Genomic DNA, 72,089 nt, shown 5'->3' with positions numbered 1-72,089 from the left:
CGAGTTCTTCCTCATCTTCAAGCTACTCGCCGAGTCCACTCGAAGGACTTGCCGAGTCCATTAAGATCCACTTACATGCAGAGGACTTCCGAGTCATGCATGAACTCCAAACTGTAGATCTACCCTTCCCAAGCCTATTCCCCACGTAAAGTTGCAAACTTTACGTGTAGAGAGGGAGATCTATGCAAAATACACTAATAACTAGGGTTTAAGACCAAGAGGCTCCAATTTCCACCCAATGGCTGATACTTTACGGGATTCTAAACCAAAACAAACATAGATCTGAGGTAGCAACCTCAGATCTGGACCTCAAGCTCAAGATTGATCTTAAACATGGCTTAAAAGCCCCAAAACTCATAACCAAGGAAAATATGGAGGAGAGGAACGACTTAATACCTTCAAATGCTCTGAAATGCTCCCCAAAATTCGGATCCAAGACCACTCCTTGATGCTTCAAAGATTCCCACTCCTTCTTCTTCCTTAAAACCACTCAAAAAATGGCTAAAAGCTTGAATGAACACAATGGGGGCTTAAGGTGCGGCGTTCTGGGTGTGAGAGGCTGTAAAGGAGCCCTAGGAAGAAGATTGAGACGTTTAAATAGGCTCCAAGCCCCGGATTTAGGGTTTTCCTCGCACAGACCAGACTCGCCGAGTCCACTTGGCCGACTCGTCGAGTTGGTCACTTACTCCTCGACCCGGACCCCGCTCCGACTCGCCGAGTCCTTCCTTGGACTCGCCGAGTCCCTCTTAACTTTAGGGTTTCCTTTACTTTCTTGGCTTTCAAAATCTTGGGTGTTACAACTCTCCCCCACTTAAACTGAACTTCGTCCTCGAAGTTTACCATGGCCCACCGCCTGCGATCTGCCTCCAATACCTAACACCAGCCGCCTACCTGCGCTGGTCTTCCACCTGGTCATTCTGACTAACATCAACCTCGCGGGTAAACCTCGGGTCAAACCTGACCCTGAACAACTTAGAAACATAACTTACTCAACCGATAATCCTTCTGGTACTCACCGAGTACTGCACTGAACCCGCAGAGGTTCTCCACTTCTTTCCTTGCGTAATTTCCTTGCCTTCCCAAGGCAAAACCTCATAACCGACTTTCCCTCTGACACTATGAAGGTCCTGTCCTTCACTAACTCCATCACCCCCCCCCCCCCCCCCGCTATTCCCAGAACGGGTCATCACCATCAGTACTCACTGACACTCGTTTCTGCCAACACTTGGTGTCGAGCACCCCTCGACTCAACTAACTGAATTCCACCATACGCTGCATACTCGCACTGCCACCGACTGGCAATTCTGCTATTCCTCGTCTGACTCCCTGATGAACTGAGACCACCCTGGTCCCTACCAACCTATCAATGACTGGATTACCGGCTCCCACCGGTAGCTAGCCCCAACACCATCACTGGTCGCTCTCAGCGACTTCCAAAGAAACCTCGACCACCTATAACTACTCAATCAATCCTGCCATTCAGGCACTACAAACCTGGGATCCCCGATCCCCTAACTTGACACTAAGGTCCTTACCAGGTCCCACCTGCACTGTTAAAACTCACGGGCCTCGCCCACGTGTCCCACCCGCCTCTATCCTTCTAGTCTCACTAGTCTAGTCACTCTCGCTCGGGCCCCGCCCACGGGTCTCACCCAACCATACTACTGAGCAACCCTGCTCCCTGGCCTCACCTGCACTGCTAATCTCATACGGGCCTCGCCTACGGGTCTCACCCAACTATATCCTGGAGCGGCCTCTCCCAAGGTCTCACCTCTCTAGAGCTATACAGGCAACTCCCTACCATTCTCATCCACTACTCAATCTTGATCCCTACCTGATCACTAGGAGATAAGGGCCTCGCCCCAACTCCACTAACGGAACTACTAAGGAATGCTACAGCTTACCCATAAGCTTACATCACCATCCATTGCTGACCTCTAGTGAATGCTACAGCTGCCCTGTAGTCTTACAACGCTTCCTACCACTGACTGCTAATACGAAGGCACCCACGTGCCATCAGCTTCTCAAGATCCTTATTCCGACTCCCGCGAGTCCTTCAGGCGATCCACAACCTGAATTCTCAACCATAACTAACCATTACCATCACACGCGCTAGCTGATGTGGAGTTACTCAAACTCCCAACCCTGAAATCCTCAATCCATCAAACGTTGAACTACTTCTCTTCCCTCTCGGAGGTCTCGTACTCATTCTGGGTCTGCGTGCTCCTCTTTGGGCACACCCGGAGGATTCTCCCCCACTTCGATCCTGCTTACCCCCTTGCTGCTCAATACTCAAAGAGATCCCGATCTTTGTTACCATTCCATAACCCATCTACTAAGGAACCTAAGCCCGCCATAGCTAGGGATTTAGCCAATCCATCACAATCACTGCACCACTCCGAACTAGCGAAGCGTACCAAATCCCTCCCAAGCATGCTACAGTTACTGCATCCTTCGAAACCTTCTTCAATAAAGCACATCCCCTAACTACCATACAAATATCCAAGGTATGCAGATGGCATATAACTCGATCACAATCAACCAATCAAAATACAATACTTTTACCGCTAATGATGCAGAACCATAACAATGAAATCATGCACAATTAAAAGAACTGAAAATGGGAAATTGCATACCTGCAACGTCCGGCGTTGCTCGCGTCTCCAAGGTCGTCATCTGAAAAGCCCTGCTCCCTGCTACAGGTGCCTCTACCCGGCCCTGACGGCCATCTGCGATCCTCAAAGTTGCAGGGGCGGGTGCCATCACCCGTCCTGCCGAAGACAAATTGGGGCACTGGGCCTTCTTGTGTCCCCGCTGATTGCAATGGAAACATATCAAGTCTGATCCCTGCACGGCGGTAACAGTACAATACCTGCTAAAATGACCAGCCCGACCGCACTTGAAACAACCAGACTCACCACCGCTACCACTCCTGCACGCGCCCCCGTGCGCCCTGCCACACTTTCCGCACCGACTGCGGTCCTGATGATCCCTCGATCTCGAATCCGATCCCTTGGGCCTTTTGCCCGAACCCGTAGCTACCTGAACCTCATCCGACTTCCTCTTCCGGATCTGCTCCAAATCAATTTCCCTCTCTCGAGCCCGAGAAATCATATCTTCCAACGTCTTACAGTTGGACCTGCTCACGAACTCCCTGATGTCGTCCCTCAACATCTCATGGTACCGAGCCTTCTTCATCTCCTCATCCGCTACATACTGCGGTACAAGAAGAGCCCTCTCCCTGAACTTGGCGGTGATCTCCGCCACAGTCTCAGTAGTCTGCGTCAAATCCTGAAACTCTCGTGCCAGCTGCTGCACCTCAATAATCGGCGAAAACTCTGCCCTGAACCTGGCCGAGAAATCGCTCCAAGTCATCGCGTCCAATGCGGCATCATCCCCCAAAGCATGACCAATCTCCTCCCACCAATCCCTCGCTCTGTCCTTCAAAAGACAGGAGGCGAGTCTAACCTTGTCCCCCGCGGGACACTTGCTCGTACGAAAAGCGTCGGCTACATCCGCCAACCATCTGCTGCTAGCAATGGGGTCCCGAGCCCCATGATAATCTGGTGCCCCGCAGGCTCTGAACTCTCGAAACGTCAAGGTACGCGCTCCCATCAATGCCATCATCTCAGTACGGAAGGCTCCCAGCCTCTCCTCCAAGATCTCCAGTATACCCTCCTTGACCGTGCCAAAGATCACAGGAGTCTGAGCTAAAATACTACGCGCAACCTCAGCTGATATCAACTCTCTCATCCGCTCCTCGAGCTACTCGGTCCCTGAACCCGAGCCTGATCCCTCTCCGGCGCCTGATCCGCCCGCTGGTCTCTCTCGCAATGTCACCATGCTGAAAATATACCACAACCACTATCAGAATACTCATCACTGATGCGAGACCAAACACACCCCTTACTAGGTTCCCGGTCTTGTCTTAGCCCTTCCCGAATCAAGTACGGATCCTCTGCTTTCAGTAGTACGGGCCCATACTACCTTCCACATCTATCCGTACTTTCCTCAGGAATTGCCTTGACTCCACCAGGTCCCTTATCTACTAATACTGCTCCCAACACTATCTCATCCTAGGCTTACCCTAGGGAAACCTCTGACTCAACTCAAACCAGTCCTCAGCTGCTGAAGGTCTCCTTGTGATGCCAATTAGCCATCACCTGGATACCATCACATGCGACGAGGCTCAGATAATCCTTCAAGTAAAAGATTCGTCCCTACAACGGTTGGACTCAAACAAGAGCTGCGCAATAGGACCAAATCCAGCACTCTGAGATTATTCAACCCTGATCACATGTGACGTAACGTATCTATCTAATGGCTAACTCCCATCACTCAAAATCCCACAATGCACAAAGCAAGCAGCATTCGGACAAGGGGAAAGTCTAACCACAACATACTCAAGCAATCATATCCACATAGCAAGAATCTGAACTAGCATGCAACATAAAGTCATAAACTCAGGCATAACCTAAATAGGCTATCCTACTACTGTCTAATCAGCACTATCATGCAGCTCAAAAGCACAAATAATAGGCACATAAGGCATCATTCCTAGATCCTTAGTCCTATCCTAGCATGCTGTTCCATCAACTGATAATCATAACATAAACTTGTATGGGTATTTTGGGGTACTTACTTGAGCTCGGTTGATTGCATGCACCACACCTCTTTTCTTTTTTCAAAGTTCTTTTCTTTCTGAATTCTTTTTGCTTTTCTAAAACTTTTTTCGTTCTCAAAATTCTTTTTACAAAACTGTCTTTTCACTTTTGAAAACTTTTTATCCGACCCCTCAGTTTGAGTTCAGGCACACCCGAGAGTATGCCCGAATCCCTCAAACCAAGGCTCTGATACCAACTTGAAACATCCCAAAATTCAAGACCAAAAATTTCTTTTTAATAAAACATTACTTTAACCAAAGACATCATTCCAAAACATAATCTGAGTATAAATTTTCAAAACACATGTTTATTATCAGAGTAAACATTCCCAGGCTGACTAATCTATGGTGTGTGCCATGCGATCACCCCGAGCTCCTCCCTCCACTACCAGAAGTACCTGAAAACCGTAAGCACGAAGCTTAGTGAGTTCCCCACCTTACCACATACCATGCAAAACCATATACTGCACATACTGGGCCACGCCCGCTATCCTGGGCCTCGCCCTCTACTTCGGGCCTCGCCCGCTACAGCGGCCCCGCCTGGCTTCGAGCCCCGCTCGGATACAGATCTGTTTCACTTAGGCCTCGCCTGTCACAGGGCCTCGTCCACTAACATATAATAGCACATAAACATATCACATAACATTACATAAACTAAACATATACTCACAACTCTTGCTCTAAGGCCTCGCCTATCTTTGGGCCCCGCCCGTGTCCTGCTACTGATGAGTCATGGAACCTCGTCCATACTCCTGCTGTTAGTGAGATACGGTCCAGCCCACTCTCACTCCTTTCCTAACTTGGGCCTCGCCCCTGCTCTTCTGCTACTGAGATGTGGAACACCATCCACACTCTGCTATTGGTGAGATACGGGACCTCGCCCACACTCACCTCCCTACCAGGCACATACAAGTATCACACAGACAACAAGTATAAACTGTCACATAAACCGCTCCTTGGGCACCCGCCCTCTATCGTTGGACCTCGTCCGAATATCCTACTAGCATAACTACATGGGCCGGCATTGTGGCCGTAGACCCATTCATACAAAGGGAAACTCACCTGATACTGCTGAAATGCTGCTGCTAACCCCTTTGACCGCTACCTGACCACTGACTCCGAACTGCTGCTCCGCTAGCTCCCCGAGCTACCAATATCAACATAACACTTAGTCTAACTGACCTTCAAAGGTCAACCAAGCCAACTCTGGTCAAAGTCAACGTCCTGGTCAAAGTCAACCTTCTAGGTCAACCCTACTCGTCGAGTCACCCTACTGACTCGCCGAGTTCATAAGTCCAGAGTCCTTCCACTCGCGACTCTACTCGCCGAGTCAGCCCCTGACTCGCCGAGTCTACTGATTCCCGATTCCTGTCCTGTCCAACTCACTGAGTCCTGGCTCGACTCGCTGACTCGAGACTTAACTCGAAGGGTTTGGGACCACGCGACCTGACTCGCCGAGTCTGAGAACAGACTCGCTGAGCACACGGCAATCTTCATCCAACTCGCCGAGTTGTTCATCCAACTCGCCGAGTTCATGCCTATCTTCATCCGACTCGACGAGCTGTTCATCCCACTCGTCGAGTTCTTCCTCATCTTCAAGCTACTCGCTGAGTCCACTCGAAGGACTCGCCGAGTCCATTAAGATCCACTTACATGCAGAGGACTTCCGAGTCATGCATGAACTCCAAACTGTAGATCTACCCTTCCCAAGCCTATTCCCCACGTAAAGTTGCAAACTTTACGTGTAGAGAGGGAGATCTAGGCAAAATACACTAATAACTAGGGTTTAAGACCAAGAGGCTCCAATTTCCACCCAATGGCTGATACTTTACGGGATTCTAAACCAAAACAAACATAGATCTGAGGTAGCAACCTCAGATCTGGACCTCAAGCTCAAGATTGATCTTAAACATGGCTTAAAAGCCCCAAAACTCATAACCAAGGAAAATCTGGAGGAGAGGAACGACTTAATACCTTCAAATGCTCTGAAATGCTCCCCAAATTTCGGATCCAAGACCACTCCTTGATGCTTCAAAGATTCCCACTCCTTCTTCTTCCTTAAAACCACTCAAAAAATGGCTAAAAGCTTGAATGAACACAATGGGGGCTTAAGGTGCGGCGTTTTGGGTGTGAGAGGTTGTAAAGGAGCCCTAGGAAGAAGATTGAGACGTTTAAATATGCTCCAAGCCCCGGATTTAGGGTTTTCCTCGCACAGACCAGACTCGCCGAGTCCACTTGGCCGACTCGTCGAGTTGGTCACTTACTCCTCGACCCGGACCCCGTTCCGACTCGCCGAGTCCTTCCTTGGACTCGCCGAGTCCCTCTTAACTTTAGGGCTTCCTTTACTTTCTTGGCTTTCAAAATCTTGGGTTTTACAGATACGTTTTATAACATCAAGTTACCAATGCGTTTACGCATTATCAATACACAACCGACTCATAAACAACAACTCATATGTCTCCGTTTCAAGAATATAAGATATTATTGTCTCAAAATTACTCGTGATAAAATCCATGAAGTAATACTTGAACGTGGGTTAATCCAATACTCAAATTCCTATTTCAGGGGTACTCATGAACACTGCAGCAAACATTTCCTATTTCTAAGCACTCAGACAATCTACAGTCAGATTCATGACAATCTTAATTCACTACTTACTTCCAAAAGTATGATCAACTGTGGCTGTTTGAATAACCTAGTTATTCGGGAAGTAAAACATGCGAAGTTAAACACAAGAATAACCTAATCCAATATGGTCTCAAAACTTTTGAATATAAATAAAAACACTTATTATTTAATCACCATATTAATTAGACCTTATTCATTGTATAATGTTTCGAACGATCAATTTAATACTTGAATTAAAACAATAGTCATGCCATGCTCCAAACATGCACACTATGTTTATCTATGGTCATTTCCTTGTGAAATAGATCAATTGAACACATTTCCAATGATGCTCATTTCACAATTTCATATCCTTATTACAAGTGTAAGAATACCAAATTCTTGTCACAACAAGAATCTGTTAGAGTCTAAGCTTACATGCAATGATCCTTTTGTAATGTTTAGGCACCAAAGTCACAAAGACTTGGCTAATGATATTACAAAACATTCCATTAGAGATTTTTTAGAAAACAATTTCATGGAAGTGAAGTCTCACATTCAAAGAGCATTCCTTGAACATCCTTCTTGCATAAAAGTTTCTAACTTACATATAGATCTTAATATCCAACTCCCATAATGGAAACATTTATATATTTCCATATGACTATCAATTCTGAACAAAGGTTACCTCTATTCAGAACATGTCAATATGGTCCGTCCAAATTAATACTATACTTCTAACTGTCCACAAGCAACCAATCTTTGGTAAACCTCTGATTGTCCTTGACAGTTATATTAACAACTTTAGTCATATTAGCTTCTATTCATTTTTCCCTTTTAATGCCCTAGGCATTTTGAAAAATCAGAACAAGTGAATATTATAGCATATGCAATTCGATCCTATAACCAAAGCATATAGGATAAGATACAGAATGTCTCACATAGAGACTTGACAATCTCTTGCTATAACATTTCCATATATCGAATCTTCCTATGTTGAATTTCAATCTAATCTTTTAGATTCGAAATGAAGTATAAATGCCCTCTCCCTTAAGCCTTACTATTGCAAAACAAATACCACATTCTACAACTTTGCAAATGTAGAACTTTGTTTCCTATAAATAGCATTGCCAACTTGCAACACTTAGCATGTAACCCCCATAAAAATCATGTCATATTTAAACTTTTTAAAACATTTCAAAGCACATGATTATTACAAAACTTGCTTTCAAAATAGTATATTGTTAGAGTATCCCATAATCAAATCATAAAATCATAAAATGTGAGGAGCGATACGATCACGCCTTCGTATTTCCGCGATCATCAGAAGTTCCTAAAACAATAATCGTCAAATGTAAGCTCGAAGGCTTAGTGAGTTACCCTAAGAATACCAATGCCATATAGATAAAACCATATCATATAAACATACAAGCAAATAGATACATCATGCATAACGAGCCATCGGTCTGACTGGACCGACTCCGTGTCCTCAATCTATCTAGACCGCTCTCCGAGCCCTCGACACGTCTGGACCGCCCTCCTCGGGGCCTTCAGCCTATCCGGACCGCTCGCTGGGCCTTCGGCCTAACTAGATTTGCCCGGCCCGGGCCTGCAGTCTACCCGGTCCGCCCAAGGTGTCTTGGCCTACTGCACACAACAGGACCTGCCTCAAACCTTTCCCCAAACCAATAAACAGGTACACATAAATATCATACGCTAGCATGTGATAACAGATAGTCATACAGATCTAACCGATCTCTAACATAGCAACCAGGATATCAATCTAACAAACTACTAGCATAGCAACCATCCTAAACCAGGATGTAATCTAACATAGAAACCATCCTAAACCAGGATGTAAATCATAAAGGGTCGACCTTGATGCCGTAGACCCTGTTGATATAGTGAGGAGAACTCTCCTCACGATGTCACACTAAAGTGATAGGCTCAAACTCTCGAATCACCAACACGAACTCCACCACCTATAATCACCATAAAACCCTTTTCCATAAATTTCCAATTTACCAAAATACCACCAAAGGTCAACTGGTCAACCTTTGGTCAAGGTCAACAGTTCATGCTGACCCGACTCGTCGAGTGCAGTTCACTGACTCGTCGAGTCCTTCCTGGACTCAAGAAGTCGTGAAATCCATGGTTGACTCGTCGAGTTTCCCTATAACTCACTGAGCCCGTGCGTGTCCAAAGGTTGGGAAAACCCTAGCCAACTCACCGAGTCATTTGACTGACTCGCCGAGCCCAAGGCAATCTCCATCGGACTCGCCGAGTTGTTCACCAACTCGTTAAGTTTATGACCGTCTTGATATGACTCACCGAGTCGACCTTGCGAATCGCCGAGTCCCTTCAATCCTTCATCCATACAGATGCTTTTCAGGCCATGCAAAGAATCCATACTGCATATCTGAGCTCCTAGGGCATGTTTATCATGTAAAGTTGCAAACTTTACGTGCATGCAAGATGATAAAGGCCCAAAACAAACTAAAAGAGTGGCTTAAGGTAAGGGAAAGGCAATAGATCAACAAAGACTGGAACTTTATGACAAAGAGGGGATAAAGGAGTCCAGATCTGAGATTGCAACCTCAGATCTTGACCCAAAACGGATAACCACTCCAAAACCCCAAAAAGGGATCTAAACCCACAAATGAAGAGATCTAACCAAAGGGGAGTCAAGGTAACAACTTGTTACCTTAAAACGATGCCAAGATAGAGAAAATTCCAAATCTACAATAGCCCCTTGCTTCACACCTCTTGAACTCCAAGCCCCTTTACTGCAAGAATTTTCTTTCAAGATAAGAAGCACACAAAAATAGAGGGAAAGCACAAATTAGGGTTTCTGAATTCGAGGGATGCAATAAGAGAGGCTAGGTAGAATAAGTGGTCCTTAGATAGGGTGCAAATCCCCGAAATTTAGGGCTTCATCTGCCAGCTCCTACTCGTCGAGTCCCTTATTAGACTCGGCGAGTAGGTCACTAAAACACGCGGACCAACCCGCTGTTACTCGACGAGTTGGGCAACCAACTCGTCGAGCAGACCTTGAAAACAAGACAATTCTTATATTAATTCAATACCTGAGAATCGGGGTATTACAATTCTCCCCCACTTGAACTAGACTTCGTCCTCGAAGTCTGTCGTGGCGAACAGCTCCGGATAGTGCTCCCGCATCTCTGCCTCTGGCTCCCAAGTCCACTCAGATCCTCTTCGATGCTCTCACTGTACCTTTACCAAAGGTATCTCCTTGTTCCGTAGAACCTTCCTCTTCCTCTCCAGAATGGCCACGGGCCTCTCCACATGATTCAGGCGCTCATCGACCTGAATATCATCCAACGATACCACCGCCTCCTGATCCATAATGCATTTTCGCAACTGCGAAACGTGGAAAGTGTTGTGGATCCAACTAAGCTCCTCCGGTAGCTCTAGCCTGTAAGCCACCTTGCCAACTCTGGCAATGATCCTGAACGACCCGATGTAACGTGGACCCAATTTCCCCTTTTTCTTGAATCAGATCACACCCTTCCAGGGTGAGACTTTCAGGAGTACCCTGTCGCCCACCTGAAACTCCAACTCATATCGGTGTCTGTCAGCGTAACTTTTTTTCAGCTCTGGGCGGTCTGCAGTCGCTGCCTAATCTGCTGAATCTTCTCGGTAGTCGGCAAGACTACCTCTGTCCGACCCATCACCATGTGACCGACCTCACCCCAACAAACCGGGGTGCAACATCTCCGTCTATACAACAGCTCGAAAAATGGGGCGCCAATGATAGAATGATAGCTGTTGTTGTAGGCGAACTCTACAAACGGTAGGTAGGAATCCGAACTCCCACCAAATTCAATGACACACACCCTCAACATGTCCTCGAGGGTCTGAATGGTCCACTCGCTCTGACCGTATGTCTGGGGATGAAATGTTGTGATGAAGTACAACCGCGTGCCCAGTTCCTCATTGAACTTCTGCCAGAAGCGGGAGGTAAATCTAACATCCCGGTCGGAGACAATGGAGACCAGAACCCCATGTCGAGCAATGATCTCGCGGACATATATGTCGGCCAACTTCTCGGCCGAAGAACCCTCCCGTATTGCCAAGAAATGGGCACTCTTGGTCAATCGATCCACGATGACCCATATAGCATCAAACCCCTTCGCCGTCCTCGACAACTTAGTAATAAAATCCATCGTGATTTGTTCCCATTTCCACAGAGGAATCTCTAGGGGTTGCATCTTGCCGTGCGGCCTCTGATGCTCAGTCTTGACCATCTTACAGGTCAAGCACCTCTCGACGTACCAAGTGATTTCTCGCTTCGTGCACGACCACCGGTAGCTTAAACTTAAATCTCGGTACATCTTGGTGGCCCCCGGGTGAATAGAGAAGTGAGACTTATGAGCCTCCTCCATGACTATCTGTCTGACCCCACCAGACATCGGAACCCACACCCGACCGCATCGGGTTAATAATCCCCAATTATCCTGCACAAACCGGTGTTCGCACCCCTAATCCTTTCCAACTTCCAATTCTCTGGCCGCATGCCCTAGACCTGAGCATCTCTGATCAAACTCACAATCGGGGAATCCACTGCTATCCTCATACATATCGTTGGGGTGGAAGTCCCAGCTGACTTGCGGCTCAAAGCATCCGCCACCACATTCGCTTTACCGGGGTGGTAAAGGATCTCACAATCGTAGTCATTGACTACATCCAGCCGCCTGCGTTGCCTCATGTTCAAGTTCAGCTGATCCATGATATGTCTTAAGCTGACAAGCTCTTGTGATTTGTGTAAATGATAAAACGGACCCCATAAAGGTAATTTCTCCATATCTTGAGAGCGAACACGACCGCCCCCAACTCTAAATCATGCATAGGGTATCTCGTCTCATGCGGCTTCAACTGTCGCGACGCATAAGCTATCATTTGTCCCCTCTACATGAGGACCGCCCCTAAACCTGTGATGGATGCATCACAGAACACCACAAAATCCTTAACTCCCTCCGAGAGTGTCAAAACTGGAGCTTCATACAACCGCTGACGGAGGGTCTCAAACGCCCTCTGCTGCTCAGGGCCCCACCGGAAATCTACCCCCTTCCTCGTCAGACGAGTGAGGGGTACTGCAATCTTGGAGAAATCATGTATGAATCTCCGGTAGTACCCTGCCAATCCCAGAAAACTCCTGATATATGAGGGATATTTCGGAACCTCCCACTACATGATTGCCTCGATTTTGGCCAGGTCGACCAAAATCCCATCCTGGTTAACGAGGTGCCCGAGGAACTGGACCTCTCATAACCAAAACTCGCACTTCGAGAACTTGGCATATAGCCGCTCCCATCTCAGAACTCCCAACATCTCCCTGAGATGCTCCTCGTGCTGCTCTCGAGTCTTGGAGTATACCAAGGTATCATCTATAAACACGATGAGCAAGCGATCCAACATCGGTCTGCAGCCTGATTCATCAAGTCCATAAATATTGTCGGCGCGTTGGTGAGCCCAAACGTCATCACCACGAACTCGTAATGACCATAACGAGTCCGAAACGCGGTCTTCTCCACGTCCTCCTCTCTGACCCGAACCTAATGATATCCCGACCTCAAATCTATCTTGGAGAACCACGATGCCCCCTGCAACTAATCAAAGAGATCATCTATCCTCGGAAGTGGATAACGGTTCTTCACCGTCAACTTGTCAGTTCCCTATAATCAATGCACATCCGGTGTGAGCCGTCCTTCTTTCTAACGAAGAGGATTGGTGCTCCCCATGGAGAACTGCTAGGCCGAATGAACTGCTTTCCAAGTAGCTCCTAAAGTTGTGATGACAACTCCTGCATCTCTGGTGGTGCCAATCGGTACGACACCTAGGTTATAGGGGGCGCACCTGGCACTAGGTCGATCTTGAACTCGACCTGCCTCTCCAGAGGCACTCCGGGTAACTCCTCCGAAAACACATCCGCAAACTCTTTGACTATCGGAACATCTGAAATTGAAACCTGTGCCCTAGCCCACGTATCTACCATGTACACTAGGTAACCTGCACACCCGTGCTGAATGTACTGCCGAGCCCTGGCAGCTGAACAAAACCCTGATCCCAACCTGGTGCCCTCGCCATAAACAATCAGTTCTCCCCCACTTGGGGTTCGAATTACAACTCACTGACCCTCGCAATCTACTATGGCACCAAACCGGCTAAGCAAATCCATCCCTACGATTACGCACACCTCCCCCATGGGAATCGGTATCAAATCTATCGGAAAGGACACTCCGAAGATCTCCAACTCGCACCCTCGATAGACCGAAGAAGCAGAAACTTCGTGTTCGTTGGCGATAGAGACTCGCAACAGACACTCTAATTCGCCCACCGGCAGACCAAACTCCCTACTAAAGGTCCGAGATACGAAAGACCGACTCGCTCCCGAGTCAAATAAAACCAAAGCAGGCAAGGAGTTCACTAAAAACGTACCTAATCACAGGTACACGGACAAGCACAAAACAGAGATAATAAATGAGATAATGGATAGAAACATACCAGCAACCACATCTGGTGCTGCTTTGGCCTCCTCCGCTGTGAGCTGGAAGGCACCCCCTAGGCCCTCGGGGGCACTGCTCGACCCTGACTCCCGTCAGTAATCCTCAATGTAGCCGACGCTGGAGCCTGCGCCGGCCTGGCTGCGAGCTGTGGACAATTGGTCTTCACGTGACCAACCTGGTGACAGTGGTAGCAGATCCTCATATCCTGAATCGGGGCCGCCTAATGACAATCCCTCGCAAAATGCCCCTCCTGGCCGCATTTGTGGCACTCGCTACCAGACCTACAAGCACCCAAGTTGTAACACCGAATTTTTTTCAAAACGAATTTTTCATTTAAAATTGTTTATCTCTTTAACACTTTTCATAAAAATCTCCTTTTTGTTTTAATTACAATACATGACTCTTTTTGTTCAATCAATTAATAATCCAGGATCCTCAAAACAAATTTTTCCTCTAGTGTGTACAATCGAGTCGGTGCCGTCTCGTGATCCTGAGAGAACCTGAAACACATAACACAAAACACTGTAAGCACGAAGCTTAGTGAGTTCCCCAGAATACCACATACAACACATATTAGCCACTCGAGGCTATAACTCTATCTGACCCTCTGGTCAATGTGTCTCAGTGGGACCCTCCAGTCCCATAACTCTATGGACCCTCTGGTCCTAAGCTCGTTGGACCCTCCGGTCCGGTCTGCTTGAGCCTTCCGGCCTCATGAATCGTTGGATCCTCCGGTCCGGTCTATAAACTCCACATAGCATAAATCACAAAGACATAATGCATAGCATGTCACATACAACATGATAACATAATACTCAATGTAAGCACATAAGACCTTTCGGTCACACATAACTACCACTCTAGGTAAAGTATAGTGAGAAGACTCACCTCAGATATCTCGGTAAATCTCCGACTCGGTAGAAATATGGTCTAGCCTCCGCCTAATCACATAAGGTAAATACTCTCATAAATATAACTCTCGAGACTAGACTCAACTCTCTCTTGACATCCTCATAAGGGTAAAAGACCATTTTACCCCTCTCTTGGCTCAACGGCCCCATTGTTGACCAAACCCTAAAAGTCAACAAAAGTCAACGGTCAAACTTTGACCCGACTCGTCGAGTGCATCTGGGCGAATCGACGAGTCTACACGTGTCCACTATCTCTCTAGTCTCGCTTGGCACTCCGAGTCTTTCCCCTTTCTCGACGAACTACACCTGACATGAATCGCGGGGCCACCCCGACTCAACTCGCCGAGTCTCAAGATCAACTCGACGAGTTCCACCTTGAACTCCAGTCATCTATCCCCCCTCTGACTCACTGAGTCATTCCCCCAACTCGGCAAGTTACTCACTGAGTGACTTACGGGAAACCCTAGCCCTACTCGCCGAGTCTGCCCTTGGACTTGGCGATTTCATGCCATGCATAAACTCAATTGGCCTCCTGAGGTCAGATCTGTTCCTTTGATCCATAGATCTGACCTTCCCAAGCCTGATAATCACGTAAAGCTTGGATCTTGACACTCATGTGACGTCTAGGAGGTTTCACTTGGTGATTTAGCCCCAAAAACAACACCCTAAGCTCATTACCTCCATAGCTCAACATAAAGCAAGTTGGAATAAGCTCTTTAGACCACTATGGGTCCAGATCTGAAGTCTCAATATGAATAGGGGCCATATTCTCACAATTCATTCCAATAAAGGACATAAAAACTCTACATCTATGGACTCCTTCAATAAAACAGATAAAGGGGCGATATAATACCTCAAAGATGAAGTCTTTTGCTAGAAATCCCCAGATGCACAACCTCCTTGGTTTCCTCTAAGTTAGAATCACCTCCTTCTTGCAAGAGTCAACCACAAAGATCAAGAAATGGCTCCTTTCTTCTCACAAACGCTCTAGCTCTTTTAGGGTTTCTCTCTGAGATTTGGTAGCCGCAAATGACGGCCCTAAGGGCCTTTAAATAGGTCCCAAACCCGGGAAATTAGGGTTTCATTAAACAGCGCGGACTCGCCGAGTCCACTCATGAACTCGCCGAGTCTGGTCATTAATCCGGATGAGAATCCGCGACCCTACTCGGCGAGTCTAATCACCAACTCGCCAAGTCCCTCCAAAAACTCCAACATAAATGAATAAAATAATATACCTGGGAATCCAGATGTTACACGAGTGCCCCTTTCCGCACTTGCCACAAGTGCGGCCCTGTTGTCTCCCTGACTTGGGATCAATGGTCTTAGACCGCTTTCGCGCCGGCTGCAACTGTGTCGGGGCCCGACCCTGCTCTCTCAGTTGTAACTCAATCTCAATCTCCCGCCACTTGTCGGCCTCTTGTAACTCCAGAAGCGTATCAAAACGTTGGGTCGCCACAAACTGTTGAATATCTGTCTTGAGCATGCTCAGATAACGAGTCATCTGAGCTTTCTCAGAAGCAAACTCCGGACAGAACATTGCCCTCTCAGTGAACATACGAGTGATCTCTGTCACCGTCTCACGATCCTGTCTCAACTCCAGAAACTCTTGAGTTAACCGTTCCCGCTCGACTCGAGGAATGTAGCGAGCGCGGAACATATCCCTGAACTGCTCCCAAGTAACAACAGCTCTCTGCTCGTCTGAATACGACCCAGACATCAACCTCCACCAGTCCTTTGTCCAGGAACCCAGCAAGTTCAGGGCACATTTAACCTTCTGGTCAGTAGGACACAAGCATGTGAAGAAAGATCCCTCCACGTCAGAAAACCACCTCATGGATTTGATGAGGTCCTGAGTCCCATTAAAAGTAGGGGCTTCCTATTCTCGAAGTCCTGATACTGAAAAGCCCGACCGACTCCCAACCCTGCCGCCGATACAGCTGATGTAGCTGCCGTGGCAGCTGCCTCAGTGAGGGCTGCATAGCGATCATCAAAATACTCCACCATAGCGGTCTTAATAGACCCAAACATCTCCGGAAATTTGGCCTGGAACATAGCTGCAACCTCATCATGTAGGATCTCCCAGATCCTGTCATCCATCTCATCTGGCCGATAGCCTCGGGTGCTGTCGGTGCCCCCTGTCTGCCCTCTCCCTCTCCTGATCTTGATCCCGAACTGGATCCATTCACAAAGCGCCTGGTCATCACCATTCTGAAACATAACACAAAGTATCAGATAATCCACACAAAGAACTGGGAACCAACTCCCAACTAAACCCTAGGGGTTGTGACTTCCTTGCTACGCGTATGGGTCCTGTGTTTTCAACAGTACGGGCCCATACTACCTTCCACACCTACCCATATTTGTCTCAAGTATCATCACAACGCCCTAATGGTATACATAATCATACCGAGCGCTCAATCCTCACTCCTAGAGGAAGGCTAAATATCTAATAATCGGCAGACTCATCTAAAACAACCTAGCCACTCATGAAACTTCCACTAACCCTGCAACACTCGTGTATGCTAACCATACATAACGTTGGACCCTATAGACTTTCGAGTACCTGATCCTACCCTAAGCCCTTCATCAAACAAGAACAAGAAATAAGGCCAAACCAAACATTCTCAGGCTATAAGATCTTAATTATGTATAGTCGCGATGCATACACTAAGCAACTACAGTAATAATGTCAAATTCATATAAGGGAGAACCCTAGGCTATCAGGCATCACACAATCAGACAATTCTTTCATGCAATTCCTGAAGATCCCTAGCATAGTACTAGCATGTTGTTCTAACATATCATAAAATCAAATAATCCGTAAGGTATTTTGGGGTCTATCCGCGAGTTTTGGTTGATCGTATGCCTGCGTCCTACTTTTATTATTTTGAAAACATTTTAAGAAAATCGTTTTATAACCTTGTCCTCAGTTTGAGACTAGAGACACAGGAGTGTTTCGTCCAATTCACTCAAACCAAGGCTCTGATACCAACTTGTAACCCCCATAAAAATCATGCCAAATTTAAACTTTTTAAAACATTTCAAAGCACATGATTATTACAAAACTTGTTTTCAAAATATTATATTGTCAGAGTATCCCAGAATCAAATCATAAAATGTGAGGAGCGATACGATCACGCCTTCACCTTTCCCCGGTCATCAGAAGTACCTAAAACAATAATCATTAAATGTAATCTCGAAGGCTTAGTGAGTTACCCCAAGAATACCAATGCCATACAGATATAACCATATCATATAAACATACAAGCAAACAGATACAACATGCATAATGAGCCATCAATCTGACTGGACCGATTCCTGGTCCTCAGTCTATCTGGACTGCTCTCCGAGCCCTCGGTACGTCTGGACCGCCCTCCTCAGGGCCTTCATCCTATCCGAACCGCTCGCTGGGCCTTCGGCCTAACTAGATTTTCCCGGCCCAGGCCTGTAGTTTACCCGGTCCACCCAAGGTGTCTTGGCCTACTGCACACAGCAGGACCTGCCTCAACCCTATCCCCAAACCAATAAACATGTACACATAAATATCACACTCTAGCATGCAATAACAAATAATCATACAAATTTAACCGATCTCAAACATAGCAACCATCCTACAACCAAGATATAGATCTAACAAACTACTAGCATATAAACCATCCTAAACCAGGATGTAATCTAACATAGCAGTCATCGTAAACCAGGATGTAAATCATAAAGGGCCTACCATGGTGCCGTAGACCCTATTGATATAGTGAGGAGAACTCACCTCACGATGTCGCATTGAAGTGATAGTCTCAAACTCTCGAATCACCAACACGAACTCCACCATCTATAATCACCATAAAACCCTTTTCCATAAATTTCCAATTTACCAAAATACCTCCACAGGTCAACTGGTCAACCTTTGGTCAAGGTCAACAGTCCATGCTGACCCAACTCGTCGAGTGCAGTTCACCGAGTCGTCGAGTCCTTCCTGAACTCAAGAAGTCGTGAAATCCTTGGTTGACTCATCGAGTTTCCCTATAACTCTCCGAGCTCGTGCGTGTCCAAAGGTTGGGAAAACCCTAGCCGACTCGCCGAGTCATTCGATTGACTCACTAAGCCCAAGGCAATCTCCATCGGACTCGCCGAGTTGTTCATCAACTCGTCGAGTTTATGACCATCTTCATATGACTCACCGAGTCAACCTTGCGACCCGCTGAGTCCCTTCAATCCTTCATCCAGACAGATGCTTTTCAGTCCATGCAAAGAATCCATACTGCAGATCTGAGCTCCTAGGGCATATTTATCACGTAAAGTTGCAAACTTTACGTGCATGCAAGATGATAATGGCCCAAAACAAGCTAAAGGAGTGGCTTAAGGTAAGGGAAAGGCCATAGATCAAAAAAGACTGGAACTTTATGACAAAGAGGGGCTAAAGGAGTCCAGATCTGAGATTGCAACCTCAAATCTTGACCCAAAACGGATAACCACTCCAAAACCCCAAAAAGGGCTCTAAACCCATAAATGAAGAGATCTAACCGAAGGGGAGTCAAGGTAACAACTTGTTACCTTCAAAACGATGCCAAGACAGAGAAGATTCTGGATCTACAACAACCACTTTCTTCACACCTCTTGAACTCCAAGCCCCTTTACTCCAAGAATTTTCTTTCAAGATAAGAAGCACACAAAAATAGAGGGAAAGCACAAATTAGGGTTTCTGAATTCGAGGGATGCAATAAGAGAGGCTAGGGAGAATAAGTTGTCCTTAAATAGGGTGCAACTCCCCGAAATTTAGGGTTTCATCTACGAGCTCCTACTCGTCGAGTCCTTTATTGGACTCGGCAAGTAGGTTACTAAAACACACGGACCAACCCGCTTCTACTCGATGAGTAGGGCAACCAACTCGTCGAGTAGACCTTGAAAACAAGACAATTCTTATATTAATTCAATACCTGAGAATCGGGGCGTTACATAACATAAAATCACGCTCTCACTAGCATAATAATTATGTTCTTACCAACATAACAATTATTCTCCCACTAGCTTTGACATTTACTCAGAAATCAGCTGTACTTCTAGAAATTAATACTTATTGACTTTCTTTGCAAAGTTCAAATTTGTGATACGTGGTGCTTCGATAAGTCTTTATCTAGACTTCTCAAGCTCATACACCTTTCATTAGATAGCTTATGTGTGTGTCTAAACCCTTTTAGAGCTTATAGCAATAAGTCCTGAATGCTCAAACTATTTGGCATTTCTCACAATTCGAACTATGAAAAACGATTTCGTAATCATACTCGAATTCGAGAGCGCAATTATCACAACTACTTACTCTAATGATATTAATCCATCCTTTAAAATCCACAAGTGAAAGCGTTTCCTCACAATCATTTTCATGGAGTAGAGAGAAACCTATTACCACTTAGATTTTATGGTGTATATGTTCCTATCCATGTGAATTTGTCATTTCCAACCACTATCATAAGACAAGTTTTATGAAAAATTCAAACTCATATGGATTGAACTTGTTTAATCTTAATTTCTTGCCATCTGGTAGCACAAGGGCCTACCAGTGCTTCCACGTTATTGAGCAGCTCACCCATACAAATCAATGTACTTTCACTGATCAAGGTGCTTTGCCTTATACGATCAAAAGAAAACTCATAGAACTCACATGCATAGTCAGCTTAACTGGAATGGGCATAGAAACAAGAATATGTCAACACGATAGGTTATCAACCTTAGATCGTGTGCTAGTGATTACTAAAAGGTTTTATCTCGATTGTCTCTTGAAACTTTTTCAAGATCAACAAGACTCCCACTGACTTCTTGACATACAATATTCTCTGTCAAGGAACATTCCATTACAAACAAATATTCAAGAGTTAGTGTGGATTCTTATCTAGAAAACACTTCATATAATTGGTCTTAGTTGGTCTTTGTTTTAACCAAAAACATCACAACTACCAATTTCAAATGTGCAAGAGTAAGACAACATTTCTACTCCACATTTCATGAGGCGTTTTAAACCTACTTAGAACATATTACTCAAGGTACAACTTGGAGTAACTAGAGTAGGACTCTAAACTTGATTTTGGAACGAAGTATGACTCATCCTTTGATCTAACCATTTCAACAATATTTGATTCATCTTCTTAATCATATAAATGCACTAAGGTGTGCTTAGAGGATCAATTGTGACATGGTTCCTAAATCATTAAGACGATCATAAAACATGATACTAAAGTACTCTCCTTTCCTTTCAGATTGGAGAAACTTTATCTTTCTGCCTAATTGATTCTTCTTATTCGTTCTGCTATACTTTGAAACTTTTCAAGGTAGCAAAATTATACTTAATCTTATAAGCATCACCATATTTACCGAACCAACAGTAAATCATAACGAATAGAGCTTATCATCCTTTGTAGTGGATCTGACCAGTTCACATCAATGTGTACTAGATCCTTTAGTCCTACAGTTGACCCACATATACATGTGAACAAGGAATTAGTCTCAATTTACCAAAGAGCAAGATTCTCATACATCACACAATCCAAATCGCATGACTCTAATTTTCTGTCCAATTGAAACTTGGGTGATGAGAAACCTTCCTCTTTTGGTAAATTATAACACTACCACAAGCGATACAAGTATGAATCAAATCTATTTTCAACCTTGCTAACAATAGAAATACAAACACCAATTTTCATAAATTTCATTGCAAGGAAACGTAAAATAAGATAAAATCAAATTTTATTTTATTGATAAAATACGGAAAACTTGTCCTTACAATGCAAATACACATGAAAAATACGTTTTTAGATATTCCTAAGCAATCTATCATAACTCCTAAGAAGCAGCTCCAAAATCTGATCATCGAACCATGCGACCGAAATCTACTTTTCACGATCAGATTCAACTTACTTTTCTTTTAAGCTTCCTTCTTTCTCTTCGATCCTACAAAACATCAAAATTTGATCAACACATCATGTAATAAGAATCTATAAATAGGAACTTAATAGAGTTAGATAGTGGATGTACCTGAAGTAGAGTCATACAATTTGACTTTATCATCTCTTAGATCTCTCAGGTAGTCTGGGCAGCTTTGCTTCCAATGTCCCATCAATTGGCAATAGAAGCATATAGATTCTTTAGCATCGACACATGGAACTATTTCAGAACTGACCTTTCTCTTATGATCAAACTTTTTGACCTTGGTTGATTTGTCTCCCTTAAGAGGAGAAACCATTTTTGGACTATTGTCATCACCAATGTCTATGGAACTTCGGGAAACTGATCCTCCAAACAAATTTGCTTGACTAGTGTGCCAAAGCATTGCCGCTTCAACAACAATTAGCAAATTTTTCATATCAATAAGGGTCACGTCGTGATCTATCATATAGTAGCCTTTAAGGAACTGACTATATGACTCAAGAAGCGATTGAAGAACCATGTCAACAGCTAGCTTCCTTGAGAAAACGACACCCAACTTTCCCATTCTGTCAATGTGCGACTTCATCTTCAAGACGTATGCACACACAGATCTTCCATCTCGGTGTTTGCATGCCAATAGGGCTTGAATGACCTTGAACTTTTCAAGTCGACGAAATCTTGGGTCAAGGAGAATCACAGGAGGAGGAAAAGGAAGAGAAACATGATTTCTAGTTCCACCAATACACATAAAAATGGAATGATCTTTCACCTTGATCAACATGTGTAATATCATCTTTAAAAAAGGAAAGTTTTTTCCAAAGAATTGAGGAAAACCATAGTTGTCAGAACTAGATATCTACAAAAAAGAGAAATTCAAGTTAGTTGATTTAACACCCAAATGAAATATTAAGGCAAATAGAAAGGAAAACTAGGAGAAAAAAATATTCATTTCATTTACTTCCGTTTCTTTCCTTTTCATATTTTCTTTCTTTAATGGAACTCGCAACAACAATTTCTTTTATTTTATTTTCACTTGTACGGGTTGAATACAGGGCGAAAGACACGAGACAAAAAATAAATAAATAAATAAAATAAAAAATTATTTACTACGATATCCTTTATTAAATTATGAAAGAGGCAGCTGAGCTGGTGTAGGAAAGACAACAATGGCAGCAGGCATAATTTCCCTCCAATTCCAACCGTCGATATTTAAAATTCCCCTCTATCCCTCATCATCTAAACCTAAAACCTTCAGACCATTAACACTCAGATCCCAAAAATCCGATGCAACCACGAAAACCCACGAAGACGGAATTCCGATTAACCTTGTCAAAACCCTAGCTCAGTTCAAATCCAGGCACAATTTCATCAGAGTCCTCGAAGTTTCCCGAAAGTCCGACCACCCTTTCGCCGGCTCCAGACTCCTGTTATTAGATGCCCCCGGCAACATTCACAGCATCTCCTTCCTTCTCAAACTACTCACCGGCACCTACTTCGACGTTTTTGCTACATTTCCACCCATTTTACCTCCCGGGCCTTTAGGAATTCTCGGGTTTGGAGCCGGGTCTGCTGCCAAGTTAATATTGGAGCTGTACCCTCAAGGCGTGATCCATGGATGGGAACTTGACCCGGCGGTGGTTGGTGTTGGAAGAGAGTATTTCGGACTCGCTAAGCTCGAAAGGCAATACCCAGATAGGCTTTTCATCTATGTTGGCAATGCGTTGAGTGCTAATGTTGATTCTGGATTTTCAGGGTTGATGGTTGATTTGTTTAGTAAAGGGTGTTTGATTCCAGAGCTACAGGATCCGGATACTTGGATGAAGATGAAGAAGAAGTTGAGGGAAGGTGGGAGGATTATGGTGAATGTTGGAGGGAGTTGTGTGGAAGCAGAGGATTCTAGGAGAGATGGGAAAGTGATTATGGAGGAGACATTGAAGGCCATGGAGAAGGTGTTTCCAGGTGAGGTTCGTGTTCTGAATCTTGGGAGTAGGAAAGACGATAGCTCAATTGCTGTTACAGGGGGGTTGCCTGATTTGGATTTGTGGAAGGAGAATTTACCAAAATCTTTGAGGTTTTATGTTGATATGTGGAAGCCTTATATTGTTGTCTAATCAGTGGTGATATACTTTTTTGCATGTAACCTGTTCGACGAAATGCATCACAAATTATTCTACACACACCCATCGGTTTTCTTTTCTTGTTGTATTTAGGCTCTTCCAGCGAATACTACTCCTAAAACCCAGCACATAAATCTGGCTTCATGTGTTGATGATCTTTCAAAAGTTGTTTGATTATATATCTAGTCTACGATTATTTTTTCAAGACACGCAATCAGATAAATATGTTTCTTTACAAGAGACAGATTTTACCCATGTAATTTGATAAATCTTTTTTGAAATATATAATTATAAAACTAAAAAAAGATACCGAACTTTTACTTATTTTGTAATTACACTTGGTATAACTTTCTGGAATAAGTCTAAATCTACCATTTTATATATGCTTACATCGACAATCATTTAAAAGGAAGGATATTTCAGCATAAAATAGATGTAGTATCCAGACAATATATACGTATCGCACAAAAGAAGATATCAAAATATACCATTATATTAGGGACAAGAGTTCATAAGGTAGAGTACTCACATACTTGATAGTAGATCCCCAAATGAATTCTTATATTCTGTAAAAGGGTTATCGAGTACCTATATACAAGGTGTTTAGGATTCTTTTTAAAATTACTTTTTGGATTTTTGGTTTTTTCAAAAAAACAAACTTAAAATCATTTTAAAACGATGTTTTGGCAAGAAGAAAAAGAAATGGTTTTAAAAGTCATAAATTTGCGACTTTTGGTCTTTCCTTCCTCAAAAGTTAATCCAAACATATTTTAAAACATCATTTTAGAAAAAGTTATAAGTCAAAAAGTCCATTTATTGAAAATGACTTTTTATGCGAAAAAGCAATTCTAAATACCCCCATAATCATAATAAAACATATAATCAACTCTTGATATGATAATTTGGTTACTACGCTTAATTAACTCTTCTAAAGCTCTAAATCTTCATAATATGACTTTACCAAATTAGGGTTTAAATAAATCCGACGGTCTAGTCAGTAACCAAATGAGAGAATCTGAGTTCTATTGGAAAAAGATCCCTTCTCTTGGAGGAGAAGAGATCTATTTATACATGCTATGGTGGGAACAAGATCCCGACAATACATTTTTGTCCCTTTTGAGCCGACAGGACACGGAGACGTCCTATTGGCGGATTGTGCTCCACTAGTGGTTAACTATTATTGGTGCACAATTCTCAGAGGCCAACGCATTGAGCATTACATCTGTCACTCTAGGAGACGCCTGGTACTGTTTTGTCTTGGAGTTAGCTTTGGTGCTTAGGGGCCAAGGAATAAACGTGAGGCTGCGAGGGCGAAGACCTGTGATCGGCGCTAGGTATGCGCCGACCTTTGACTAAGTCGTCTAAGAGATGACAGCTCTGTAATATTTGGCGTATTCCTAGTGGGATACGTTATCAAGTCTCCTAGTCTAGTAGACGTAAACGTTTTCTTAAGGTAGTTGTGTTGTTGTAGCTTAGATCTGGACACAAGTTTGGTGGAGATGGCTCTTGGTGACTACCGACGTGATGGAGGCGTCTACGCAGACGGTTTCATCATTATAACCGCATGGGATTCCCGACTGCATTTAAAACTCCCTTCATTTATGTTGGTTTCCTTTTCTTCACTTTCTCTTGCTTCTGCTACTCCTTCCTTCTTTCTACTATTTTCATTTCCTTCTCCATTCTCGTCTTTTCTTATCGACGAACAATGGCTGCCCAAAACATTGGAATCGTGCCTTCTCTGAGTGAGTTTTCTAATCTTCAAGAACGGTTCGATTTTCTTCCCGAGAACAGGGTGGAATACCCTCAGAAGGGGGCTATCATTTCCCTTCCGTCGGAGGGGAAGGTCGGAGTCCCCATACCAATCTTTGAGGCAGGGCTCCGGCTTCCCATGTCCGATTTTTTCGATGATACTATGCGTCAATACGGTTTTTCTGTCGACTATCTGACTCCTGACGCTGTCAAAAAGATCGTTGGCTTCAAAATGGCATGTAGGGCTTTAGGTGTGCTTCCTCAGTTATGGGCTTTCAAGTACTTCTTTGACTCGACGCTAAGTCTGGGGTGCATATGTTCTCTCAGCAGCAGGGAATCCACGCATTCATCATTAATCAGAAGGCCCTCAAGAAAAATTAGTAGTACAGGTGGTTGTGGGTGAACCGTGATTAGGTTGGCTATGGTTATCCTCGTCGTACCAACTTCACAGACTGGGATCCTGCTCTCTTGGGGGCCAACGAAACAGTGGTTGGGGCGTTGAGAACCATACCTTTCAACGGGGAGGACTGCGCCCTGGCCGTCGTCAGTATGAGTGCTTCTTGGAGGGAATAGGGAGGATGCCTCATAACTACGTTGAGAAGGACGGTAAGTACCTCTCTTTTTCCCCGTTTTTTGATTCCCGTCTTCCCATGCTTATCTGTGCATTGTGCGACTAGTAATTTTGCTTATGTCCCTAACTGTGTTGGCTTGGTTTTTTTTTGCAGGTTGTGAGAGGATTATCCCCTTTGAGATGGTGTTGAAGGGACGATTTCAGGGTACCTGTCAATACTGGGAGGTGCCCTTGGTAGATACGCTTCCTCCAGCGGTCAATGTCGACCGTGACCTAGCTCTTGCAGGCTCTCGCGTTGCTTCTCCTCTTGGATCCATCCCCTCTACCGATCGAGTGTTGGTCGACGTGCCTATTGGGGGAGCCTCCCGTAACGATCGTTTTCCCTCCGATCACGAGGAGGAGCCACTGACTGAGTTGGTGACGAGGGATAGGCGCTCGACTTCTAAGCGGCGGTTGGCTTGGTTGGACTTCTCACTTACAGAGGGTGCCGATGTTAATTCTTCTATCTAGCACCTACATAAAAAGTGAAATGTGGACTACCTTTTGGCGGAGTTCGACGTTGTTGTGAACGTTCCTGATGATGACCCATCGAAACTGTCGGGGGGAATGAGTAAAGAGGCGTCAAAACAACCTCATGAACCCAAGAAGGAGCCCAAGGATGTTGCGACCCCTGGGGGGGGGGGGGTCTTTGGGCTAGATTCAGATGATATGTCCCAAGTTCCTCCCGAGCTAACTTCAGTCTCGACGAGAGACGGAGTTGTTGCAGGTTCCTTCTTTCCTCTTCTGGAGATTTCTGCCATCTATGTGTTGGAGTGGGGGCTTAAATGAGATTCTCTCTTGACGAAGCATTCTGCTGCGTACGAATGTAGTCATCATGCCTTTCCTCCCGCTACGATTAAAGATCTAGAACTCCTCTACAATCCCCATATGTCTAACAGCTTGTAGTACACAACCGCTCAGGTTGCCCCCTACATGGTTGCTACTGCACAACGCATTCGCCAGGTTAGTTTAAACTCTAGAGAGCTTGCCTCTGTAAGGGCCGAGCGAGATGAGCTAAAGACGAAGTTATAGGTTTTGGAGGAAGAGAAGCGTAGGTTTGAGGAGCGTTACGATCTCTTGGCTGAGGAAAAACATCTTTGGAGGATAGGCTAGCAACTTTGGACAGGTCGATGGAACATTTCTCTCAGCGCATCGAGGTCTTTGTGGAGGAGAAGGGGGTGTTGGAGGGTCAAGTGGAGGATGTTAGTAGGCTATTGGAGGGGAAGGAAATAAGGAGAAAGGTTCTGGAGGATGATTTGAAGTGGATGCTCCATAAGGTTGTTGTATGGGTGGTAGGTAAGGTGGTTGAGAGCGCCGACTTTTCCCTGGTGTGAGGCGTATAAAGGCAGCTTGCATGGTTGTCGGGGTTGAGGGTGGTAAGCAGGTGATTAAGGAGCAGATTGCCACCGGGAAATTCATGCCTGGTGAGTTGAATACCCTTCTGGAGCATACTCATGTAATATATGCAGAGGTGAAGTCTTTCCTGGAGACTGATTTTGCCTCCTACCTCCACGTTGGTGAGCTGGACATGGAGGGTCTTTGTCTGTTGTGCAACGATCCAGACGCTGAAGGGAAACATCTTGAGGTCATCAGTTCTTGGGCTCGACCTTCTTCCACTCCTCCCGATATGTGATTTTTATCCTCCCCTAAATTGTTTGTTGTTTGAGACATTGTTTGGATCTTTCTGGTGTTTGTGAGACAATGTGATTAGGTAATATTTGAATTTGTATTGGGCCCAGCGTGGCGTTTCTATGTTCGGGAGCTGTCCAACAGACACTTTTAACTTCCCTACTTTTGGATGTTATAACTTTACTTAGTTTATCGTGTTTTCTTGTCGTCCCTTGCGGTCCATGTTTGCCACCTTAGGTTTAGGTTTGTCCAAAGGTTGATGTTGGTTTGTGAGGCAGACATGATTTTTGGTTTCGCATTGAGGGAAATTGGTTATGATTCTCTTATGTGATTCCTTAGATAATATTTTTTTAGAATAGTTGTTACCTTCATTCTTTTAGATTATACTACTACATATAGCAAACAAAATTCTTAAAGAATAATTAATTATTCCAGAAATCATTTACAAGAATAAGCATTCTTAAAGAATAAAAATCTACTGCATTCCTTCTCAAAATCCGATACAAGTACATTTTATAAAAATTAAAAAGAAAACGATGCTATTAATACTATTTGAAAGAACAAAAGACATTTTTGAAAGAATGAGAAACATTCTTGAAAGGTATATGAGATATTTTTTAAGAGTAAGAAGCATTCTAATATAATAGGAATTATGAAAGAATGTCCATTTTGAAAGAATACATTCAAAAACCTTGATTCTTATTCATTTTATAGTCGAAACCGGGTGTAGAGAATCAAGCCCATCAAGGCACCAACTATGTTCTTTTTAATTCTTGTCTCCAGTTCAACGACATGCATAACAATGTGCAAAAAATGACGTACAAAATATAAGGTGTATTGATGGATTGGTGTTGATGGTTTCTGGTGTAAAGATGAACCAGGTGGTCATTGTCAACATAAACTCCACACATACAAATAAGAACCTATGAAAAACAAATAAATTAGAAGATTTCAGACGACCGAACCATCAAATATATGTACAGTAATTTAAATTTGGGCATAAGTCCGGAAGTGTGAATGAGAGTCAACGACCAACAAGTTTGGCTGTTTGATTTTTGATAGAAAAACCGAACAAGAGATACATAATGTATGGTTATACTTAGTTCCAGTAGTAAGGAAGATGAAGATAACATAAAGAAGAAACGGCTGATTAGGGTTCTTCAATAATTATAAGCTTTATATTTGGTTATTTTTTAAATTAAAAATAAATTATTGGTTTATAATCTTTAAATAATATATTAATTTAGGAAATACCAAAATGACTGGTCTAGAAATGGTCATACATTCACACAATATATAGCGTTTATACATGAACCTAACTATATATATATATATATATATATATATATATATATATATAGTGCAAATAAAACTTTCGTAGCCTCGTCAATGATGTTTTTCTTTCTAGGAAGATCTATGTTTTTTTTTAATAAGGGAAGTGACTGTTATGTGAGCCAACTCTTGGCCCTTGTGTTGTTTTTCTGGGGTATGATTATCCATTCGGAGTTTGATCACATTGCCCCTGCTTCGGATCTACTTTATTTAGGTCTCTCCATTTGCTCTAGCGAGGGTGGTATGATTCGTGTGCATGTCAAAATTCTGGGGATACACCCCCATTTTGGGATCTTAGGGTCCGTACTCCCCCTTGATTTGTTATTATAATTCTTCTTGCACGTTCCTTGGTGGACCTGCTCACACTCGCGTATTGCTTTGCTTTGTTGGTGTTTGTGTCGGAGTTCGGTGTTCGCGACAATCTAATCGTTACCTAGAGCGGTGACATTGTTTTCCCAGTCTTTTCCTAGTTGTGTGTTACGTTTCCGCCAGGTAGTGGACCTGCAACGTCTATGCTCTTGTAGCCTTGGTATCGCTCGAGCGTTTTTTCCTAAGGTATGGTTGTATCCTTGCACATGCAGGATCTTGATATTTCTGGGTGGACTGGCTTCCCAGGAGTGACCTTCAGATCCTCTTGTCTCCTGGTGCCTTGTGCCTGGTTCTTTTGTTTATGCTTTTTCACAACCTTCATGTCTCCCTGTGTATTGTTTTTTGGGTCTTTTGTTGATTTGTTCTAAGTTGACTTCTTTTCTGGGAGCTCACTTGGCTTTCATGTCTATCCATTTTTTGGCAATATTTGCTCCGTAGCCCGGTGGTTTCGTGTTTTTTGTTTTTTAGTTTCGTAGTAAAGGTGGGCTTCTGGTCCTCTACAGGACAATACTTCCTCACCCGAGGTAGGTCGACTTTTGGGCTTTCGCCGTCGTCCATCATGGCTTCTTGCCGTGGGGTGGTATGCGAGGAAGTTTGAGAAGACCGAACCCGTGTGGGTGTTCATGTCGAATGCCATTGTGGCTCCCGACTTTGCTTTGTTGTTGTAGCTACGCCCCCTCCCCTGGATTATTTTTGGATTGTTATCCTAATATGTTATATGCTCGAGTATTGTATGATATGTTAGATCAGTATCCTGGTAGATAGGATGTTATATGTTGTTTATGATCTGTTAGATCAGTATCCTAGTAGATAGGATGTTATATGCGATTATGATCTATTAGATCGGTTTGTTTGTCTATAGACTATTATGTGGTTATCTATTATATGTGCACATGTTTGATTGGTGGTTGAGGCTTATCTGGTTTGTGCGAAATCCAATAGACCTGGGCATTCCAACCCGATGGTTGTGGACCGTGAGTATTCCATCCCGAGGATGATTGGACTCGTAGTATGTGGGCATACCAACCTATTGGTTGTGGGCTTGGGGTATTCTACCTCGATGATGATTGGACCCATAGTATGTTGACATTCCAACCGGATGGTTGAGGGTTTGGGATATTCCAACCCGATGGTTGACTGGACCCATAGTATGTTATTCGTGATTATATGTATATTGTTGTGTGTATGGTTATTTTGTGGAAACTCACTAAGCTTCGGGCTTACGGTTTCATTTTTGGTTTCAGGTACCTCAGATGATCGCGGGAAGGCAGAGGCGTGATCGTATAGCTCCTCACATTTTATGACTTTGTTTTTGGGATACTCTGATATATAATTATTTGAAAATAGATTTGAAATAATTGTTGGTTTCTAAATGTTTTAAAAAGTTTTAAATCGGCTTGAATTTATAGGGATGTTACAAAAAAATTCAACGAGAGAAGATGTTGATGCAAGTAGAGCTCAGGGAGAGTGAAAAAGTTAAATGAAGAATATTATGTCACTCGTGGCCTCGGTGACAGAAGCATATATATTCGTGGAGTTGGAAGAAAACCAAGCATCAACAATAATTTATTTTCAAATGAATATGTCAAACGTTCCAAAGCTTCCACATCTCAATATTTAGATAATTCCCAAGTTGTTGTATTAACCAAACAAATGCAATACATGCAACTCCAAATGCTAGAAATGCAACAAATGTATTAACACATTTGTGTCCGTCATTCCTAACTTCCAACCATAACCAATGCCACAGTTCCAATTCAATCCCAATATGTTTTCACAAAATACCCCCGAACCAACCAACGAGCTCGAGGAGAACGAGAACGAGAATGAGAATGAGAACAATGAAGATTATGATTGATCTTTTATGTTATTTTTGAACAATGTTTGATGATGACTTGTTTAACTTTTTTTTATATATTATTTTGTTATGTAGTAGATTTTGAATTTGAATTTTTATTAAGCGTTTGATATTATTTTGCATATATATTGTTTGGATTTGTTAAAAAAAAAAGGTTTGGTGTATATATATATATATATATATATATATATATATATATATATATATATATATATATATATATATATATATATATATACACAAAATCCGTGAAAAATATTTAAAAAAGACTATACCGACAACATGTCGTCGTTATAGCTTTATAACTATAAAAACGGTTTCATCTTTACCGATGACATATCGTCTCTATTATTAGAACAGAAGTTGTTTGTCACCGCCTTTTCCCGACCACAAGTCGTCTAGATTGCTTACACTTGTCCCGACAACATGTCGTCGGTAAAGGTGACCATTATACCAACGATAAGTTGTCGGAATAGGTTTATAATAAAACTTATTTTCCTCGAAAATTACTCTCGACGGCCCTTTGAAGACGACTTGTCCTCTGCATTGGTGGCTCTGTACCGACAACATTTATTCCGACGACATTTTTCACTTTTACTGGTGGGGCTATGCCGATCAGTTTTTTACAGATGACCATGTCGTCGGTATATTTGTTGAAAGTGTCGTCGGCATAGGCCTCATTCCTTGTGGTGCAACATATGGTTGTCTGTCATCACCACTCCGTTTAGCCTAAACGCCAAACCATATCGCACACGTAGACTTCGTTAATGCTTTTGTAAATAAATGGCATATAAGTTAAAGAAATTTCTATACTTACCCCAAAATACTTAATGTACTCCATATGAATATAATAATGTTTGTGTACCTCATAATTTGAAGATTTTTATGAATGAAAGTCATGTATAATGCCCACCCATAAGTTAATTATAACAGGTGAAATCAAAAGTTGCATATAAAACCAATATAAAAAAGTACATAAACAAATTCATCGGCGAACAAAAAAGGTGACCGAAATAAAACAATAGCAATAACGGCTTGTGGTAACCCCATTTTTCTCTAAATAAATTTTATTAAGACGGTCTAGCTTCCGTGAACATATCGACTTGCAAAGAGAAACAAAAGGGTGTAATGCTTATTTCTTTCATACAACAATATCATGCAAACCTAAGAGTCTGACATCTGTCGCGCTGCATTCCACGCGTCTAACTCCTCTCCCCTTTACATACTCCCTGCTTCGTCTAGTTAATTCATCACCATCCCTAATTAATCGTACAATCGTACACCAAGTCATCACCGTCAATGGCGGAGCATCAACAGCAGCATTATGGCTACCAACAACATCAGCAGCACCACCCTACGGACACCTACAAGGGCCGATTCCAGCAAAACGGCAGCCAATCTACTTCAAAAGTCCTAGCAGTCCTCACTCTCTTTCCCATCGGAGGAATCTGCCTCCTCCTTGCTGGTCTCACTCTCACCGGAACTCTTATCGGTCTCGGCGTCGCCACCCCACTTTTTGTGATTTTCAGCCCGATCCTAGTCCCGGCGGCGCTGACCATCGGGTTGGCGGTCACGGGATTCCTAGCGTCGGGAGCTTTTGGAATCACGGCGCTGTCTTCCCTGACCTACATAGTGAACTACTTTAGGAGGATGAGTGGCGGCGGTGTTGGCGGTGGCGCGTCGATGCAAGATCCATTGGATTACGCAAAAAGGAGAGCTCAGGACACGGCTGGATATGTGGGTCAGAAAATGAAGGATGTTGGTCAGAGGACTCAAGAGGCTGCTAGGTCCTGATCAACCCTGTGTCGTTGGTTCTTCTCAAGCTCCGTATAATCTATGAGATTTCTTTCTATCAACGGGTCTATAGTTAAAATGTGTCTGTAGATTCTAGAGTTTTCACTTGCTGTTTTCGAGTTGATGTTGTTGATGTTGCTTTTATGCAGAGTTGAATAAAATAATAATATTGTGGTTGTTTTTTGTACTTCACTTATGTTTGTTCGGAAGTCCGAACTCTGTTAAACACGGTCGCTAGAGTCGCTAATCTTGCTGGAACACCGCCCCCTAACCCTCGCTAGGGGGCTCGCTACCCAGAACTCGTTATGCATTTAGCGAGATGAGAGAGAAACGGTTTGTGCAATTTGATTGGTGGAATGTTGTATGGCTGGTTTAAGATCCATTGAACAACCGAATAAAGAAGAAAAAAAAAAAAGATATGAAAATTAAAAGAAATCTATCAAGAAAAACTTTACCTTACTGATGAAGCCGGCGATTTCTTTAAAGATATAATCAATTTTCAACTTATGATTTCATTCCTATAATAATAATAATAAAAACTAAAACCCCTAGAAATTTTACTGGCCTAACGCCGCTCATCAACTAACCACCACGGTATATTAGTTCTCAATCTACTCCTCACGACTGATTTCGCCTTAATCTGTTTTCTTCTTTTGTTGTTTGTGGCTGAGAGAATGGAAACGAAAAGAGGGTTTATGCTTTTGCTTTACTGTTAGGATTGAAAAGAAGAAAGAATATTATATGTTTTAAATTAGTTTTATTTTTCTAGATGTGATACTGTTTGTATGGGACACGTGGAAGAAGAATAAAAAGTGAAGAAATATATATGTTTTAAATTAATTTTATTTTTCTAGATGTGATACTGTTTGTATGGGACACTTGGAAGAAGAATAAAAAGTGAAGAAATATATATGTTTTAAATTAATTTTATTTTTCTAGATGTGATACTGTTTGTATGGGATACTTGGAATATATATATGTTTTAAATTAATTTTATTTTTCTAGATGTGGTACTGTTTGTATGGGACACTTGGAAGAAGAATAAAAAGTGAAGAAATTGACTCTTTTACATTGACTTCTTCGGGAAAACAAAAAAAATAACATGTTCCAACCCATTTCATTTTTATTTGTTTTTATTCTAATCGTCTTTTAATTCCAATTGTTTTATATTTTAGTATTCAATTGTTATCTAGCATTTGTTGAATAGATCTTTTTAATTGTTAAATTTAAGATATGTCTAAATGTGCACTCTTAAAACTGCAAATTATCAAACAAACCAAAAAAAAACAAAAAATAAATCATTATTAATTGTCATATAGTGCAATTGGAATTAAAAATATCGATTCATAAATTGCAATATATTGTTTTAACTTGTATCTTTTGTCAAAATAATTATTTTATAAACTTTATTTGTGATTTGTTATCTTATTTTGTGATTATTGTTTTTTTGGAATAAAATTTTATTTGATTGATCCAAATAAAATAAAAAATTTGTGTATTAAAAAAATATAATTTAATTAAATTTGAAAAAAAAAAAAATGTTAGAAGTGTTACCACTCCCTCCCAAATGCTCAGAATTAGATGATAAGAAAAGAAAATGATGTGGCACTTAAAAACATGATATGACAAAGTGCTAAGAGTGTTATCACTCCTCTTAGCCTAATAATCCGTAGGTGACGGACAATTAATGCTCTGTATCCGAGCCACCGCTTCCAGAAAATCAAGTGTTTCTTCCTGTATAAGAGTCTCCTTTCTCGATAGAATTTTGATGCAATTTAAAAATCTCTAGATATTAAGATATGAATCTCCTAAAATCTAGTTGAATTTCCCACATAATTGCACAATTAGAGATTAATCTTTCTCGTCAACGAATAGTAGTTTAAATAATATAATGGAGAGTACGATGGTAGAATCGAACCAGGATAATTGAACGAATTCCAAGAGTTTTTAGCTTGCATTCGCGTTGTGGCTATGGTTTCTCTATGGAACTAGACTCTAGAGCTTGTTTCATAGTACAAGCTTAATTTAGGATGAATCCTATTTGGATCATGACCATATATGTTTTACTTATAATTGATCCTTCAATGGTGATAATTAAACTTGCACTACTAGAAAATAGAGCGATAGTTAAGCTTGATTTATATGGTAATTCTAGTTTTCATTGTTGTGATTGATTTGAAGTCGTGAAAGTTATCTGTGGATTCCTAATTTAGTTTTCCTAAATTTAGTCTGTCGTCAATTAATTGTCCTGTTTCTAGAATTGGAACTATTAGCTTTCCGATTCTACCTTCTCGAACCTACAAAACTTTCAAATAGTTACAGAAAACGTACGACTTCATATGTCGTAATGAAAAAGTACTTCCTGAAAATATGACGGAGATTGTTCGGATTAGCGTATTTTGATTGTCACCTAACATGATTTCTTCAATCTGTATGATAATATATCTTTCTATCTTTCAGGTTCATCATTTGCAAAGATGGGCGTCTTCATACTGAAAGATGATTTAGTGATGAAATGGAAAGAGGGGAATTGGAAAAGAATGATATGGGCCGGAAGAGAGAGGCTCTTAGATATGAAAAGGAGTTGAAAAATGACTCCACCCTAAAAGAATTTCAAGGAATTTTTTTAACAAGAGGGTTTTTAAAAATGAAGTATAACGCTAGTATATTTCTACTAGCAAAAAGGCAATCGGGGTTAATGTCAACTAGTATTGTTCAACTTGTCGTTGAAAATTGGTCTCCTTTATATTTGTAACCAAAAAAAAAAATGTGTAAAAAAGTGCATAAAAGGCTCAACAGGTCTCCTTTATTTTTGTAACCTTAAAAAATATATAAAAAAAGTGCATAAAAGGTGTTTAAAAATCAAGTATAACGCTAGTATATTTCTAATAGCAAAAAAGCACTCCTAGGTTAATGTCAACTTATGTAGTTCAATTTGTCGTTAAAAATAGAGAAAATGACTTTTAAGGGTAACTAACTGTTGCGTTTGTTTTCATTTGGTCCATTTTTTATACTAAATATACCATCGAACTTGTTGTTTGTATTCACCATAACTCTTTTGACCGACTTTTGACCTACGATAGCCGGTCAAAGGGTTATGGTGAACACAAACAACAAGTTCGATGGTATATTGAGTACAAAAAAAAGGGGACCAAATGAGAACAAACTCAACAGTTGTTTACCCTCCTGAGTCATTTTCCGCGAAAAGTTAAATAAAATTAAAGTTGCAAAATTATCAAAGACTGCAACCTTCTTTAGTCATAACGTATATGGAGAGCGTTTTAGATGGGTAACTTCGTTAAAACATGGTCTATGTTGTGCTTACTAGGGTTAGCTGTCAACACCTCTCCACAAAAGGATATGACTGTGTACCAGAGGTATATTTATCAGCATAAACGTTTACCTCAAGGTATATTATGGTGATGTGTCTGCAAAAAGTGCATGATATTGTACATATTGATGTTGTATCTTATCCCATGAATATGCTCTTAAAGCTAAGTAAACTTAAAAATCACAGCACTTGTGATTCCACTCGTTTGTAGACTTGTCTAGAATCCATGAACGATAAATCATTTGATTGCAAATGTAAATGTAGTCATGAAATGCACGTGCTTAGTCAAGATTCCCCTAATAAATATTCAAGTGCATTACAAAGTTGTACATGTATGAATAATGTTCTTTTGTGAGTTATGTTTTGAAGAGAAGCAAGAATGAATCTCATAAAGTCATTAATATCAGCAGGAGATGATGTGGGATTTCTTACAAATGAGTAAAGGGAAAATGAATATGGAGGGTAACCAACGGTTGCATTTGTTCTCATTTGGTCCCTTTCCTTTTTTTGTACTCGATATACCATCGAACTTGTTGTTTGTGTTCACCATAACTCTTTGACCGTTTATCATAGGTCAAAAGTCGATCAAAAGGGTTATGCTGAACACAAACAACAAGTTCGATGACATATTGAGTACAAAAAAAGGGACAAACTGAGAACAAACACAACAGTTAGTTACCCTCAAGAGTCATTTTCCCTTAAAATAGGTCTCCTCTATCTTTTTAACCTTAAAAAAAAGTATATAAAAAGTGTATAAAAGGTGTATGTGACGGTTTAATATTTAACGGTTCTAATAAAATATATATTTGGTTCGTCATCAGTAGCGAAGTCAGAACAAAATGTTGGGAGTAGCAAACCTAAATTTTAGGAGTAGCATGCCGGAAAAATTACACTACATTGAAAAAAAATTCAAAAATTTTCCACTATGCTTCAAAAAAGTTTAGAGGTAGCACAGGCTACCACAGTCTCCTTACTAGAGAAAGAGAGAAAGACGGAGTATTTTAGCTTAAAAGTCTCCCACAGGAGAATGATGATATATTTATATTGAAGATGATTCCAATAAGATCCTATATTTTAGGATTTGTAAGTTGTACAACAGATACAAGATAAATACAATTTATCTAAACATATATCTATTCTTATCGGATACCCTTCTGTTTACATTCCCCCTCAATCTTAACCGTTACACGATTAAGATTGTACTTCATACGATCCAACATATCACGAGTAACTGGTTTGGTAAATCCATCGGCTATCTGATCATTAGTAGAAATAAATCTAACATCAAGAACCCCCATTGCTACCTTTTCTCTAACAAAGTGAAACTCAACTTCAATGTGTTTTGTTCTTGCATGAAACACATGATTTGTTGTTAGATAGGTAGCACCTAAATTATCACACCAAAAAACTGGTGGTCTTGGTTGGCACACTCCAAGTTCCTTGAGTAATGATTGTACCCATATTACTTCAACAGTACCATTTGCCAACGCCTTGTATTCTACATTTGTACTTGAACGAGATATTGTAGGTTGCTTACGAGAACTCCATGAGATCAAATTTGGTCCTAAGAACACCACAAAACCTTCGGTGGATCTGCGATAATCTAAGCAACCAGCCCAATCTGCATCTGTAAATACACTAAGTAGTGTAGAATTAGACTTCCGAATATTAAGTCCAACGTTAACTGTGCCTTTTATATACCTAAGTATACATTTTACCGCCTCCCAATGCATATCGGTAGGTTTGGAGAGATACTGACAAACCTTGTTGACTGCAAACGAAATATCAGGTCGTTTTAAGGTAAGATATTGTAAACCTCCAACCATGCTCCTATACTTCAAAGCATCCTCATCACTTAAAACTTTACCACAATCCTTTGCAAGTTTATCTGTGATGAACATGGGGGTTCATACACTCTTACAATTCTCCATCTGAACTCGATGAATAAGATCAGAGGCATACTTGTGTTGAAATAATGTAATTCCCCCTGAATTGTGAGTGACTTCAATCCCAAGAAAATAATGGAGGCGGCCAAGATCTTTAATAGGAAAAGACAAGGAAAGATTCCTCATAAGCTGATCCAAGAGCGATTTGGAAGATCCAGTAATAACGATGTCATCTACTTAGACTAACATGTAGACAATGTGCTTGCCATGGTGAAACACAAACAAGGAAGTATCAGCCTTAGATGAATGGAAGCCAAGATGATACAATCTTTCACTCAAGCGAGAAAACCAAGCACAGGGTGACTGTTTAAGCCCATAAATAGCCTTCTAAAGTTTGCATACATAATGAGGATGATGAGAATCTTCAAAATCGGGGGGTTGTTTCATATAAACATCCTCGTTTAAGAACCCATGCAAGAAGGCATTGATAACATCAATTTGTCATAAGTGCCAACTTCTGGAGACGGCAAGGGCAAGAACTAAACGAACAGTAGCAAATTTGACCACCGGACTAAATGTATCATGATAATCAACACCATATTGTTGAGTGAACCCACGAGTAACTAAACGCACCTTGTGTTTATCAAAAGAGCCATCAGGATTAAGTTTGGTTTTAAAAATCCACTTACACCCAACAATGTTTGCCCCATGTGGTTTAGGTACTAGAGACCATGTGTTATTTTTCTGTAATGAAGTAAATTCATCCTCCATAGCACTACACCATTTAGAATCAGCAAGGGCATGCTGATGTGATGTAGGTTCAGCAAGAAAGGCATGTCTACCAGAAGGAGCGACAAATGAGTTGGTTGGAGGGACATCTGGACTAGATGGTACCGGTGAACTAGATGGAACATGTGACACGGGTATAGATTCTTCGTGGGTTGTACCTTCGACTACTGTAGTTTTACCAGAGGAAGTTGGTGCATCTGGTAAGTGGATAGGTACATTGTTTGAGGGTACCGGCGGTGAGATTCTTGGAAGAGGAAGCATACATGTGTTATTTGGTAGGCGATACCTGGTATTAATCATCACAAGAACTATAGTTGCATCAAAAGAGTTAGCTAATAACAAAGATAGATCATATTTTCTCATCTGGTCATTCATAACATTTGGCTCATTTTGAGGGAACGACACACTAGGAGATGATGATAGTGGTATAGACGATACATACGTAGCGAATGGAAAACGAGACTCATCAAAAACAACATCTCGAGAGATGTAAATTTTACCTGTTCGTTTATCGAGACACTTGTACCCTTTGTGCATAGAGCTATAACCCAAGAAAACACATAAGGTAGATCAAAAAGAGAGCTTATGTGTGTTATATTTACGAAGACTTGGCCAACAAGCACACCCAAAAGTGCGTAAGAGTGTATAATCAGGTATGATGTTCATGAGACGTGTAATAGGGGTAGAGTTTTGGATAGTACGACTTGGCATACAGTTTATTAGGTAACAGGCTGTGAGAAAAGCTTCATCCCAATATCGAAGAGGAAGGGACAAGTGAGCAAGCAAGGGCAAGCCTGTTTCAACGATATGGTGATGTTTTCTTTCAGCCATACTGTTTTGTTGAGATGTATGCGGACATGAAACTCGGTGAGATATGCCACATTGTTGAAAATATTTGTGAAGTTTATGGTATTCACCCCCCCCCCCCAATCAGATTGTATGATATGAATTTTAGTGTTTAGTAAACGCTCAACATGTTTTTGAAAACTATAGAAAACTTGTTCAACATCATATTTTTGTTTAATGCAATAAATCCAAGTGTAACGACTAAAATCATCCAAAAAAACTAACATAATATCGAAAACCACCACTAGACACTTGAGCTGGTCCCCAAACATCAGTGTAAATAAGCTCAAGTGGTGATGAAGTGACATGAACAGAATTATTATAAGGAAGTTGGTGACTCTTTTCACGTTGACATGCATCATAAATAGATGACTCATTAGTAAAGGAAAATCCTAAATTATTAGACTTCAAGATAGACTTGACAATTGTTGAAGTAGGATGACCAAGGCGTTGATGCCACTACGATGATGAAACTTTTGTGCTTGATCCAATATAGCGAGGAGTATGACGAATGGGTACCGGGAAGAGACCACGTTTGCTTTTACCAATTAGAAGCATTTTCTTCGTGTGTATGTCCTTAACAAAGAACACATTGGGGTAAATTTCAATAAACACATGATTATCAGTAACAAGTTTATTGGCTGACAGAAGATGTTTGTTAATGTGAGGAACATGTAAGATATTTTTAAGAACAAGTGGCCGACCTAAACTTTGAATTTTAGAATGACCAACATGAGAGATATGCATACCTTTGCCATTAGCTACTTGAACTTGATCTTTTCCTTGGTAGCGTTCAGGATTAATAGACGAACGATCAAGGTCGCTTGTAAGTTGATCCGTTGCTCAGGTGTCAAGATACCAATTTGGATCGTGGGGGTAACTTCCATATGTGGCGCTATTCCCACCATGATACTCATCGGCTTGATATGCGTGATTGAACCGATTCCTATAGTTTAAAGTTGTGTGTCCTGGTATGCCACAAACTTGACACCTTGGGCCTCCACCATATTGTCTTCCTCTACCACGTCCTCGACCACGGTTGCCATTGTTGCGATAATTGTTTCTATGGTTACTGCTATGGTTTAAATTATTGTACCTTTTATTGCCTTGAGCCTTTCGAGGGTTACTAATCTCCTGCGTTGCAGCAGAGTTGGCAGAGGTTATAAAATCTGTTGATCCATTCATCGTTGTTGTCTAGGCTTCTTGAGCAATCAGATATGAGTATAATTATGACAGCTTGACTTCTTGGGTGTTACTTAGAACTATGATGGTTGTAAAAAGGTTCTCCATGGCCTGGACCTAACCCAACTAAAATATAGCTAATAACTTCCTCATCAGTCATCGGGTGACCAATATTGGCCATGGTGTCAGCAAGAGAAGTCATCTTCTGATAGTATTCGGAGGCTGTCATGTCACCTTTCTTTGTATTTGACAGTTGTGTACGGATCTGAATAGAGTTACCTTTATGTTGAGCAGCAAACATAATTTGTAGAGAAGTCCATAGTTGGTTGGACGTATCTGTACAGCGAGTGAGTTGAGATAGCACTTCTTCAGTCATGGAGGATAGTAAGCCACCAAGTATTGCTTGATCTTGAGTGACCCGTGACTTATACTCAGGATTGTCTTCTTGTTTTGCTGCATCTCCTGTACCAACAGTGATTTTTGCTATTGGCATGACTCTGGTTCTATCAAGGTAGCCAAAAAGTTTGACCCCTCGCAGGATTGGAACTACCTGTGCCTTCCAGGTTAGAAAATTCATACGAGTCAATTTGCAGGTTATTGTTGTGGCTATTTTTGAGGAATTTATGAGAGTGGGGGTAGTCATGGTAATTTATCAGAGGAGGGTTGATTTAAACAGAAGGTGTACAAAGGATCTGGAGATCCTGCGCTATGATACCAAGACAGAAAGACAAAGTATTTTGGCTTAAAAGTCTACCACAGGAGAACGATTATATATTTATATTGAAGATGATTACAATTAAGATCCTATATTTTAGGATTTGTAAGTTGTACAACAGATACAAGATAAATACAATTTATCTAAACAGTTATATATTCTTATCGGATACCCTTCTGTTTATAGAGAATACTATATATATATATATATATATATATATATATATATATATATATATATATATATATATATTGTTGGGTTTTGAGCAATCTAACACTTCCTAAGTGTGCATGCAACCCTAATAAACCTTGGATCTATGTTTGTCTAAATACATGCAAAATAATAATTTCCAAGGTTCATAACCTATCTAACATGGCATGGGGAACATTTCAACATAAAAGAGTTAGAAGAGATTACATACCTTTTTGATGAGTTTGGTTCTTAAGGAGTTTGAGGGCCAAGCACCAATAGTGTGAATGCCTCAAATGGAATCACAAAACACCACAAACTCTTGGAAAACTTTGAGAGAGTATACACACTTGTATTTTCGGCCACACACAAGCACACACACACACACTAGTTCACTAGTTGCCATTTCATGCTCCATAAGCATGCTTATATAGTGTGCATGGTTAGGGTGAAACCCTAATAACCCATGACCTTTCCTTTCCAAGGATCCATGGGTTAAAAGCTCCATGGATCATCCATGGACTTCCATATAAGCCTAGCCCATTAACAAATGAGTGTTAGCCCACACCATATAAAACCAATAGCCCATAATCTAATTAGTCTTCCTTTTAATCTCTAAATTAATTCATAATTAATTTAAGACTAATACTAATTAAATAACATAACTTCATATTAATATATTATAACTTATAATATATTAATAAACATATGTGTATAACTCTCATAAAATTATCCATAAATAGTTCGGGTGAGATGCAACCCAAATGGACCATGTCGGGTCGGGTCAAGTATATACCAAATAAGTTATGGACTTAGACACCTTATCCAACAGACTCCCACTTGGATAAGTCTAATAACTATATTTGTATATGTTACTTCAGGAACCAACCAGCAATCGTAGCTCTCGAAAACTCCGTTGAACTATGAAGAAAACTTTGTTGAACTATGAAGCGCCATTTTAGATAAGTGATCATATAATCCTCTGTTCTCATGATATCAGCCGGACAAATACATGGAACAACGTCGTACTTATTGTCCAGCAGTTTGTTTCCCGATTTCTGATTTGTTTGACAAAGAACTTAATCGAACACATCAATTTTAGTTCTGACCGGCCGGTACATCGGTCACAACAAAATCATCGAGGGGCCCAGATATCGCTTCTATTTCTAGAAGGAACAGATAAACTTCGACTCATATGCTTGTTCTACTACTTGTTGAATTGTACACACAGGCACGTTTTATAACATCAAGTTACTGATGCGTTTACGTGCAATCAATGCACAACCAACTCATAGGTAACAACTCATATCTCTAGGCTTGAAGATTTATATGATATTACCATCTCACGATCACTCGAGATAAATTCCATGAAGTGATACAAGTGAGCGTGGGTTTAATCCAATACTCATAACTTATGAGCACTCATGAATGTTGTAGCAACCATTGCTATGACTAAACCCATTTAGCCATCTACAAACCCAATTCATGACAGTCTTGATTCATACCTACTTCCAACATATGAACGACTGTAGAGTGTTTAAATAACTTAGTCATTCGGAAAGAATAACCTAGCTATTTAGGAAGTCAAAACATGCAAAGTGAAACACAATAATAATCGAATCCAATATGGTCTCAGAACCCTTTTGAATATAAATAGAACCACATTTTATTTATCACCATATTGATTACATATTATTCATTGTATAATGTTTCAAACAATCAACTTAAGACTTGAATAAAAACAACAGTCGTCCCATGCTCCTAGCATGTACACTTTGTTTTTCTAAACAATAGTCATGCCATACTCCAAGTATGCACACTATGTTTGTCTATGATCCTTACATTGTGATGTAGATCAATTGAACATGATTCCAATGATACTCATTTCACAATCCCAAATCCTTATTGTAAATGTGAGAATCCCCGATTCCTATCATTTACCAAAAAAACTGTTAGATTTTAAACTTTTATGCAATGTTCCTCTTGTAATGATTATGCACAAAGTCACCAAAACCTTGTCACCAGTCATTACAGAGTATTCCAAAGAAGGTCAACTTCTATGGAACGGAAGTCTCATATTCAAAGTACATTGCTTTGAACATCCTTCTTGCATTAAGGCTTTCTAATCTTACATAGATTGAATAACTTCCACCTATGGAGACATTTCCATAGTCCCATTTTGACTATCACTTCCGAACAAGAGTTACTTCTTTTCAAAACATGTCAACACGGTCCTTTCCGACAACTTACATCATACTTCCAACTGTCCCTGAGCAACCAATCTTTGGCGAACCTCAGATTTGTCCTCGACAATTGCTTAATCACTTTAGTCATATCCAGTTCTAGACTTTTCCCTTCTCAATGCCTTAAGCATTTGGAAAATTTAGAAAAGATGAATATTATAGCACATGCAATCCATCCTATATCCGAAGCATATGGGACACGATTCATGATGTTTGACATAAAGACATGATACTAGACAAGTCTTTTGCTACAATATTTTTATTTGCCATGATTTCAAAATTTAACTATGAAGAGGGATGCCGTAATCATAATCAAATTTTGAAAACGCAATATATATAGAATCTCTTCAAGTTGAACCATTCCAACATAAAATTCATATATATATATATATATATATATATATATATATATATATATATATATATATATATATATATATATATATATATATATTCTTGACTAAAGATGATTAAAATCTCAATCTAAGCTTCTAGAATTGAAATGAAGTATAATTTCCTCTCCCTTAATTATAACAAAACGACTTTTTCAACCCCTGCAACTTCATGAATTGAAACTTTGTTTTCTATAATTAACATTGCTAACTTGCAACACTAAACGTAATAATCATGCTCCCACTAGCATGATGATTATCAGCATAACTCTTATGCTCCCACTAGCTCTGACATATTTCCAGAAATCTACTGGACTTCTGAAATTTAGATTCATACACCCTTTCTTAGATAGCTCACATGTGTGTCTAAACAATTTTCAGAACTATGAAAAGGGATGTCGTAATCATAGTCTCAATTGCTTAGGCATTTGCCATTTCTCATAAGTCCATGTTAGTGTGCCGGTTAACCACACGCGCTCCACTAACGACTTTTGAAAATGCAAATAACACAATTGATATCTACGTAAAATCTACTTAGTGAAAGCGTTTCCTCACCATCATTTTCATGAATCGGAGAGAAACCTTATGACACTTAGATTTTATAGTGTATGAGTTCCTATCCATGTGAATTTGTCAAAACCATAATCACAAGATAAGATTAGTGACAAATTCAGCCTTACATGGATTAAACTTGTTCAATCTTAGTTTCTTGTCACCTTGGTAGCACAAGGCCCACCAATGCTTCCAAGTTGAACTCTGATAACTCACATCCAAATTCAACTTATTTGAAGTAGGTACAGAAATAAGAATTATGTCAACACGATAGGTTGCAAACCTTAAGTCGTGTGCTAGTGATAAATTACAGGCTTTACTCTTGATTAAATCTTGAAACTCTTTCAGGATCTTTAAGGCTCCCACTGTCCCCTTGACATATAAGTTTCCCCAGTCAAGAACCATTCCTTGACAAAACAAATATTTAGTGCGGATTCTTATCAAGACTAACACTTCACACAATTGGTCTTAGTTGGTCTTTGTCTCATCCAAGACATCACAACTTACCAATCTCAAATGTACAAGAGTAGAAAACATTTTACTCTTACATTTGATAAGTGTTTTAAATCTTCCTTTATGTAACTCAAAGTTACAATCTTGGAGTATGACTCTAAGAATTGTTTTGGAACGAAGTATGACTCATCTTCTTGATTTTAACCAATCCAACAATTCAGGACTTCTCTTCTTAGCCATAACAATGCACTAAGACGTCCTTAGAGTACGAATTTGTGATATGGTTTCATAATCATTAAGATGATCATGAAATATGATACTAAAGTACTCTCCCATCCTTTCAGATTTGAGATACTTTTATCTTTCTGCCTAATTTGATTCTTCTCATTTGTTTTGTCATACATTGTAACCTTTCCAATGTTACAGAATTACACTTAACCTCATAAGTATAATCATATTTACTAATCTTTAGTAAATCATAACAAATCAATCTTTGTGGTGGACCTTGACCAGCGCACACCCAGTGTACCTAATTCCTTAGTCCTTCAATTGACTCACATATACATGTGATCAAAGAATTAGTCTTAATTTTCAAAGATGAAAATTCTCATTCATCATACAATACAACTTGTATGATTCCAAGTTTCTGTCCAATTGAAACTTGGGTGATGAAAAACTTTCTTCATTTGGTAAATTCAGACACTACCACAAATGAATGAATCAAATCCACTTTCCAATATTGCTATTACTGGAAACATATAAGCAACAATTTTCCACAGATGCCATTGTAAGGATATTTTTAAAATAAATAAAATTAAAACCCTTTTTTTTCTTTTATTTCAAAACTTTTTGGAAAAACTTATCCTTACAATCCACATGAAAACCTTGTTGTTATCTATTCATAAGCAATATATTATAAATCTTAAGCAACAGCTCAAAATTCTGATTACCGAACCATGCGATCGAAACCCACCTTCGCAATCAGAATCAACATATACGTACTTTAAGCTTCCTATCTTTTCTTTGATTCTTAAAACACATCAACATGTGACCCATTCACATTATGTAATAAGAATCTCCAAATAGGAACTTAATAGAATTAGACAGTGGACTTTAACTGAAGTAGGGTCAAACTTTTTGACTTGATCAATCTTATGATCTTTCAGGTAAATATGGCAGCTTCGCAACCAATGCCCCTTTCTTTGGCAACAAAACACATGGACCCATTGGTAATGGCACATGAGACTATCTCGGACTTAGCCTTTCTCTTTACCATTTGGTCAACCGAGTTGACTATGGCCGATCCCTTTCCATTGGGAAGAGAAATCCTTTTCTAGATATCCAATGCTACCATTGTCAATGTCCATTTAAGACTTGGGAAGTGGTTCTTTCAATCAAATTTGCTTTACTGGTGTTGCAAATCATTGCTGATTCCACAACACCAAGCAAATAGATAACATCATTAAGGGTCATGTCATAGTCCGTCTCATAGTAGTCCCAAAGAGACTCACTATGTTACTAAGAAAGTGATTGAACATCCAACTTTCACGGGACTTTGACACCCAACTCTCCCGGCTTGTCAATATGTGACTTTATCTCCAAGATGTGAGCACACATAGACTATGCTTGCCAATAGGGATTGAGTGACTTTAAACTTTTCAAGAACTTGTGGGTGGGGGAGAATAATTAGAGGAGGTGGAGGAAGTGAAGCATGATGTTGAGGGACACCATCTTCAAGAGATTTGGGAAGATCATAGTTGTCTGAACCAGACATCTATAATGGGAGAAAATCAAGTTAGTTGATTCAAAGTCCTTAATATAACACCCAATATGAAATATTAAGGCTAGGACCCAACACAATTTTATAATTTGGAAGAGGGATGCCGTAATCCAAGCTATAAAATATTTGAAGGTAGGCGAATGACGATTCACTAATTTCCACCATGAAAAACGAAATAATTTATTAGGTTTTAATTGGATTTGAAATTCCTAGATCTTTTGAGATTCATTGAACTTTTCAATGGCATGTTTCAATCTCGAGTGTGCCCTCTCAAATTTTGTGACTAGGATGGCGAGGATCACAAAACAAGGTGTGAATAACCATACCAATTCACTTGGTACCCTTAATATTATCACCTAATCAATGTGCCGGTTAACCACACACGCTCCATTGATCTGTGACAAACATTAAGTCACCCTTCGTGATCCTTACTAGTCCAAGTTAGTGTGCCGGTTAACCACACACACTCCACCAACGACTTGGTAAGGTACAAAGTGTGAATTCCATGGGCTAGCACCAAATTCACATTTTTCCTAAAGTAACTAAGATTGGGAATTAAATAAAAAATATTTAGTTACTTTATAATAATCATTATACTTTTAATGAGAATTTAAAGTCATTGTCCTACCCGTTCGGCTAACGACCCTCCACCGATCAAGCAAGCGGTGGGTGAGAATGGACCGGCTTCGTGAATGAGGCCTACTAACGGTAAAACAACTTGTTCTTATACATATATATATATATATATATATATATATATATATATATATATAATTAACCATTAATGTTATAAATAGTATAAGTGTTGAATTTTAACTTTTAAAATTCTAAGTGTTGGAATTAAAGTTTATTAAAGTGTGTGAAACTTTTCCAAATTCCAAAACTTGAGGGTAAGTTTTGTAACTCTTCAAAACTTTTCATTGCATAACTTATGAATTAAAGGTTCATAAAAATGAAGACTCTTCATTTTCATGTAACTTATGTGTTTAAATGTGTGTGTTAAAGAAAAGTGACCTTTGGATATCCATAACTTGAGGACAAATTATGGACTCCATTAAAACACATAAATGATCAAGAATTAATTCTAAACAATTTAGCAAATAATTTCTATCATCTTCTAAATTCATAAGAACATGAACATGATCATCAAAATTTCAAGAGTTATATGAACACATAACAATCATGGAATTTTGATATATGCTATTGTAAATGGATTAGAACAACCATTACACCAACTAAAACAAGTTTTAAAACACCAAAACAGTTTAGGGTAATGTTTCTAGTCCATTTCCAGCAGCAAAAGTCGAAATTCTGCATTCTGATCATTCTACTCGCCGAGTGCACAAACCTACTCGCCAAGTAGGATGAATTTTGCCTTGAACTCGGCGAGTCCATCAGCCAGACAGCAACAATTTCAACTTTTTTCACTATTCTGCATCAAGTATCAAGCAAGCAAGCCTAGTCTCTGATACCACTATTGGGTTTTGAGCAATCTAACACTTCCTAAGTGTGCATGCAACCCTAATAAACCTTGGATCTATGTTTGTCTAAATACATGCAAAATAATAATTTTCCAAGATTCATAACCTATCTAACATGGCATGGGGAACATTTCAACATAAAAGAGTTAGAAGAGATTACATACCTTTTTGATGAGTTTGGTTCTTAAGGAGTTTGAGGGCCAAGCACCAATAGTGTGAATCCCTCAAATGGAATCACAAAACACCACAAACTCTTGGAAAAATTTGAGAGAGTATACACACTTGTATTTTCGGCCACACACAAGCACACACACACTAGTTCACTAGTTGCCATTTCATGCTCCATAAGCATGCTTATATAGTGTGCATGGTTAGGGTGAAACCCTAATAACCCATGACCTTTCCTTTCCAAGGATCCATGGGTTAAAAGCTCCATGGATCATCCATGGACTTCCATATAAGCCTAGCCCATTAACAAATGAGTGTTAGCCCACACCATATAAAACCAATAGCCCATAATCTAATTAGTCTTCCTTTTAATCTCTAAATTAATTCATAATTAATTTAAGACTAATACTAATTAAATAACATAACTTCATATTAATATATTATAACTTATAATATATTAATAAACATATGTGTATAACTCTCATAAAATTATCCATAAATAGTTCGGGTGAGATGCAACCCAAATGGACCATGCCGGGTCGGGTCAAGTATATACCAAATAAGTTATGGACTTAGACACCTTATCCAACATATATATATATATATATATATATATATATATATATATATATATATATATATATATATATATATAGTTCGTCATTAGTGGTGAAGCCAGAACAAAATGTCGAGAGTAGCACACCTAAATTTTAGGGGTAGCATGCCGACATTTTGAGGGGTAACATTGACTATCTCATGCGCCTTAGTAGAAAATATATTGATTAAGGTGGTTGATAGACTTGGAGAAGGAATATAATATTTTTCATGGGGAGATTAGTTGGAGGACCTTGAAAGATAGAAGGTTTCCAAAGAGATGTCATCGCTACTCACGATAAGTATTGTAGGCGGAGTTCATTAGATATATTTGTACTACTAACGAGCAGGATATCTATTTGAAGCAGTAGTTTTACTCACATGGATGTACGATTGCCGACATCTATATCTCTATACTCCATCCTAATTGGATATTAGGGGTATGTTAATCTTTCTATTGTTATGTGCTTATCTACATAGAGGAACCATTATAGGATTCAACTGAAACTCATATTTATGCATATATCTATGTGGTAGGTGTAACATCCATTTTTAGGTATTAATCCTTTGGCATTCAAATTATATAAGTTGTGATTTTGACTAGCCATGACGTGATGATGTAAGCACATTTCAGCATGGGCATGTCATTTAAGTGGCGGCACAGTTAATACTTTTTCACGCTGTAGTGGGCCTAATAGGCCATAACCATAGAAGCCTCCGAATTTGGGCTTATTTAAGGAACACTTCCCTAGGGTTTCGGCTCATTCATCAACCTCCACCCCAAACAACATCCTCCTCCTAACCCTAGCCTCCATTTTGCTATTGTGTGTGTTTTGTGCTCTCGTTTGCGAAGATCCAAGAGGAAGAAGATTAAAGTTAGGTATTGGTGTGAGATTTATTGGTGTTTAAGCAAAGTAATCATCTTTGGGACCTTTTGTGAGTTTAAATGCATTTTAATTCTTAGATCTAGTTGTTTGTTGGTTTGATGGTCATTTCTAGTCCCTTGTTCAAGTTTGGAGTTTGGGGAACTCTAATACCTTGCAGCTTCATTTTGTTGCTTCTATACTTTGTCCTTGGTAGAAATAAGTTGACATGTGTTCTTGGTTAAGTCGTGCACTTAGTTTTAGTTCTTTGATAAATTTTTGGGCTTAGGGTTTTAGTTTGTGGTTGATTCAACCAATAGGAAGGGTAAAGTTGGATATTTTATCCACTAAGACGTTTAGAAGTTTAAGATCTGAGATTTGGAATGCTTGTCTTAAGGGATTAATTTAATAATAAGATTTGGTTGTTTTAACAAAACCACGACGCGATGAAGGGTACGTCACGGCCCGGTTCGCATGACCCGGATGCAAATGTTTTGTCATCTAGTGACCACAATGCGACCCAGTAGCTGGCAATGATGCATGGTACCAGTGGTTGACTATTGACTTTTTGACCAAGTTTAACATTTGGTCAAACTATAAGTTTTGAGTTGTAGACTGAAGTTTAACCTCTGTCAGGAGGTTCGTGTAGTTGATTCATGAGACTTCGAGTGTTAGTCTTTCAGCTTGTTGATGCAAGTGATTTTTCTCATTATACTCATAGATTGTAGTATGCATCCTTGTGTTTTAGAATGTGGTTATGTTTTAGTATACTGTTAGGCTGGTAGACCAGCTAGTCAGTTGCATGTGGTGTTGAATTGTCTGTTTATCTGTAGTGTATGTGTGTGTGTGTGTGTATATATATATATATATATATATATATATAATTAACATATGATATTAATGGGTCACACTAGCAACAACTTGATTCAATTGATTATTTATTAGAAATTTATTTTAATAAATATTTAATAAACTCTTATAATTAATTGGGAATTATTTATTTCTTGGAAATAATAATTTTCATTACCAACTAACATAATAAATATCATAGGGTATGATTTATTAAGTTATGTACATCATTTTAGACTAGAAATGCACTTTTGTCTTTTACAAAAAAGTTAAGGTTTATATTTTATAAAATAGTTTATAAACTTCACAAACTTTCTATTTCTTTTATTAGTCAAAACCATGACTTCTTATATGCTAGACAAGTAATGGGTTTTTTGATTAAACAAATGGAAAGTAAGACATATCTAAAAGCATGGGGGAAAACTTAGACTTTAGGGGACATGATATGCTTAAAGTGATAAGGACCTAACGATAATGAATTAGCTTTATGAAGTGAGAAAGGCTTTCATTTTGGGATTGATATTGCCATATTTATACTTATTTTTAGGCAATATTTAAGTACATTTTTATTAATAAATTGATAATATGTTTAGAATAATGATACTTATGACTTTAAATTGTTATTTTTAGTCAATATAAAGGATTTTCGAAGAGAGGGACCAAAAGTGCCAAAATGTGGAACATGGGAGGCTTGAAAGACAAGAAAATAATAAATTCACGATAAACACTCAATTCACGACGTGGCGATGAAGCCCACGACGTGGCACGGGTGTTCCAGAAGATAGACATCGCGACGCGGAGGATTTCCTTGAAGGATACGGATTGCTTGAAGCCCACGACGTGGCGCGGGTTTTTGAGGATTATATAAGTCCTCCTGATTATTACGAAAAGGAGAAGCTTTTGGCAGAAGAAAAGAGTTCCAGGAGACAATTAAGAGCGAAAGAAAGGTTCTGGAAGAGGATTTTTCACACCAAAAGGAGTAAAGGTTTATATTTTAGTTAAATAAGAACATGTCTTTCATTATTTTTAGCTGTGTTGGTTTAGTTGCTATGATGAGCCGCTGAATCTAGCTACTCTTGTTTAGCTAGATGAAGCTTTAAACTTATGAATAGTTATATGTTTATGGATTAAGTTTAGTTGGTAAAAATTTCTTGTGTTTGATTTGTATAACCTAGCATGCTATTATTTGTTTGTCTAATTGCTTGACTGCATGTTCTGTGTAGCTTAGTGACCATTAAACTGCATGAACTTGTTTACCTAATGATTTAGTGAACATTGAATTGTTAGAGCTAGGATTGACTAATCTTAGTTGGTAATTAGAATAAATAAAGCTTAGCTGTGTTAGAGAACGTGTATTGTGATCATAATTGCGTTTATACAACAAATCTTACATAGCATATTTACATTCATAATTAGTTCTGTGTTTAATTATGTGTAAACATACATGGTTTGACATGAATTAGTTAATTATTGGTAAGTTACAACTAAATTACTAATACGACTAAAAAACCAACTTAATAATCCGTAATCATTAACTAGCCATAAGGGAGAAGTGGATTCAAACTAAACAAGAGTGTGTTTTTATTTATTGAGTTTGATTTAAGTTCATCTGATCTTGTAAAACCAGATAAAACCCTTTTTAAATTTGTCAATAAATTAGGTTAATTTAATAGTAAGTAAATTAATTAGAACACCGTTCCCTGTGATCGACACCCGACTTACCTAAGCTATACTGTAATCTAACTAGGTACACTGCCTATAAGTGCATAGTTAGTTAAGTTTGTTAGGTTATAAATATTAAAATTAGTGGGTACTTTTGTGCACATCAAGTTTTTGGCGCCGTTGCCCGGGAACGGCTTAGTTTTTAGCTTATTTATTTGCATTAAATTGATCTATCCTTTTTGTGGAATAAAAATCACAAAAAGTTAATTTTTTTTTCAGCAAAATAAAATTTTTTCTGTCAAACACAGAGTCCACGACGTGGCGTAATACCTGCCACGACGTGGACAGATAGAAAACTCAATTTTCAGTTTTTAGTTAGTTTTGCTTATTTTAGTTCAGTTTTACGTTTTTAGTTTAGCAAGTTGCAGGAGTTCATGACCAGAAGCTCAAACACACACTTGGTGGCACCACTTGAAGACCCCGAGTCTGCACTTCACAAGAAAAAGACGCCCTTGCAAGAATTGAAGGCAGCTTTTTCTAGGAAGTCGGGAAAAAAGACAGGAGAGTCAAGTTCATCAGCAAAGCACAAGAGCAATCCTGAGCATTTGGACCATACACCCGTCCAAACCGAGTCCGAAAGCGATACCGAGCCAGAATTTGAAGAACACATGAGCGAACCCGAGAACAAGCCAAGGAACGAGATGGCAGCGATTGAAGAAATGTCCATGGGCGCTTACAAGAAGCGGATCCAAGAAGATGTGGGTCCCGGTTTAGTCCAACCCGCAATACCTACCACTGCCACATTCGAGCTGAAGGGACACATATTGGCCGCACTGAAGGACATCCCATTTTTCGGGAAAGATCATGAGGATGCTTTTAAGCATCTAGATGACGTCAACGACATTGCGGATTACTTCAATGTCCCAAATGTCAATAGAAACACAGTCTTGCTTAGGATGCTTCCCATCACTTTCAAAGGAGATGCTAAGGAGTGGTTGAAAGCACTTCCACCGGGTATAATCACCACGTGGGTTCAAATGCGTGAGCAATTCCTGGACCAGTTTTGCCCGCCATCCAAGATAGCGAAACTCAAGAAGGCGATAGCCAACTTTGAGCAACAGCCGGGGGAGTCACTATACGAAGCATGGGAGCGGTACAAGGGCTTGCTCAAAAATTGCCCTCAACATGACCTAAATGTGCAGCAAGAGATGTCAATATTTTATGATGGGGTCAATGTGATGACAAGACAACTCCTTGATTCTCAAGGACCGTTGACAAAGAAAAATCCAAGGGAGGTCAAGGAACTAATTGAAGAATTCGCGGAACACTCTCGCGAATACCACAACCCAAGGCAAGATGGAATCAAAGGCAGTGGAGGGGCCTAAACTGAAGAAATTGCAGCTGTCATGGCCATGCTGAATAACATGGATCGCAGGATAACACAAATGGACCAGTCGATACATGCCATAAGAGTAGGGTGCGAGAGATGCAGTGGTCCACACTTGACCAAGGACTGCAATGTAGATGAGTTTGGGAACAGAAAAGCTCAAGTGTGCTACTCTAGTGGGGATAAGTTTGATGAGGACTGGAGGAAACCGCAGAAGGAGTGGCTGCCATATGAAGAGTATAAGAAGCAAAAAGAAGAAAAATATAGGTAGACAGGTCGAGGCCTTTATCAAAAGGAGCAGCCACCGGCCGAGAAGAAACCCGACCTAGAGACCATTCTGATGAAGTTTATGGAGGCTTCGGAAAAGAGACACAGTGCCACTGATTTTGCCATTTTGGAACAACAAACTTTGATAAAGAACCAGCAAGCCTCCATCCATAACCTTGAAGTACAATTTGGTCAACTAGCCACTCTAGTTCATGAAAAATTGTCCCCGGAGAATCCTGAAGTAAAGACCCAATCTCACATAATGGCCATCGATACTGAAGAAGATGCAATATCTGAGTTCTTGGAGGCATTGGAAGAAGAACCGCAGCAGCCCAAGAAATCAAGGATCGAAAGTGGAAAAATTGCTGAACCAGGATCGCCACAACGTGGCACTCCTCTGGCCATGACGTGGCGCATGTCTGATCAAAACCCCTTTGATCCCGTTCCACCTTATCAGCCACCTTTTTCCATTTCCCACCCGAGCTGCACTTAGTCTACTGGAGAAGGAGCATTTAGAGTATGTAAAGCATGTGAAGGGAATCCCAATCAATACCCCCTTTATCGAGTCCTTATCCAAAGCTCCTGAGAACCATAAATTACTGCAAGACTTGATAGACACTCGAAGGCAATTAAAGAAGCAGTCTACAGTGATTCTAAGTGAACAAACTTCAAAAGCTGTGTTGGGAGAAACACCAGATAAGATGGGGGATCCTGGACGCCTCACTCTTCTATGTGAGTTTGGGAATAAAATGAAGGTTAATGCTTTAGCCGATTCTAGGGCTAGCATTAATTTGATGCCTTTTCATTTTATCAAAAATTAGAGATTCAGAAGATGAAGGTTACAAAAATGAAGATTCACATGGCGAATCGTTCAGTGACACAACCCCGTGGCATCGTGGAGGATATTTTGGTGAAAATTGGAAAATTTGTTTTTCCCATAGACTTTGTAATCTTAGACATGAAAGAAGATCCGGATGTTCCAATAATCCTTGGTCGACCATTGCTTAACACTGCTGGAGCCCTTGTTGATATCCGCGAGTCTAAGCTCACTTTAAGGGATGGAGATGAACAGGAAGTCTTTGGGATAAAAGATGACTTTCAAGAAGATAAAGAAGAGGTGTTCACAATTAATGAAGAGAATGAACTAAAAGAACTGGAAAAGCTTATGGAAGAAGAGATAAAGGCAGTTCATCAAGTCAAAAGGACAAAACCGAGGGCATCTGTTCCGTATTTGATTGAAGTCATAGCTTACAAGAGTCCGCCTTCTTGGGTAAGCGAAGAGGATGAGGAAATGACAAGTGATGAAGAGGAGGTCACTTCAAGAGTAACAAGGCCGGTGGTGAAAGAGGAGGAGAATGCTATGGAGTGCAAGGAACAAACGAAGGGAACAAAACGCAAGCTTGAAGAAGATGGAAAAGCTAAAAAGGAGAATTCAAAGAAGGCATATAAAAGACGAGTTCAAGCTTACAAGCGACGATTCAAGGAACAAAAGATCCTGGTAGTAGACTCGTCCGAAGATTCAACGTAGAAGGCACGGAGTCCAGCTCATGACTCCAGGAAAAAGAAGCGCTTCTCGGGAGGCAACCCGAGCTTGGTTTGCATCTCCTTTTCTTTTTAATTTTTTTTTTTGCTTTTAATTAGGAAAGACATCAATTCATCATCTAAAAACTGATGATTGGTAAAGAATTAGCTGTGGGGAACTTTAAATAATGACTGAAATGCAAAGTAATTAGTTAATATGTTAGACTTTATTAAAATTTTACATTTGGCAGTTTCCACGACGTGGGCATAGCCAACCACGTCGTGGGTTGAAATGGAAACACAGGACTATAAAGCGGATTTAAGGTCCACGACGTGGGCATAGCCAGCCACGTCGTGGCCTTTAAAAATCAGGGGGGACCATTTCCTTAAAACCCTTTGACCAATAAGCCCCAATCATACTTAGAAGCTGCCGCATGAACGGGAACAACATACCCCCAAAACCAATTTCTTAATCTACTTCCAGTTTCCTTGCAAGATCTTGCCAATTAATCTACTTGGTATGTGTTTTACTTATTATTTTGTAGTTAGTTCTTTCAATTTCAAGTTTTCATGGTTAGGGTTTGTATGATTCACGAAATTGGTTGAATCTAATGGTTGATTTTAGGTTGAATATCCCTTAAATGTCCATAGGAAAAAAACCCAAGCATTAATTTTAGTAGAAACGACATGCATATAGACCGATCAAGAAACTGTGACCGATCGCGGCCCACGACGTGGCGTAGCCTGGCCACGTCGTGACTTATGTGAAACAGGTTTAAATTGTTTTAATATGTTGGTTGTTTTCTGCTTTGGTTTGCTTTTGTATGCAGAAATGGGACCACGACGAGCTGTTCCACAGGAGGAAAACCCGATAGATGTAGCAAGCATACATCCCTTATACCAGTTTCCTCAAAACATTCCCCGACCATTGCTAACTACTTACGAGAATCGGCTTGGATGGCTGTATAATAGGGAGTTTGCAATAGCCCCAATTATCGATTGGGGATGGCTTGGTGGAGTGGGAATGGTTGCAGAGTTGACACGCTATTGGTAGAAAACATACGAAGGGGACCAATTTTCGTTCACTTGTCACGGGTGGAGGAATTTGTTTGCCATCCAAGAACCCGTATACTGGGAATTATCGGTAGAGCTTTTCTCTACTGTATGCTTCGAGGAACGCACCCTTGATTTCACCTACAACCGGGCACTTGTGTTTCGTTTGGGTGGTGTATATCGAGAGTGTAGTCTTCGGGAATTTGCTTGGCGTATGGGGCTCTATACAGAAGTGGAGACACAATCTCTGTTTTTCATTCCGTTCTTGCTTGGATGTGTTCGAGATTTTGCTCCCGGTACTATGGATGTACAGTTCTGGCAAAGCATTTCTAGCCATGAGTACAACACTCGTGACTCGAGTGAGTCACAAATTCGGAATCCGGTTTTCCGATTTTTACACCGCCTTATCACTTTTTCAATAAATCACAAGCCTCATGGTGATAAGGTCCCCATTTAGAATCTGTTTTATTTATTGAGTCTTATTACCTCGGAAGTTTGTTGTGATTTACCTTATATGTGGGCGAGATTCATGGGGAAGAAAGCGGCCAATTCTAGGCCCGGGAGCCCGATTACAGGGGGGGCATTTGGTTACTCGCCTGGCTAGGTCATATCATATTTTGATCCATGACTTTGTGAGGAATCTTACTCGATTCCAGGACACAGACTTGACCATTCAAGTCTTGGGTGTTATGCGAGCGGTGGTGAATATCGGGGGTCATTTTGTTATACCGCCGATAGATGACGAGCAAGAGGAGGTGCAGCCAGGACAACAACCACCAGCCAGACCGCGATGTCGGAATGTGCGGGCTAGAGGTGAAGTCAAGAGAGAGCGTGTTGCTTCGTAGAATGTGCAGGGAGTGCCTACCGACCCTTTTCAGAGTCGGGTGGGAACGTATTTGGATAATCTACGGGGGCATGCCATTTACCATACCCAGCTTACTGAGGGTATTTATTCACATCTGGGTGTGACCCGACCACCTTCTATGCCACCACAGTATCCCTATTTTCCGACATGGGAGGAGCTATGGCGTCCGCAGAATGATGGGGCAGGGCCAAGTGGAGCACAAGATCAAGATGATGATTGATTTTATTTCTTTTCATTTTATTTTGTTAGTTTGTTTTTATGTTTGAATTTGGTGTGTAATGCAAACCATTCTTAAACTATGATGTTACTTTTTTTTTTCTTTCTTTTGGGTTGTTCCATTTTTCAGATTAGCATTGGAATTCTAAGGAGCATAAAAGGTTAACTTTCGAGTCGTGTTTGTCTAGCCAAGGAAGCTTAGAGTCGTGAGTTGGAACCCACAATTCAAGATAAGTGTGGGGTATATTAGAAGAAAGGTTACAGTTGGGAAATATATTTGCATAGAAGCGTCTTAAACCATTTAGCCATTGGTCAAGTTGTTAGAGTACATGAGGAAATAAGGCAATTTTTTGCTGATGACCAGTTTCCACGACGTGGAAGCCTTACGCCACGTCGTGGCGCACTTGCAATTTGAAAAAATTCAGCATTTTGGTGTTCGCGCTTTGATCCCATATCACGACGTGGCCAGTTACCTGCCACGACGTGTCCCAGTTTATCATTGCCCACATTTTTACTTACAAACACCCACTTTGAAGAATTGAAGTTCCGAGTCATGTTTCCGTATTCACCCAGTTCTACACCGATTTTCTATTTTTGGAGGTCCAGATTTCGGAGGCACGTTTTCCACACTTTTGGAGATGCTCACGCCACTATCCCAGGGGAGTCTGTTCCTTTGTTTTCTCCCTTTTCTTTAATTTTGATTTATTTTTATGAATACAATGAGGGCATTGTATGAAATAAGTGTGAGGTAGGGGTAGAGAAAGTAAAAATTTGCTAGATAATCATAGAATTTGATAGTAAAAAATTAAAAATTTTGAATTTTTAATAATTAAATCTAGTAATAATAATTTGAGCTATAGTTGCTAGTATTATGTGGAATGATTCGATGAAAGTTCAAATGTTTAGTTGAGCCAATATACGTTATAGTGCATTTGTGGCCTCCCTTATTTTAGTGAAATCATGGAGCAAAAACACAACCCCGCTTGGTTTGAGGGATGCAATATGTTTAGCGGTCTAAACCTGAAATGTATCCAGGAAAATTATTACCATTAACCAATAAAGGTTGAGGTTGAGCGCCTCTGCTTAAGCATGTAGGTTTTGAGTGAAAAAAAAGTGAGGTACATGTATAAAAAAAAAGAAGAAAAGAGAGAATTACGAGAAAAGTGTGAAGAATTTTGGAGAAAATAAAGTGAAGATCAAAAGATCAAAATTCCAAGAAATTCAAAAGTTGAAGATACCAGAAATCAAATCAAATAAGGTGCTGAATTCAAAGAAATCAAAGATCAAATGTCAAAGAAGTGAAGAATTCCGAAAGAGCTCCATAGTGGTATCAATGATTGTAATTCTAGATTATGTATGCTTAGGTTGCTCAACTAAAAATACCTTGAGGATAGGAGGTTTTCTGAGGATGGATTCGGAGGCTTGCATAAAATGAGCATTGTTCGGAAAAAGTGGGCGAGTGTTTATGAAGATTGTGAGTATTTAAAGTATGGGGGGTACTTTAGGAAAATTTTAGACACAAAAGCATGCGTTGAGGTCTTGGCATAATGGCTGAACTAGAGTCGGATTGTTCTGTGTGGTGTTAGTAATTAAGAATTAAGTTTAAATTTGCTTGAGGGCAAGCAAAGCCTAAGTGTGGGGTATTTTGATATTGCCATATTCATACTTATTTTTAGGCAATATTTAAGTACATTTGTATTAATAAACTGATTATATGTTTAGAATAATGATACTTATGACTTTAAATTCTTATTTTCAGTCAATATAAAGGATTTTCGAAGAGAGGGACCAAAAGTGCCAAAAAGTGGAACATGGGAGGCTTGAAAGACAAGAAAATAATAAATTCATGATAAACACTCAATTCATGACGTGGCGATGAAGCCCACGACGTGGCACGGGTGTTCCAGAAGATAGACATCGCGACGCGGAGGATTTCCTTGAAGGATACGGATTGCTTGAAGCCCACGACGTGGCGCATCTAGCCACGACGTGGCGCGGGTTTTGAGGATTATATAAGTCCTCCTGATTATTACGAAAAGGAGAAGCTTTTGGCAGAAGAAAAGAGTTCCAGGAGACGATTAAGAGCGAAAGAAAGGTTCTGGAAGAGGATTTTTCACACCAAAAGGAGTAAAGGTTTATATTTTAGTTAAATAAGAACATGTCTTTCATTATTTTTAGCTGTGTTGGTTTAGTTGCTATGATGAGCAGCTGAATCTAGCTACTCTTGTTTAGCTAGAGGAAGCTTTAAACTTATGAATAGTTATATGTTTATGGATTAAGTTTAGTTGGTAAAAATTGCTTGTGTTTGATTTGTATAACCTAGCATGCTATTATTTGTTTGTCTAATTGCTTGACTGCATGTTCTGTGTAGCTTAGTGACCATTAAACTGCATGAACCTGTTTACCTAATGATTTAGTGAACATTGAATTGTTAGAGCTAGGATTGACCAATCTTAGTTAGTAATTAGAATAAATAAAGCTTAGTTGTGTTAGAGAACGTGTATTGTGATCATAATTGCGTTTATACAACAAATCTTACATAGCATATTTACATTCATAATTAGTTCCGTGTTTAATTATGTGTGAACATACATGGCTCGACATGAATTAGTTAATTATTGGTAAGTTAGAACTAAATTACTAATACAACTAAAAAACCAACTTAATAATCCGTAATCATTAGCTAGCCATAAGGGAGAAGTGGATTCAAACTAAACAAGAGTGTGTTTTTATTTATTGAGTTTGATTTAAGTTCATCTGATCTTGTAAAACCAGATAAAACCCTTTTTAATTTTGTCAATAAATTAGGTTAATTTAATAGTAAGTAAATTAATTAGAACATCGTTCCCTGTGATCGACACCCGACTTACCTAAGCTATACTATAATCTGACTAGGTACACTGCCTATAAGTGCATAGTTAGTTAACTTTGTTAGGTTATAAATATTAAAATTAGTGGGTACTTTTGTGCACATCAGGGATGTAAAATCCAAAATCTTTTTTATCTCTCTCATTCTATCTTGTTTTTGAAGATCGAGAGTGCAAGTTACTTGCATTTTTACTCTCTTGATTTTCATACTTTGGTTATGAACTTTAAGCTTTAGAGGTTTAAGACTTTTACAAGAATAGAATCATAAATCAAGTTGAGTTTTTGTTGGTGTCTCAAAGGTTCGACATTCTTCATCAACTTCCAAGCCTCCCTTAGAGGATCCAAAGTCTACAAAGGTTGTGAAACTCTTCTTCTTCTTTGGTGTTTGTTTTATTTTCAAACTTTGCAAGAAGATTTGTGGTTGGTTATAAACTTGTTTTATGTGGTTCATAATCAAAGTCTTCGTTTGCTAAATTTTCTGTTTTTGAAATTAATTTTTGAATAAAAACCCAACAATTGGTATCAGAGCCATCACTGCAAGTTTTGTTAGATTTTATAATTTTTGGAAATCTTAGTTTTTTGAAAAATATGGGTAACCTGTTTTTGCAAGAAAATAAGTTCATACATATTTTCTCTGACAACTTTATAATCATTATTTTTATGATAAAAGTTTTATGCATATTTTTCCATTAAAGTTGTCTTAGAAAAACAAAGGTTGTTTAATGTGTATGTTGATATGTATGATATGCATAAACTAGCCAAGAACCTTTGTGTTGTTGTATTTATTGTTTTGTTAAAAAATAGTTGTAATAATTTATTTATTCATATGGTATTTAATAAATTAAATAAATTAGTTTTCTTGGTTTATTTTTCTAAATATTAGATTAGTTTTTAGAAATAATTTATTTGTATAAAAATGTAACAAGAAATGAAGATGAGGCCATTTTTTGAAGACAAAAGGGTGATTTTCGCAACTACGAGGTATGCAGGAAAAAATGCAACATTTTTGCAAACTCTTGCAAAAGTTGTTGCTGTTGCTAGTTACCCTTTCGACCTAATGCAACCTTATTCTGAGAAGTGTTTCCTGTTGTTGAATTATTACCTTCAAGAAGTTTTTTCAACATTTTGCAAACAATGTGTGTTTTTTCAAATGGGAGCTTCTACAACATTACTGGAAGATTTTTGGTCCCTTTAGGAATGCACTTGACTCTTTTGTGTTGGCTCACAAAAATGTCATTAGTTGGTTATGTTTATGGACATATGTTTTATGCATGCGTTTGTTGTTTATTTTTATGCAAATATTATGTATGGTTGATAAATTAGTTTTTCACATGTTAAAATAATTTTTAAAAAAATAAACATCACATGAAGTTTGGTTTTTAAAATTTATAATGTGAACATAAGATTTAACAAGTTATTGTTTTAAAATAAAATTCGGTTTTATAAAAACGTTAATAATTATAAATTTTGAAATACTCAATTATATGTTTTAAAATGGTAATTTTTGTAACTTAAAAAAACTCCAAAATATAAGTATTAAAAGGAAGTTTTATTAAAGATATAAATGATTCAAATGCGCTCAAACTCAAACATAATACCGGTTATTCAAAATTAAAATTGAATCGTGCCAAATTATATAAAAACTAGATTTTTATATAGAACCTTTAAAAGTGATTTTCTTTTGAAAATTGATACCATAGATTATTATATCCATGTAATAACCAAGATATCATATGTTTTTAAAACTTGAATTCTAAAACATAAAAAGACTTCAAACCTTAAATATATGTTATCCATTGTGAAGAACACTCGTACATCTCTTGTATACACTAGTGGGATAAATGATATCTAACCGATTAGTATTATCTTTAGATGGCTGGGGTGTATTCACGATTTCTATAACCAAGTTATAGGTTTATTACACAAGTTTTTCACATTGGATGATTTGATCGGAAATCTTTCGTGATAAATGATACCTAAGCAAAAGAGTTTTGTGGCATAGATGGGATCAAACATGTTTAATTAAATCTGTTATTAGTGGTCCCATGTGTGACAACCCGAAATTTTCAATCGGTCAAACCCTAAAAGTCAATCACTTCAATTTATAAGTCAATTACATTATTACTTATTAATAGCAAATTTAAAGTTCGTTGATTATTTTAATATTATTATTTAACCGAACGGGTGAAAGGAAGTGTCGTCTCGAGTCTTGAAATTTCAAAACCGCAAACACCTTGTGTCTTAGAAGTTCATGGCCAAACTTTTATGTTTGGGCCGAAAAATCTTCCAAAACCGTGAACTCATGCATTAAGCATGAGTTTACTCCCCAAACTAGTCATTTTTACATTTACTCTCAAGAACACATCTAAAACCCTCTCAAGTATCATCCAAGATTTAATTCAATATTTTCAAACTTGTAAGTGTTCTAGTCATTTCAAGTTGGTATAACACTTAATCTAGTGATTGTACATCTTTTCATCCATCCATTTTTGTGTTTTGATTAGATTTCCAAAAACACCAAGAACACACACACTAAGTGTTCTTGGACTTTTAGCTCATTTCAAGCTTCCTTATAGTAAGTACTTCCATCCTTGAGTCTTATTAAGCTTGTATTACATGTTAGCATCAAGAAAATGTACCAAGAACACAAGGATTAAGGTGTTCACGGTCCAAGAATGTTCTTGGGCCGTAAACACCAAGTAAGGCACCAAAGTGTGCCTAAGTCCTTTATCTAGCCATAGTTTGATGTCTAAACCTTCCCTTGATGTGTTTAAGCTTTGAAAAACACCAAAGTCCATCATTTTTATGTGTTTACGGTTTGGGGATCTCTCAAAACCGTAACCACCCTAAACTGAGTTTATTTGGACCATATTCCTTCCATAGGCTTAAAATCTAACCTAGATAATTACCTTGATGAGTTAAGGACTTGAAATCATGACAATACCACTTTCCTTATGGGTTTACGGTAGTAAACCCAAAAGGAAATGACCATGGGGCCGTAAACTCCTCCAAGGAGTGTAATAATGCCCTAATCCCTTCCAAAGGCCTAACCACCAAGTAGAAATGCTTCAAAGGACTTGTAAAACCTCAAAACATCCTATGGTCATAAAGTGTAGAGTTTACGACCGTAAACCCTTGAGTTTACTACCGTAAACTCCTTGGGTAATGGTCATGAAAATCGTAAACTCCAAAGGAGTTTACCCTTGAACCCCAAACACTCTAGCTTTGCCCTACAAACACTTGGATGCAACCCTTGTGATCTTTAACACTTGAAACAAATTGTTTTCATGTTCTAGAGTGTCCCAACTTAATTTATTAGTTATAAATTGGCTAATTAGTTATATATATGTTCATTATATGATAACTAGGCTCGTGCGTGTGTACAAGTCTCCATTTGTCACCTAGCACCGCATCCGACACTTCAATCCAATCCACTCACTGCAAGTGAGTTCATACCCCTTAATCAATGTTTTAAATGATTTTAAATGCTTTAATTGGGGGGGGGGGGGAGAATACAAGTAGAAAACAATATGTTATTAAATCAATCATATGTATTTATAATTGTGTTTTCATCCAGCAGATTTCACAAACTTCAACATGTGATGCATGAAATGGTTTTCTATCTTAAAAATACCTTGGTAGCAAAAGTATTACATTTGAAATGTTTATTAAAAATGACATCAAGTCATTGTTAATTATTGTTCCAAAACTCTTAGATGTCTTACAAAACCATTTTTACCTTCTTGAACAAATCTATATCTATACACTTATGTTCTTATATATGTATTAATATTATAGTTTTCATCCTTCATTCAGTTTCCCACACTCTTGTATAGCAAGGGTGTATAAACCTGCTTGGACAATCCATTACCTTCCAGTTAACTATTATATGGATAGTTAGGAGATACAAAACATTATTCCTATTACAAGGAATTACACCGGAGTCAGTTCATTCATGAGTCTATACTATACATTACATGTTACATGACTACGTCTACATCGATACGCTTACATGAATACATTTACATATATACATTTATTTGTATACACTTACATGGATACTTGTACCTAGATTCACTAGGATGATGTACTAGTACATTATGTGTAAATTGTTCTACCTATCCTAGTTCAAAAGGATAACTTGACGGGACTAACCATTCTGGAACCCACTTGTTAGAAACAGAGGTAATGAACATCTACGGATGCCTACGGTTAATACTTATATTAGGCGTACCTTTACGGGACTAACCATTCCTTAAACCTGCTACCATCTACAGAGGAAAATGAACAATCTACGGATGTTCAAGGTTATACATTTCGACAGTCGTGATGTCGTGTTTATCCTAATGCAAAAGGATAATACTTACATGACTATATTTTTCCTATTACTTTATTTTGTGATACATTCACATAAACGATGAGTTAGACTAAGTACTGTTAGTAATAGTCAAAAAGAGGGAAAAACTATCATTGTTATAGCAAAACATTCGGGTCTTGGTAGAAGACTACATTTTATACTAGTAGGAAATATGGGATTTTCTAGGGTTTTCATACTTATATCAAATGTTTCATTCAAAGATTTACATGGCATTCATAACAGCTTTCCAAAAACAAGGCAATGACACTTAAATACTTATGAATTCACCAGCTTTACGCTGATACTCGCTTTCAAAATAACTTGTATTCTCAGGTCACTGGTAGACAGGTACGATGGCCAGGTTTTGAGAAGACGGAGCACAGACAAGACTCGTCTTTTATTTTGATTACATATTTTGGTGTCTTATTACAATGAAAGAACACACATGTATTAAATATTTACTTTTAATGCAATGGATGATGTTGTTGCTTGTTTACTACTTTGCATTGTTGTGATACTGTACATGACGTCCTCCACCCCTGAACGTTTCCGCCGTTCTCGGTTTTGGGGTGTGACACCATGAATCTAGGAATTATATAATAAAATATAATTGATAATCGATATCTACCGCATTGGATTCAAATAGATGAGATAAAGGATACCTAACCATTTATTTGTTTTGCAACTCGGATCATAGACTTTGATAATTAATTTTTCTGGAAACTAAAAGGGTATTAATTATTAAAGGTTTAAATATTGAAAATACTAAATGAATTTTGTTAAATTTTGTAGACAAATAATCCATTCTAATAACCATGACTTGTCGTTTTCTTTAATAACTTAATGAAATAATAACATTTAATAGATACAACTTCAATGAATGGATTCATGTCTCGAGAGACAGTCTCTTGAGAGATATAAAATTATATACAACTTAAAGGTCCTAGTCTTAAACAAATTTCTTTGAGAAATAGACCTAAACATGATACCAAGTAAAGGCATCACTATGATGCGAAAGATGCTTATAACATCAAACTAGAAATAGTTATTCCTAACTTCCAAGAAGTCTTGGATAATTAAAATGTATATCTAATGATATAACAGGTTAAGCTATAATAAATACAGTGATATTTTGTTTTAAAATAGTTCAAATAATGGAACACAACAAAGCTAAAAATGGTTACTTTGTGTGATCTAAGAGGCTTATGGTTCATGGGTTGAACACCTTTAAGCACAAGAACTTCAGTAGGGCCCACATAGATAGATCTTGTTTCTTTGTGGAGAAACTGGTCACTAGAAAAGGAACTGTTCATCTTATCTGGAAAAAAAGTATGTAAGAGACTAGTATTCAGGTATCTACGAGATGGAACTCTTACTTTTCATATAATACTCAAGTACTTGATACTTAATTGTTAATTTAATATTTGTAAATGGCATGTATATATTACAGAACAGTAACTAGCTGAGGACAATCAAATTGGAACTACACACTCGAAGTTTAGTTTATTATTTATACTTAGAACATAAATTACTAGTAATATAAAGCAATGTTTGTTTTGGAACAATGTATGTTTTAATTTAGTTTGTCTAGATATATGTCTCAGTTATTTTAATTTATGAATGATTGATTATTTACTTAAATCGTTTTTCATGACGATCACCTTCATATTCGGAAATAATTAAAAAATCTTTTTATGAGAGTAGATCTCTTAATAAAAATTATAAAGTAAATATCAGTGTTTTACAAATAATAAGTTTTATACGCAAAATATCTTTTGACTTAAACGACATTCATATATTTCAACTTCAAGAAAGTGATATTTGAAGACAAATAATGTAGTTTATTTGACATATGTGAAATATATTTATATATAAAATATTCATATGAGTAAATTATAGAAATGGTCCTTGTGGTTTGATCGAATTCTCAGTTTTGGTCCCTAACTTTAAAATTTGATAGGTTACATCGTGTGGTTTGTGAAAATTGCAATGTAGGTCCTTGGTCCATATAAAAAGATCAAATTACACTTTCTTTCTTTTTCTTTTACTTTTAACAATTTATTATATATATATATATATATATATATATATATATATATATATATATATATATATATATATATATATATATGTTATGGTTTTTTTATCTTTATTTTAAGACAAAACTTCAAAAATGGTCATTGTGGTTTCATAAAATCTAAAGTTTGGTCCCTAATTTACAAAAACCTCATGGATGGTCCCTGTGGTTTCAAAACTTTTAATGTTTAGTCCTTCCGTCTAACTCCGTCAGCTTTCTACCGTTAAATGAGGGGCATTTTCGTCATTTCAATACCCAGGGACCATTTATGAGGTTTTTTAATTATTTTATTTTTTTAAAAAAGAAAAAAATAATATTTAATATGAAAGGGTCTCACATCTCTCTCTCACACACACGTACGTTGAAAAACTTTCATGTTTATATTTTTTTTTTGGATTTATGATTTCAGGTTGCTTGATATTTATCTAAACCCAACAGATGGCAAGAAACCCATATTCAAAGCTGATGTTCGGCTTCTCCATAACCATGGAGAATCTCCTGATCCTCTGCAAGTTCTTAAGGTATTAAAAAGTAACTATAAATCTCTCACTTTTGCTAAAAAGTTGTAGGTTATGATTTGCAGAGATTATCCCCAAATTTGCACTTACAGCTTGCTTCAAATACAATATTAAGAATGCTAAGAGCTCATCTTCATCATCATTATGAAGGAAAAGTAGGTTCTTTGCAAATTACCCGTCTTGTTCTTAGTCTCAGATTTAAAAAGAAACCATAATCCAGAAGTCAAAGGGTATATCCGAAACGAAAACCTGGTCAAAAAATCATAATCTGAAGAACACCGCCTGAAACGACGATGAACACCAGTGGGTATCTCGATTTGAAGAGGGTTCTCTGAATCGCTGCCTTCCTTGAAATCTGAGTTTGTGCTTATTATATGTAATCAAATTTATTAGACATAAAATAAAACAAAATTTCTGATATAATCAATCGTAAAAACAAGTTGTCCACTCCAAAACAATTCCAAAAAAAAGTTACACTAAGATCAGTAGCCTTTAGTTCCGAAAAAATCTATCAAAAAACTTAGAAACCCACAACATCCCCATAGATCAACCTAACACAACCCCAAATCCGAAACACTTTTGAACTAGAAAAAGAAGAAACTAAAGGAAATCTAAGTGAATCCCTCTCACCTGATAGAACTGGGACGTGGGTAATTAGAAAAAGAAAAAAAAGGACTGAAGAAAAGCAAAGGATGACGAAGAAGAAAGGAGAGAAGGGTTGAGGTGGATGTGATATATAGGGGAGAAAGGTTGAAATGGAAAATCAAGAAATTGATTTAGAGAGAGAGAGAGAGAGAGAGAAATTGAGAGAAAGAGAGAGAGATGTGGGACCCTTTCATATTAAATATTACTTTTTTTCTTTTAAAAAAAGATAATTAAGCGAAAACCTCATAAATGGTCCCTGGGTATCGAAATGACGAAAATGCCCCTCATTTAACGGTAGAAAGCTGACGGAGTTTGACGGAAGGACTAAGCATTAAAAGTTTTGAAACCCCAGGGACCATCCGAGAGGTTTTTGTAAATTAGGGACCAAACTTCAGATTTTTTGAAACCACAGGGACCATTTTTGAAGTTTTGTCTTATTTTAATAGAGATAATAGAGATTATTTACAAAATTATTATTTTTTAAATCAATTATCTAAATTTTATAAAATCATATTATTATTATTATTATTATTATTATTATTATTATTATTATTTATAACTTTATTTATTTATCTTTGTTTTTGTGGTTTAAAAATCTTTTAATATTTTTGACGTTTTATTTAAATATATTTTTGATTGTTTTTTTTTTTTGACATTTTGTTCGTCCAATATAATTTTTTAATGTTTTTTTTTTTTTATGTTTACATCATTCACTTATATGTAAGCTTGTAAACGCATAGAACGAATGTTCATGAACACAAATTATTATCCGTTTAGTTAAACGAACAAACATGAACAATGGTATCGTTCGTTTATTTATATACGTGAACGTTCATTTATGATGTTCGTTTACGTTCATTTATGTTCATTTGTTTATATTATTTTTGTTCATTTATGTTCAATTTTTTTATTATATTACCATATTACATGTTCGTTTATGTTCATATATGTTTAATTGTGTTTGTTTATCTTTGTTCGTTTATGCTCGTTTTTTTTATGTTCGTTCAGTATGCTCACGAACATAAACGAACGAACATGAACAAGATAATTTATTAAACGAACGAACATGAAAAATAAAATCTCGTTCGTTTATCCGTTTGTATTGGTTTGTTTGTTTGGCTAACTTAAACGAACGACCACGAACAAGCCTTTATTTGTGTTCATTGGTTCGTTTACAACCATATTTATATGTTAGTGTTTGTTCTTTTATTTAGTTTTATGGTTTTATGTGTTTTTCATTTACATTATTAGTTTATATGTCGGTGCTTCTCATTTATTGCCAAAATAAATATATTTTTTCATATAAATATTTCTGAAAAAAAAACCAAAGTGAAACTCTCTCTCTCTCTCTCTCTCTCTATATATATATATATAAGAGAAAAAAAACAAATATTAAATAATATTATTGGAAGGTTCATAGGTATTTGGGGTTATTGTTTTAATTTGTTTATTCGAAAAGAAAAACGTCAAAAAAATCATTATATAATTTAAACAAACAAAATGTCAAAAAAACAACATTAAAAAATATATTTAAATAAAACATCAAAAATATTAAAAGATTTTTAAACCACAATAACAAAGATAAATAAATAAAGAAAAAATAATATATATATATATATATATATATATATATATATATATATATATATATATATATATGACTTGTTAAAAGAAAATGCAAAAAAGAAAGAAAGAGTAATTTGGTCATTTTATATGGACCAAAAATTTTCAGTGCAATTTTCACAAACCAAATGGATGTAACCTATTAAATTTTAAACTTAAGGACCAAAACTGAGAATTCGACCAAACCACAGGGACCATTTCTATAATTTATTCTATTCAAATTGATATTTTCACTAAGTAGTAGAGAAAAAATTTATTAAGGGACTATACATTGTGATGTATGACTTTCTTTCTAATGAATGTATAAGATATCAAATCAAATTTATTAACAACTATAGTAGTTATAAATTATATTTTAAACATTAAAACATAATTGTGAAATCTTGGTTGAAGCTTTCAAATATAAAGTTCACATACAAACTAGCAACATCATCTAAAGCCTTAATGATAATAAATGATGAGTTAAATTGTAGTTAGTATGATTTGCTTTCTAATTGGTAGAAATGTCCTCCTTATATTCCTTTGGGATAAAAACTAGAATAGTATAAAATTTACTTTGAGTATTGATACCAACTAATAAGTAGATAAAACATTTTCTTTATAAGATTTTGTGTGGAAATGCTCCTTCTGTATCTTATTTAAATGTTTTGTGGATTTCAAGTCTATGTTGGACTAAAGGTTCCAAGCCCAAAATCTACTAAATATATATTTATATAATGTTCTAAAACGTGCCTTAGATTATTATATGCAAACTTATCAAGAATAAGTTCTCTTATTCTAGTGAAACCCAAGTTAGTAGAAAGAAAGCTTCTAATGACAAAGCAAGTGGGAGACACACGAAACTTGAAGCAACTCAATAACCATAATCTGATGTAGTAACTGATGGGTTTTACATATAATAATGCAGAAAATACCTTAAACTCTTAAGGGTACATGTAACCTAATTGGAATTATGTCATAACTCTATTGAAGCAACATACTATTGAAGAACAAAATTCTAAACCCTAATTGAAATTGAAATTCACAAGGATAGTAACATACCTTTGATTTTTTATTGTAAACAAACATTTTGATCAATCCAATAGTCTCTTGAAAAATAGATTCAATTGTGTGCAACCTTCAGTGCAAAATTGTAACACCCAGAATCAGAAAGACCAAGAAAAGAAAGGAAAGGACTCTAAGTCAAGAGTCAACTCGTCGAGTCCAGGGAGGAACTCGACGAGTCGGAGCGGGATCCAGGGCATAGAATAAGTGACCGACTCGGCGAGTCGGCTCGTGGACTCGGCGAGTCTAGTCTGGATGAGAAAAGCCCTAGTCTTAGGGTTTACACCCTATTTAAAGGACCTTATGTCCTTTCCTCAGCCCCCCTTGACTGCCAGAAGCTCCTATAGACGATTCCAAACCCTAATTTGAGTGAGAGAAGGAGGGAAGTGAACTGTAGGCTTTTGCAAGAGGAAAATTTGGAGGATTTGACCACTAAGGAGCTGGAGGATTCAACTCTTTGGTTGAGAGCACCAGTTTGAAGGTAACAATCTGTCACTTTGCCTTTGTTGCTTCTAGATCTTTTCTTAGATGATTTTTTGGGGCACTTTGACATGTTAAGGAGCCGTTTCGAGTTAGAAGTTCAGATCTGAGG

The 72,089-nt window shown here is 38.8% G+C and overlaps 2 protein-coding genes and 1 non-coding gene across 4 annotated transcripts; 2 read left to right on the top strand and 1 right to left on the bottom strand.

Moving 5' to 3' along the window:
* Window positions 1–22,757: 22,757 nt before the first annotated feature.
* LOC111907022 (uncharacterized) lies at window positions 22,758–23,800 on the top strand. 2 transcript variants are annotated; one of them, XM_042901155.2, is made up of 2 exons: window positions 23,180–23,304; window positions 23,376–23,800. In XM_042901155.2, the coding sequence occupies exons 1-2, from the start codon at window positions 23,235–23,237 to the stop codon at window positions 23,732–23,734; spliced, it is 429 nt and encodes a 142-aa protein (XP_042757089.1). In that variant the 5' UTR covers window positions 23,180–23,234; the 3' UTR covers window positions 23,735–23,800. The 2 variants fall into 2 exon arrangements, with proteins under 2 accessions (XP_023758580.1, XP_042757089.1); XM_023902812.3 differs by having other exon boundaries at window positions 22,758–23,800.
* An 8,522-nt stretch (window positions 23,801–32,322) lies between these two features.
* On the top strand, window positions 32,323–33,268 carry LOC111907021 (oleosin H2). The gene has a single exon (XM_023902811.3). The coding sequence runs from the start codon at window positions 32,587–32,589 to the stop codon at window positions 33,079–33,081; it is 495 nt and encodes a 164-aa protein (XP_023758579.1). The 5' UTR covers window positions 32,323–32,586; the 3' UTR covers window positions 33,082–33,268.
* A 20,873-nt stretch (window positions 33,269–54,141) lies between these two features.
* Window positions 54,142–54,248, bottom strand: LOC111907058 (small nucleolar RNA R71). The gene has a single exon (XR_002855405.2). It is a non-coding gene; the product is annotated as a small nucleolar RNA R71 (small nucleolar RNA).
* Between the last annotated feature and the right edge of the window lie 17,841 nt (window positions 54,249–72,089).

Source organism: Lactuca sativa, chromosome 4, assembly GCF_002870075.4.
Source record: "Lactuca sativa cultivar Salinas chromosome 4, Lsat_Salinas_v11, whole genome shotgun sequence".
NCBI classification, from domain to species: Eukaryota; Viridiplantae; Streptophyta; class Magnoliopsida; order Asterales; family Asteraceae; genus Lactuca; species Lactuca sativa.
Note: the sequence above shows the minus strand (reverse complement) of the source record. Positions and strands in the feature narration are given on the sequence as shown.

What these genes read in the sequence shown, in the direction of transcription:
- LOC111907022 (XM_023902812.3), top strand. Translation starts at nt 22,790, where the DNA reads ATGGCAGCAGGCATAATTTCCCTCCAATTCCAACCGTCGATATTTAAA.
- LOC111907021 (XM_023902811.3), top strand. Translation starts at nt 32,587, where the DNA reads ATGGCGGAGCATCAACAGCAGCATTATGGCTACCAACAACATCAGCAG.